Source organism: Dendrobates tinctorius, unplaced genomic scaffold, assembly GCF_039654945.1.
Source record: "Dendrobates tinctorius isolate UK_male_01 unplaced genomic scaffold, ASM3965494v1 ptg000152l, whole genome shotgun sequence".
NCBI lineage: Eukaryota > Metazoa > Chordata > Amphibia > Anura > Dendrobatidae > Dendrobates > Dendrobates tinctorius.
Window position 1 is genome coordinate 739 of NW_027361819.1, and position 59,438 is coordinate 60,176.

The 59,438-nt window shown below is 43.4% G+C and overlaps 1 protein-coding gene across 3 annotated transcripts; it reads right to left on the minus strand.

Annotated features, from left to right (window-relative positions):
• Positions 1 to 13,723: 13,723 nt before the first annotated feature.
• LOC141050649 (uncharacterized) lies at positions 13,724 to 58,342 on the minus strand. 3 transcript variants are annotated; one of them, XM_073547236.1, is made up of 12 exons: positions 58,197 to 58,342; positions 56,472 to 56,845; positions 55,749 to 55,805; positions 54,817 to 55,116; positions 53,604 to 53,951; positions 53,041 to 53,355; positions 32,809 to 33,138; positions 31,147 to 31,440; positions 24,555 to 24,665; positions 22,870 to 22,938; positions 21,474 to 21,803; positions 13,724 to 19,611 (listed from the first exon to the last, which is right to left on the minus strand). In XM_073547236.1, the coding sequence occupies exons 2-12, from the start codon at positions 56,746 to 56,748 to the stop codon at positions 19,580 to 19,582; spliced, it is 2,463 nt and encodes an 820-aa protein (XP_073403337.1). In that variant the 5' UTR covers positions 56,749 to 56,845; positions 58,197 to 58,342; the 3' UTR covers positions 13,724 to 19,579. The 3 variants fall into 3 exon arrangements, with proteins under 3 accessions (XP_073403337.1, XP_073403338.1, XP_073403339.1); XM_073547237.1 differs by lacking the exon at positions 58,197 to 58,342 and adding an exon at positions 57,934 to 58,190; XM_073547238.1 differs by lacking the exon at positions 24,555 to 24,665.
• Between the last annotated feature and the right edge of the window lie 1,096 nt (positions 58,343 to 59,438).

A 59,438-nucleotide genomic window follows, 5' to 3' on the forward strand; every position in this document is an offset into this window, starting at 1 on the left:
TCCAAAAAAGGTAAATTCAGAAAGTCGTCCATAATTATTAACCAAGATGCAAACAGGACAAAGGTGCTCGATGACAATCTACCCACAGCTCTGCTACATGTAACTGTAGAGTAATAGACGTCAGGAAACAAAAACGTTCACAAAATACAAATAACAGCAGGGTGCACATGAATAATGCTGCCATGCGGTAAAAAAAATAAATAGTGCCGCAGACTCATGCCAAGGAATAATACTGCCATACGGTACTAATGAATTATGCTATAAAATACTTTAAAAAGAGACCTTCAACCCTGAACAAATAATACCGTCACATGGCACCAATGAAGGTCCATGTACATGGAATGCACTTGTGTAATTGCTCCTTTTGCTCCGATGTCTTTTACTATACAATAGCAAACTTGTGTTTTTCTGCATTTTTTATGCCTTTTACCCTTCTTATTGGGTGCCAATTTGACATAGCGTTTCTTTTTTTTTCTATTTTGGAACTGCCAGAACTCTGCTCATTAAAACGCAATTTTGTATTTTTTCTGACTCCACTTCGAAGCCCATAGGGAAAAAAATGCAAAGCTCAACCGCGTCATTCCACGCACGGAGGGTAGGAGTTTTTATAACATCACAATCTCTTTGCTTGCTGCAAATTTCTGCACAAAAAGAGCAGCAGGGAGTAATGTAGTGCCCGGTTTCATCAAGACTGGTGTATGTACAGTAAGATACATCTAATTCATTTCATTAAGAGGCGCCCACTCGGTCCCATCCAGCCCCAGCTCCATCCACATTTCTAAAAGTTGGTGGAAGTGGTCGGGAGTGGCTTAATAACACAGGGCTCCTTCACTGGTCTTGTGGAATCGGTGCAGCAACGGGATTTACCCAACATCAGGCAGATGGTTTTTATTGGGTTTTCAGAGTTTACAAATAATCCAGAGTATGTTTCTGAGTGCTCAAAAGACGAAGTCACCGAAGGGCAGAAATAGTCCTTTTTCATCATGTTACTTGGGCCTGAAGATGAGTGTATTGGTTCTCAAGGACCTTGGTCCAGCGACTCCACCATTATTTCCTGCGAATTTCCTACCTGCTGTCATCCACGGCTCCTCTTATGATCACTGCAATGATGCCAGGCTGGCGGGAGAGTCAGGAGAATGGAGGCATATTCGCAGGGCTCCCATCCAGCAGCTATGGAGTACTAAACAATCCACTGGATCGGCGCCCTGCAAAATGATTCACTCATCTCTACCACATCTATTTGGCACCTTTGTTTCTATGCTCGTTCCTGCTATAGAGGAGATGACCACTTTCCCTTTTCCCAGATTTCCTGTTTTGCCTCTATTTGCAGCCTCTTGCAGTCTTCCCTTACAATATGAGGGGTCATGCTCCCTGTCTGCTCCGCTGATCTGTCGCTTTCTAATTGTGCATTAACTTCTGCTCCACCTGTGAAGTACATTCCTTCCAACATCTAGGATCAAGGAAAGGCAGGTGGTAGTGGAGCGAAACAGCATGTGACACCTGACGTCCTATACAGTGGGGAGAGCAGAGATCATGCACCGGCCTCGCAGGTAGGAGACAAAACAGCAAGGTAATGCGACTACATGTCAGGCTTACAGAGGCTGCAGGCAGTGCATCACTCATGAAGATTGAAGGCTTGAGCTCGCAGCATGGTTTCGCGCTGATTGGAGCGGTGCGATCTCCACTGCTCGTACGTGAGGCAACTTTGCCTCCGCAGTATCAGATGCCATGATCCGGCCACCTTCAGAACAGATCTTGTGAGCGCTGTGCTCCTTGCCTAGGAATCTGGCCACTGACAGGGACTAATTTTAAAAATGTTGGTATTTTACCCATTTATCACAGCTCTCAACAGTCCCAGATCCAGTGGGACAGTCCCGAATCAAAGGAAATATCCCGCTGTCCTGGGTATGTCGCTGTAAACAGGTGCTCGAATGCAGTGGCACGGAGAATGCAGACTCAGGGGTACAATTAGACAAGTTATTTATTAACTATGTACAGATTTAAATACAGATGCTTTTTATGAGTTTATTTCTCTCCATTTTTGGCAGCGGTATTAATCCAAAGAAAACCTCCTTTTTTTCTAATTTTCCATTCTATGTACAGGTTTAGCAAGATAAGGTGCAATATCGAGAAAATGGCACTTAGTATATTACTGACAATGCAAACAAGCAGGCACTGAGGCACTGAAGGTACTGTCACACTTAGCGATGCACCAGCGATCCCGACCAGCGATATGACGCGGTCAGGATCGCTGGTGCATCGCTAAGTGGTCGCTAGTGAGCTGCCACACAGGCAGATCTCACCAGCGACATCGCAGGGGACGGGGGTCGCTACTTACCTGTCAGACGAGGCGATCCTGACGTCCTCCCGCCCGGCTCCACGCGTCGCTCGTCTCCACAGCAGGAAGCCCAGCAGGAAGCTGACGATGAGAAACGGCCCAGGACGTTCTCGCGCGATCAGCGATGACCAGCGGGGGAGCCGGTCGGAGGTAAGTATCACACACAGCGATATCGCTAGCAATATCGCTGCTGCGTCACAAAACCAGTGATGTTATAGCGATATCGCTTAGTGTGACAGGCCCTTTAGTGTGACAGCGATAAGCTAGATAGACTGAATATCTCTAACTTTCCGTAATACAAATAGACTGTAGTTATCAGATTACTAAACCTTGTGTGACTCAAATATTCTCCTACAGACCTACTCACTAGGAACATGAACTGAATACAATTACTACCGTCAGTATTCACAAATGGCATATGAAACATAAACCGACTGACAAATTTAGTATGAATATAGACTATAAAAAGGATACACTAGAATTCCAACCGTCAGCGTCCGATCGAAAATCCATAGGAGCCTTCCCCTGGCTGCTTTAGCTTTAATGGTGGTCAACACTCCAGACCCTAACAGGAGCCACACTACGTAATCCTTCTAGGCCGCAAGTCTCGCACTGTAGGCCACGGACAGTTCCTTCTGTTCACATGGTCTTCAATTCCTATGAGACCACTGACGTGTCTCTCCGCCACTCGATTGAGGTTCTGTTCCTTTCACTGAGACTCCTACTCACACGATAGAGGTTCCATCCCCTTAACTAGGCCTCCGCTCACACGATCAAGGTTCTGCATCTTTAACCAGGCATCCGCTCACACGATCAAGGTTTTGCTTAACCAGGCCTCTGCTCACACGATGGAGCTTCCGTCCCTTTTACCAGGCCTCCACTCACATGATCAAAGTTCCATTCCTTTGACCAACACAATCAGAATCCTGTTTCCTTTGGAAAGGCTCTGCACGCCTCGGTTCATCCACTTCCAATAATGACTATGTGTTCTCTACCACACTCCTCCAGAGTTTGCTTGTAAACCAATGGAGACCCTGCTTTATAGGTGACCTCCTGCCCTTTGCACTGTGGCTTTTGCATTTTTCTGCTGTGTCACAGTAGATCACATGGTCCCTGTTTAACAGCTTTTGTCTTTTCCCTTTCAGCCTATGTACTCTTCTTTGGTTCCCATTAATAGAGAAAACATGTATCCGGCACCGCTGTATGATGTATAAAATACCCTTAATTTCGGCACATATATTCTCACATCCACATCGAATATACCACCTTAATCCCATTTAGAACGGGTGCTCAATCCCATATCGAAAAGACAAGAAGTTTCAATGTTGAAAGGAGAAAAAACAGGATGGCACTCACCGTTCACATAAAGTAGATTACTTTATTTCACATAAACAGGACCCGTTGAAGCGCATTGTGTGCGAAACAGCTGTCGTCCGTCTTTCAGCACATTGCTCCCGTGCCTATGCCTTGTTTATGTGAAATAAAGTAATCTACTTTATGTGAACGGTTAGTGCCATCCTGTTTTTTTCTCCTTTCAACATTGAAATTCTTTGGTTCCCATACCTACTGTCTTTGGCCACTAGATGGCAGCATCCACCCATAAATGCTTCACAGTACATCCTTGTTCTGAGTCACTTCACTTCCCTTACATCCCGTCTTTCACTCTGTGTGTGCAATGTCTCCTGGCTCTGCAGGATCACTGAGAAGAGGACGCTGGCGTGATTCCTCAGTTCCTCCTCTATATGTCTACGCTCTGTACCTACATACAGACATACATTCATATCCACTGTGATGTTCACGAAGAATTGTACAGGCAATTATTGAAATAAGAGCCCAGACCTCTGCTGCTTTGAAGAGTGTATTCTCTTATTCCAGGAGATTGAGGTCTAAGGGGTAAGGTTTCTCCTTGTGGAGAGTGACATACCATCTCTGGCTTGTCAAGGTAAGGAGGCTTATTCGCCGTGCAATGCTCCTCTGGGAAATTTAATATGCAAATTGCCTCTTCAGAGAGAAAGAGGACTTTAGAGTAAAAGTCCTCTTTCTCTCTGAAGAGGCAATTTGCATATTAAAATTCCAAGAGATTGTAACCCTTATTCTACAGACTGAAAATTCTATGTAATATTAGTAGATCAGATTTCCATTAAAATAAATAATTTGTGGACAGACGCACAAAACAGGGTTATACGTCACTTTCAGTAAATTTCTTTTATTTTTCAACGTCTCTTTCTATCATAATAAATCTCAGGATTCTCATACTGGCAATATGGGATGGGAAATCTACGGCCAGGAAGAAATATGCAGTTAATGAATTCTTTTGAGAACCCTGCTACAAACTAAAATGTGTCTATACAAATGCACAGAGCATGGGAAGCAAACAAGGGGAATTGGAGCTGCTAACACAGGAAGAGAGATAGGATGTCATAGGCAACACTGAAAGATATGGATGAACTCTTTATACATCAGATGTCTCTGTTCTCAAAACAGTACGACATAGTGATCATGGGAGATTTCAACTGTCCAGATATTTGTTGGGAATCTCTCTCATGCACATGTACTGGGTCCAGAAAATTCTAATCTTTTCTTGCTGACAACTTTATCTTTCAAATGGTAGAGGAGCAAACAAGAGGATCTTCAATCTTAGACCTAATTGTTACCAAATGGGAGGAAATAGTTGAGAAAGTAAAGGTGGCTGGGAATTTAGGAGGCAGTGATCACACTATCCTCGAATTTTGGATTTCAAGAGGAGGAAGATTGGCGAGGTTGGACTTCAGAAAGACAGATTTTAATGGACTCAGAAAGAGGGTAGGAAAAGTCCAATGGCCGGATGTTCTAAAGGACAGTATTGTCCAAGAAGGATGGGGGGTTTTGCTAAATAAAATTATCACCACACAATCCGTAACAATCCCAAAAAGAAGGAACAATTGGAAGCATTTAAAGAGACCAGGGTAGATGAACACAGAGCTTAATCACATGGTAAAAAGTAAAAAACAAATGTATATCAAATGGAATAGAGGGGTATATCCAAAGAAGAATATAATGCTGTTTGCAGGGAATGCAGGGCAAGCGTTAGAAGAGGTAAAGCCAGTAATGAAGTGAGGCTTGCAAGGGAGACCAAAAGCAGCAAAAAAGGATTTTAGGGGTATGTCAAAAGAAAAGTCAAAGATGCTATAGGATTATTAATATGACAAAAACGATGTTGAGAAGGCCGAACTTTTAAATACCTATTTTGCATCTGTGTTCTCTAAGAAAGCAATCGTAACATCCATTGATCTTGACTGTTCCATCATAAAAATGAAAGAATTCACACTATCCATAAACAGAGAGATGGTGAGGGAACACTTGGCTAATTTAAATGAATTTAAATCTGCAGGTCTAGGTGAATTGCATCCTAGGTTAGCAGAGGAAATTGCAGAACCACTAGTCAGAATCTTTGAAAAATCCTGAAAAACAGGAGAAGTCCCAGAAGATTGGAAAAGGGCATATGATGTCCCTATCCTCAAAAAAGGAAAGAAGACAGGAAATTACTGGTCAGTGAACCTTACTTCTATACCAGGAAAGATAGTTGAACAAGTTATTAAATAGCATATATGTAAGTACTTGGATAAGATTGCAGTAATTAACCAGAGCCAGCATGAGTTTGTAGCAAATAAGTTATGCCAGACTAATCTAATTTCCTTCTATGATGGAATCACTGACTGGATGGAGCAGGGAAATGCGGTAGATATTGTATATCTTGACTTCAGCAAAGTGTTTGATAAAGTATCTCATACTATCCTTATTGAAAAAATCACCAAGTATGGGACTGACAAGATTACAATTAGATCAATTCATAACTGGCTCAGTGATCATGCTCAAAGAATGGTAATAAATGGTTGCACATCCAATTGGAAAAGTGTTTCAAGTGAGGTACCACAAGGCTCTGTCCTGGTCCCATTGTTGCTCAACATTTTTATAAATAATCTAGATAAGGGAACTGAAGGTAAACTAATCAAATTTGCAGAAGATGCAAAGCTAGGAGGGATAGCTAACACTAGAGAGAACAGAAAGGATATGGGAATGTTTAGGTGCAAAAAAGAAGGCTAAGAGGAGACTTAATAGCTGTCTGCAAATATCTGAAGGGCTGTCACATTGTAGAGGGATCATTATTCTCATTTGCACATGGAAAAACGAGAAGCAATGGAATGAAACAGAAAGGGAGGAGACACAGATTAGATATTAGAAAAAACTTTTTGACAGAGTGATCAATGAGTCGAACAGGCTGCCACGAGAAGTGGTGAGTTCTCCTTTAACCCCTTAATGTCCAATGACGGACACAGTCCTTGAGAAAGCCACGGTAGGCGAAACGTACGTTGGAGGGAGCTGGAGACACATTGAGCCACTGATCACTGGTATTTATGATCTTATTACATTTCCTATGCACTTTATTTGAGTTTTCAGACCCCGTGTCTGCTTACTATATGCACTTTTTTGCTGATGGAATTTTTATGATCACTATATTTATTCATGGCTTATGTGTTCACTATGTAACTATCTCCTTATATTATGACATTTTATGGTATTGTATTATGTCCAATTTGTCTGGTTTTCCTTTTATTGTGCAATTAATAAAAACTTTTTAAGTCTTTATAATTTGGACTTTAATTTGGTTTATTCATATCTAGCTGAGAAGGTTTCTAGCTAAATCCCGCTGTCAGCATTTAAATAGCATTTCCGGCCGCCGGGCCGGAAATGACCTCATCCCCGACCCCCATCATGTGATCGGGGGTCGGCGTCATGTTGCCTGGACAAACAGAGGTCTCTATGAGACCTCTATGGTTGTTCCAGGCATATGGCTTTCAGCACCACCCAGTGGTCGGCGCTGAAAGCACAGGAGTAAATTTGCTACATATGGGCGATTTGCTCATCGCCCATATGTAGCAGAGCCGATCGGGTTGTGCATGCTCCTAGCCTCCTATGGAGGCTATTGAAGCATGCCAAAAGTAAAAAAAAAATGTTTAAAAATAAAAAAATTAAAAAAAACTAAAAGTTCAAATCACCCCCCTTTTGCCCCAATCAAAATAAAGCAGTAAAAAAAAAAATCCCACATACACATATTAGGTATCGCCGCGTTCAGAATTGCCCGATCTATCAATAAAAAAAAGCATTAACCTGATCGCTAAACGGTGTAGCGAGAAAAAATTAAAAACGCCAGAATTACGTTTTTTTGGTTGCCAAGACACTGCATTAAAATGCAATAACGGGCAATCAAAAGAACATATCTGCACAAAAGTGGTATCATTAAATACATCAGCTCGGCACGCAAAAAATAAGCCCTCACCCGACCCCAGATCATGAAAAATAGAGACGCTATGGGTCTCGGAAAATTGCGCAAATTTTTTTTAGCAAACTTTGCAATTTTTTTTCACCACTTAGATAAAAGAGGACATAGACATGTTTGGTGTCTATGAACTCGTAATGACGTGGGGAATCATAATGGCAGGGCAGATTTAGCATCTAGTGAACCCAGCAAAAAAGCCAAGCAAAAAACAAGTGTGGGATTGCACTTTTTTTTGCAATTTCACCGCACTTGGAATTTTTTTCCCGTTTTCGAGAACACGACATGGTAAAACCAATGGAGTCATTTAAAAGTACAACTCGTCCTGCAAAAAATAAGCCCTCACATGGCCATATAGACGGAAAAATAAAAAAGTTATGGCTCTGGAAAGAAGGGGAGGGAAAAACGAATACGAAAAATTGAAAAAAGCTCCGGTCATTAAGGGGTTAATGGAAGTCTTCAAACAGAGGGTGGACAGACATCTGTCTGGGATGATTTAGTGAATTCTGCATTGAGCAGGGGGTTGGATACGAGGACCCTGGAGGTCCATTCCAACTCTAACATTGTATGATACTTTATATTCCATAGAAATCCCTTCTCAGTAGTTTTTTCATTATCACTGTATTATAATGACTGGTAACAACACATTATGTAAAACTTAAAAAGTGCACTGGACTATACATTATAAAATAATCATAGTTATTAAATGCAAAAAAGCAGCTACACCATAGAATGAATTAAATACTGATGGAGGAGCAGGCCGACACTGAAAGCATTGACAGTGCATTCATGTTTAGAAAATGCACGAAGTACATAAAGCTCTACACTAGGGGGTGACAGAGGACCATATAATAAAGATACGATCAACTAAATAAATTCTATACAAATAATAGAAAATCAAGTTATATTTCTATTCATTAAAAATAACTTGTTAGCAGGATTTTCACCCCCAAAAAATATGTGCAATGTCGCTCTTTGAAAGCCAAGTCCAGCAATACCTTTACATGGCCAGTTCGTCCCTCCGATACTGAGAAAACAGCTTTAGAATTCATATGTAAGTGACAATAATAATCATAATCTTTATTTATTTAGTGCCAACATATTCCACAGCGCTTTACAATTCCTCAGTTCATATACAACAGTCATAACAAAATTAACGATAATACAATAATTAATGTAAAGGTATTGACAACCCTGCCCGTAAGAGCTTACAATCTACAATTAGGTGGGGGTGACAAAGTAGAGGTGCTTATTTACAATGATGGTCCAGCCATCTTGAGGAAGTGGGGGTTGATAAAGGCTGCATGAGCTAGTCGCCAGCCAATATTTGTGCTGCTTTTGGCAGCGATGGAGGTTGATGGAGGATTATGATCAGAGAAGTAGAGAATGGACTATATACAAAAGGACTTCGATTAGGGAACGTGGTAGGCTGCCCTAAACAGATGTGTTTTTAGGGAGCGTTTAAAACTAAGGTGTGACTAGTCCTAATTTCTTGGGGTAGAGCATTCCAGAGGATTGGTGCAACTTGGGAGAAGTCTTGGAGCCAGGAGTGGGAGGTGCGGATTAGTGTGGATGTTAGTCAAAAGTCGCTTGCGGAGTGTTAATGAGCAGGTAGGCTGATAAACAGAAGTAAGGGAGATGTATTGGGGAGCTGCACTGTGGAGAGCTTTGTGGGTGAGAACAAGCAGTTTAAATTGGATCCTATAATGAATGGGCAGCCAATGTAACGACTGGCGAAGAGCGGAGGCAGCAGAGTACTGATTAGCCAGATAGACGACCCTGGCTGCTGTATTAAGGATAGACTGGAGAGGGGAAAGTCGAGTGAGGGTGAGGCACTTCCCCTGATGAAGGCACACCGACGAAACGCGAGTAGGGGATATGGCACCATCGCATGGTGAGGTAAGATATGTTTATTACATTTATTGCATAAATGTAGGATGCTATGGTCTTCACATCTATGCTCCAGTGCTTTATCCAATGTGTATTGCAGACACTTTGCAGTAATTTTGAGGGTTATGGGAATATAGTCAATACACTAAATGATTTTTTTTTCTAGTCTCTGGATGCAAGTTTTATTTATGTTTGTACTTATTTGTGTATTTTCAATCTTTGACTATGTTATCTACTAGCATTACATCTTGCTCTTGCCTGCCATCCTGGGAAAAGGAGAAGAGTCGCCTTAAGCTGATCGATCGCTGGGACTTGCCGGGTCTCGCTGTTTGAGGACATCGCAAAACCGCGCGCCGTAGCCTGCATCAGCAATATGGAAGAGAAGAAAATCCACATGGTCACCTGCAACACATGCTACATGTTTACGGATCTTCCGGCCCAAAAACTCAACTTTACCTGTCAGAAGTGCAAACTTGTTGCCCTCTTAGAGGAAAAGGTGCAGGGACTTGAAGAAAGAATAGCAACATTGAAGGTAATTAAAGAACATGAGGACTTCTTGGATGAAGCAGAAGCAACCATTCAGGATACGGAAAGTGAGAAAAGCTTCAGAGCACATACAGAGGCTGAAAAGTGGAGCCATGTGATGAAAAGAAGCAAACGGATCAAGTGGTCATCACCACCCACACAGCTTAGCAACCAATATGAAGCCCTCATGCTGGAGAACGAAAATGGCACAGCTCAGGATGATACCGTATCTACAAGAGAAGACACACTATCAATAAAAGTTACTCTGTCAACAAAGGCGGAAACAAATGACACTCAAAAACACTCACGAGCAACAAGCAGTGCGTCCGGAAAGAAAAGAAGAGTGGTAGTTGTGGGCGACTCACTACTAAGAGGCACGGAGGCAACTATCTGAAGGCCGGACACAACCGCACGAGAAGTATGCTGCCTCCCAGGAGCAAAAATCAAGGATGTGGCCAACAGGATACCAACTATCCTCAAATCCAAGGACGACTACCCTTTCCTACTGATACATGTAGGCACAAACGACACGGCAAGAAATGACCTACCAACTATCTGTGAAGACTTTGAAATTCTGGGGAAGAAAATAAAGGAACGGAACGTACAGGTTGATTTCTCATCAATCCTCCCATTCGATGGTCATGGCATCAGAAGATGGAATAGGATACTAGAGGTGAACAACTGGCTACGATGGTGGTGCAGGCAGCAAGGATTTGGATTCTTGGACCATGGCGTGAATTACCTCTACGATGGACTTCTCGCAAGAGATGGGATACACCTCACAAAACCTGGGAAACACATTCGCCAGAAGACTTGCCACACTCATCAGGAGGGCTTTAAACTAGAAGAAGAGGGGATGGGAGGAAAAACAGCCGACAAGAACATGCAGCAGAAGCACAAACTAATCAAGGATACTAGATGTGGTACAGAGGACCCAATACAGGGTACTCAGAAGGAAGCTAAGAAAAAGGAAGCAAAACTTCTTTCCTGCATGCTGACCAACGCAAGAAGCCTGACCAATAAGATTGAAGATCTGGAGTTGGTAATGTATGAGGAAAAATAAGACATAGTAGGAATAACTGAGACATGGTTAGACGACAGCTATGACTGGGCGGCTAACTTGCAAGGATATGATTTGTTTAGGAGGGATCGTAAAAAAAGGAAAGGGGGTGGAGACTGTCTATATATAAAGTCCACTTTAAAGCCCACACTAAGAGAAGATATACAAGAGGGAAATGAAGAGGTGGAGTCTCTATGGGTGGAGATACAAGGAGGGAAAAGTAATAAAATCCTCATAGGGGTTTGTTATAAGCCACCAAATATAACAGAAGCCACTGAAAATGTATTATTGAAACAAATAGACAAAGCAGCCAATCACAATGAGGTGATTATTATGGGGGACTTAAACTACCCCGACATAGACTGGGAAACTGAAACCTGCGTATCTCAGAAACCAATTTCTGTCAGTGACCAAGGATAATTATCTGTCACCACTTGTGCAGGGCCCAACTAGAGGGACGGCCCTTCTGGACTTAATTTTAAGCAACAGTGAGGCTCTGGAATTCTCTTCCTGAGGAAGTGGTGATGGCCAACTCACTGAATGAATGTAAGAAAGGAATGGAGGCTTTTCTTGTGAGTAACAGTATAGAAGGTTACGGATAACAGAATATTATAGGTAGATGGGTGACCCAGCTTAGGGGAAGGAATTTTTTTTCCCTATGGAGAAAATTGGCTTCTACTCTGTGGGTTTTTTGCCTTCCCCAGGATCAACAATGCAGAACAGCTGCACTAAAAATAGGCTGAACTAGATGTACATAAGGTCTTCCTTCAGCCTTCAAAACTATGTTACTATGTTACTTTCTTTGGCTCATCACCTTGCACTATATTGGCACTTTTTTAACATTGTTTGTCTTTTAAATTATTTCTAATAAAATAATAAAATATTGTAATGGTATTGTTCATCTTACGCCTCTTCTTATATGCTCTCTCTGTTGTAGCGTAGAACAGCTTTTTATACAGTCCTGTTCGGATGCTAGAAAACTTTTTGTCCCACTGGACCATATAATTATTTTTGATTATTATTAGCATCTTTTGCTAGTGATTCAATCTCTGCTTTTGCATTAGGGAGGTGAGTAGACGGCGGGAGCGGAAGTAGTTCAGTTTTTGAAAGGTTGAGTTTCAGATAGAAAGCGGACATAAGTTCAGGGGATGACGTGTCTAGTTGTGCGTCTTCAGCATAAAGATGGTACTGAAAGCCAAATCTGCTGATGGTCTGTCCAATTGGGGCCGTGTAGAGAGAGAAAAGAAGGGGGCCAAGACTGAACTCTGAGGGACACCAATGGTGAGAGGAAGAAGAGATGTAGTGGAGCCAGCGAATGATACATTGAAGAAGCGGTCAGATAGATAGGAAGGGAACCAGGGCAGTGTCCTTTTTGCCTATTGATTGTAGCACATTTGTCCGTATACACCGATTGGCCAGAGCATACCTTGGTGGGAAAAAGCACTAAGATCAGCTGCTCTGCCGCAGTAACTAACCGCGCGCGCACTACACTTCTGGCGCCAAAAGACTTAAGGCTGGAATAGAGCCTGTAGTTAGACATATTAACTGTTCGGGCCACATTTGTTGCCAAAATCAGCGTTCAGGACTTTCGGATTTGTTTCCATGTTTCCTGTTGGTTCCGTAACTAAGAATCCTAATCTACACGTAGGTGCCGACACGGCACGCAACGGATCCCAGACCAAGCTTGAACTCCCTTTTTGTTTCCGAAAAGAGAGTTTCTGTGGAACATTATTATACGGAGCAGTTGTCAAACTTCAATAGACTTTGTTCAAGGCTAATTCGCAGGGACATATGGTTAATTTTGTGGTATTTTCAATATAATTGAGGACAGACTATTCCTCTTAGTTTTTTTAGGTCACATCGGGATGAAAGGGGGATGTGTGGTTTCGAAATAGAAGTAAATGTTTGTAAGATTGTGAACTGCTGTGCTGAACTGCAGGCGAACCTATAAATTATACTCATATAATTTATTCAGTTTCCAAGGTGTAAACAGATTGTGGCAGTTCGACTCACTCAGCAGTAGATGGAGGTAGAAAACAGGAACACCGTCTCTTTAAATCTGCTGTTGGTTTATTATATAGAGGCATAAACCAACATGAAGGGAAAAGTAAAACACAGCCCTTCAAGCAAAAGAGGAAAATAACAAAAAAAAAACAAAATGCTGTAACACGGTCCACACTTTTTCGGGGAGCTGCCCACTCTGGAACAACACAGGTTTAGTCTTTCCTCCTCAGGACACAAACCACTGGAGATCTCTTTCCAGCCCTGCTGAACCAAGACTGGCTCTGGAGTTCAGCTATTTAAGCCCCAGACCACACCCTGTGGTGGAGATAAGGTGGACCTCCTCCCACCTGCTCTATGGATGTCCACATAAAAGCTAGCCCATAATAATAAATTAGCTTAACCTCTCACCGCACTTGGTGTGCTGGAGGAAAACGTCTGGGTTTTATATCAATGGTTAATAAGAGAAACACGGTGGGCACCTCATTAAATATGCACAATAATAATCGCTGGGTGCTACTATGCGCCAAAAGAGCTAGACTATGTAAGAAAGAGAAAACAGAAGCGCAGAAAACCAGTGCACACACAGCCCGGATGCAAATATAAAAAGACTTTATTTAACACTTATACCCGACAGACAAAAAAACATACAAATTAAAAAGCACAATTAAAATCACAACATGCAAAGACAGATCAGACCTGACATAGTGGGTAGATATTGAAATATCACAGGTGGGTACAAAATATGGTTGATGAAATACCACCAGGGTTGGCGTTAGGGGCAGGCAGACCAGGCAGCTGCCTAGGGCCCCCGCTCCCCCAGGAGCCCCCAGCTAGCAGCACATCACGCAGCCGCTATGGGCCCCTGTGAGGCAGGGCGGCTGCCTGCCCCCAGCGCCGACTCCCTCCGCCGCCGCATTGAACTATACCTGCGTCATAGACGCAGGTACAGTTCACAACAATGATGGAGGAGAGAGCGTCAGCTGACGCTCCCTCTCCCATCATTCCCTGCTCTGCCTCTGACACAGCGGGTGCGTGATGACGTCATCGCGCGCTCACTGTGTCCCAGGCAGAACAGGAGCCGGGAGCAGCCTAGGCATGAGGAGAAGAGGTGAGGAGTGTGATTTTTTTTTTTTAAATATATCAGTGTGAGGACTTAACTGTGGGGCCATTCTGGGGGGGGGGCTATATACCATGCTGGGCTATATACCATGCTGGGCTATATACCATGTGGTGCTGGGCTGTATACCATGTGGTGCTGGGCTATATACTATTCTGGTCTATATACCATGTGGGGCTGGGCTATATACCATGTGGGGCTGTGCTATATACTATGCGGCTGTGTTTTATACCAAGGGGGTACATTTTACATTATATTCTATGGGAGAGGCTGTGTTCTATAATATGGGGGGTTACATTATATTCTATGGGGAGATGGGCTGTATTATATTCTATTTGGGGCTACATTATATTCTATGGGGGGCTGTATTATATTTATTATATTCTATGGGGGGTGATTGCATCATACTCTATGAGGGGGCTACATTATACTATATGAGACTACATTTTATTCTATGGGGGGCTAGATTATATTGTATGGAGGCTTTATTATACTTTATGAGGGGGCTACATTATATTTTATGTTGGCTGCATTATACTATATGAGGAGGGCTACATTGTATTCTATGGAGGGGCTGCATTATATTCTATGGGGGGGTTACATTATATTCTGTGGAGTCGCTGCATTATACTCTGTGGGGTAGCTGCATTATGCTCTAAGGGGTGGCTGCATTACAGTATACTATAAGAGGGGGCTTCATTATATTCTATGCGGGTTAATTATATTGTATGGCGGGGCTGCATTATGCTCTATGGGGTGGCTGTATTATGCTATATGTGGGCTGCATTATACTGTATCAAGGACTATGGGGAATACATTATATTAAGAACTATGGTGTGCATTATACTATGGGAAGTGAATTGTACTACATGGATGACTATGGCGGTGCGTTATACTATATGGAGCACTATGAGGAGTGTATTATACTATATGGAGGACTATGGGGCACATTATATTATATGGAGCACTATGAGGAGTGTATTATACATTATGGAGGACTATGGGGCACATTATATTATATGGAGGACTATGGGGTGTAAACTGTCGATGTGCTGCTAATAACATGATACTGTGTGGGGACAGATTGATCCATTAGTGATTGTTCTGTCCCCATCATTCTTCCTCAGATGGTGGAAAGAGGCCAGGAAACAAGTGTTGAACGACTTCAATATTGTCGATCACACTCATTTAGCGGCCTGAACTCAGCGCATGTAACTACAACCGAAATGCTTCTGTGTGATGTGCAATATGTTAGCATTTGGGGCCCCATTTTAAACTTTGCCTAGGGCCCCACTTTGCCTAGAACCGGCCCTGAATACCACTTAGTGGACACCGTGAACATCAATATAGGCAACAATGAAAATCTAATCAGGATTTTATTATAATTATATATTATATATAATAATCCAGCAAATAATCCTAATGTGAAGGTGGGCTAGCTTTATCTAAATCTTAATCCAGTGCCCAGTATAATCATCATCTAAGTTGGCTTGACTCTATGGACAATTGCCACTAAATGAATAACATTAATGAAGCGCGTGATGTTTTATATAGCATGCCTCCTAGTTATGTAAACGTGTCCACTCTGTAGTAAGCCATGTATATTACATGCAATGTCCACCATAAGTGTGAAATAAAGCCTTTTTATATTTGCATCTGGGCTGTGTGTGCACTGGTTTTCTGCTCTTCTGTTTTCTTTCTTACATTTTTGGGGTTTTATATCACTGACTCCAATAAGCGTAGTGAAGCATATCTCTCTTCCAGCACTTTACCAGTGACTGTCACAAGGTAACGGCGGCCGGTATAGACAGGCACGTCAGTAGGTAGATCTATAGAAAATACAGTAGGTACAGAATGTTTGGGTGCCGTGTTGTGCAGTGTAGGGGTTTCTACCTTCTAGCTAAATGTACACAACTTACACCTTATCCACAGGACTCTAAACACAATAGTTGAGCGCATGCTCAATGGTGGATCTATTCAGTCACCTCCACCCTGTGACTTTTAGTTAAGGAGGAACAGGGCACTCAGGAGTGATGGTGATATACCAGTAGTAGGACCCCCCCCCCGTAATCATGGGTGGATAGGTGATAAATTTACAATCTCCAGGGACCTCATTGCTCGTTCTCCTGCAGATCGCAAGAACAGCGGTTTCTCATTTCTATAGGGCTAAACAATCCCATAGACAATAAATGAAGCTGTTTATAGAATGTGTGACCACTGCTCTATTTAATAATGGAACAAGGGACCCCCTGTTTTTGTGATCTCTGGGGTCCCCAGTGGTGCAGCTCTGATCAGGCCCTAGACATTATACTTATTGTTTTTTGTTTTATTTTGCTGCCATATTTTTAAAACAACCAACTAAGTCCTAAGTAAAAATGTGACCAGACTTATCCAGTGCACGGTTCTTATATCTGTGCCCTCCTATTAATAATGCACAATTCCACCTGCTGTGGAGAAGGCAGTGGCTCCCTCACCTCTAGGGCCCATGGTCGGCTGCATTTTTTGGACCAGTGGTATGTCCGCCCCTGATCCATCCCAATACATCACTTCTCTGTGCACACTGTAGGACTCTCAGTGTTACACTCTTATGAAATATCCTGTGGGATTCATTCTGGGATTTTTTCAGGTCAATAAACCAATCCACATATACAATGTAAGAATTTTCAATTAATAAATGGGCGTCCAATGTTCAGGATCCTCATCCCTTGTTCAGAGTAAGGAATAATTGAGGATTGTGTCCCGCCCCTGCGGACCTGTCCGGTCCCATGATTTCAATGATAGGTCATAAGCAAAGGCAGGAATAGAAAACCAAAAGCGCTCATAGTGTTAGTGCGACAATTGAGACTGGTAATGACGAGTACGTGGCTCGGTGAGTCTCACCTCTGTGTGTGGTGCTTGTATGGTCACTGAAGGGAGTAAATGGTATAATTGCAGCCAACATCCCGTTCCTTCACAAGTTGCTGGGCTCAGCCAGAAGAAAAAGCTGGTTCTGTGACTACCCCAGTGCTGGAGAGGACATACATCCTTTGTTACGGCTTGTCGATTCACTCATTTAACAAATAGGGATCGTCCAAAGTGGAGAAAACCTTTGAAGGGGTTTTCCACATTTAATGACTTTCTTCTATTGGATTTTCTATTTTAAAGTAACATTATAACCTTCAATTCTGTGTGAGCCCTCTAGTGTTTCCTCTCCGCTGCTGGCCCGTGTTTATAGACAAGCTGTAGCCAATCACTTCACTCGGCCATCATGCTCATATAGTTAGAACAAGACTGTTGAACCCGCTGTTTGGCTGCAGTGGTCACATGCTGTAGTCACCATATCAATGCTGCAGCCTGTCAACCGAGCATTGATATCGAATAAAGACCGTGGTCTTTATTCAACCTATGTAACTATGTAACCTGACAAACTGCTTACAGTGCCAAAATAGCTGCCATCTAAACTAGTTAAACTAACATTGGGTGGAATGACTTCCAGCGCTGAGCAAATATCTGGGCAGGACGTTAAATGGATGATTGTATAGACTAAACCGGAGAGCAGATATGGAAGATAAGCCGGCTGACAAGTAAGAACGTAACTCCTTCATATCACAATAGCAATGACATACCAGTCTTGTGAAACAAACTTGCCTTTCTAAAATTGACTTATGAAATGTATTATTCACAGTTAAACGGCTTGTGGAAAAAATATACTGTCCTGGTAATGTCGTGTATAAGTCCTGCAGTGATGAGGAGGTCATTGAGCTTATTGTAAGATGTCTCATTGTTCAGCACAAGCTGCTGGCCGTGTTATTCTGTGCAGGCCCGGGATTGGCTGGGGGCCACATGTGACTCGCCGTGTTATTCTCTGCAGGCCCGGGATTGGCTGGGGGCCACATGTGACTCGCCATGTTATTCTGTGCAGGCCCGGGATTGGCCGGGGGCCACATGTGACTCGCCGTGTTATTCTGTGAAGGCCCGGGATTGGCTGGGGGCCACATGTGACTCGCCGTGTTATTCTGTGCAGGCCCGGGATTGGCCGGGGGCCACATGCGACTCGCCGTGTTATTCTGTGAAGGCCCGGGATTGGCCGGGGGCCACATGTGACTCTCCGTGTTAGTCTGTGCAATATCTGGTCCTAGACATGGGGTCCTGTGGGAAGTGTAGCAGTGTGTAACATGGGAGCAGGAACAGGTAAGTACTGATGGTGCACTATGTGGCCACTTCCAGGACCTCAATAAATTGGCAGACTCAGGACCCTCCTGAAGTCCTGACTCCTGTGTTTTGCTCCGGAATGGTGAAGATAAGGAAATTGTTTTTAGCTATTGTTCAGCAGTGAAGTCTCTTCATTGTCCCTATCTCCCGGTGGTCCTTCTTCACTATTCTCCCAGTCTCCACTCCTTAGAGATTTCTTTTAATCCCGCTCCTTCTGTATTAGATGACGCACCGCTTTGTATCAGTTGTGAAGTCTCTTCATTGTCACTCTCTCCCGGTGGTCCTTCTTCACTATTCTCCCAGTCTCCACTCCTTAGAGATTTCTTTTAATCCCGCTCCTTCTGTATTAGATGACCCACCGCTTTGTATCAGTTGTGAAGTCTCTTCATTGTCACTCTCTCCCGGTGGTCCTTCTTCACTATTCTCCGGTCTCCACTCCGTAGAGATTTCTTTTAATCCCGCTCCTTCCTTATTAGATGACGCACCGCTATGTATCAGTTGTGAAGTCTCTTCATTGTCACGATCTCCCAGTGGTTCTCCTTCTCTATTTGTCGGCCTCCACTCATCAGAGGTTTCTTCTGTATCAGATCCTTCTTTAGTGAGTGACTCTCTGATATTGATCATTTCTTCTTCACCTTCCCCGGTAGAACTTCCTATTGATGCAATTATCTCTTGTGGAGTGAACAAGTCAGTGATGAGATGTGAAGTTCCATGGTTCCCTTTCTCCTGATTTACTCCCTCTTTCTCTGTATTGGTATAACTTTTCTCTAAGGGTTGCATCTTCTTTTCATTACTTGTCTTATTGGTGGACAATGAATGTTCTTCCATCTCCTCTTCTCCAGGCAGTTCATTACCTGGACCTTTTGCATTCTCTGGTCTCTGTGTAATTTTATGGCCATAACTGTTCCTCAGTTCCTTGGTTTCTTGTTGTGCTGCAGTTTCCGAAAAAATCTGCGGAATTTTTATTTCCTTTATTTGACTTGATTCATTGAGTGACTGGAAACCTTCTTTGCCCAGCTTCTTCAGGGACGGTGGAGTTCTCTCTTTATCTAATGCCTTGATCCGTCTCTGACCCCATACTTCTATATCATGATCTGGTGTGTTCTGGGAACTGTCTTTTTCTGGACTTTTGGGTGATTTTTATTTTTTATTTTTGAGTATTGACTTTTGCTCTGCAGAAAAGAAAACAAGTATATTAGTTTAATTTTAATACTAAAGATCCATAATTAAGGGAATGGTTCTATCATAAAATGTCTTAGGCCGGGGTCACACATGAGTCTCTCGCATGAACACCCGGCTCTGCCGCCGGCACTTGGACCGGACTGTGCGGGTGCATGTATTTTTATGCAGTTTCTCGCATGTGTAACCCCAGCCTTACTGTTTAAATCACGTTTTTGTGTTAAAGAGGTTGTCCACGCCCCTGACTCAGTTACTGTTTTTGCCTGAAATGCCTGTGAATAATCCAGATAAATACCCCATATACCTTTATTTGTCCATTTTCATGCCGTTTTATGCCTTGCTGCTTCACTTTCTGTCCTCTGGCACCATCTCACTTTTGCTTCAAAATCCTTTGCTCCCTTCTGACTACATTTCCCATCATACTTTGTGCTGGGCTGAAAGCCAGCAAGAGCACAAATCCTTAACTCCACCTAAATCCCTCCCTCAGCATCACACAAAGCCTCAGCACCATCTCTAGTAATTGAGAAAAGGTTGTCCCAAGCAGTGGACAATCCAATTAAATGTCCTGGAAATGCAGCATAAGAAAAGCAGGGGACCCACGCATGCCCAAGAGTGCAGTCCCGTCACCCAGATCCTCCCACATGTGGGCTCCAGAGCAGTTCCTGTTATTGTGCACCCCAGATATTACGGCCGCTTTTCCACAATGAGTATTTGGTGTGTTTTTGATGTTAGTGCTTTTCTGCAACATTAAGCTAAATTAGGTTACTGCAGTTTTTTAATTGCATTTTTGATGCTGTGGTTTTTGCCTTTTGTTGGCATGTCATGTTTTAAATAAAGCTGTTTTGCATTTGATACTGCTCTTTATTATTGGTATTTACCTTTGATAAAACTTTATTGACAAGGTTTTGTGTGGATTACTGGCATATTTCACCTGCAGATTTTCCTTATTTTATTCAAGTCTGTTGGGAAAATCTGCAAATGAAACGCATAATTAAAGAAATTGACTGGTTGCGGATTTCACACATGCACCGCAGGGCAGTTTATGCAGCATAAAAGCAAAGCGCAGCGGGCAGGAGATTTCTATAAATCCCATCCACTGTGCATGAACCTTAAGATGATGTTTTTGTTTTTTTTAAACAACGAAAATATACAGCATCAAAACCTCATTGTGGGCACAAAGCCTGAGGGGGTATGTGCACACGCTGCAGATTCTGCTGCGGATTTGGCCGCTGCAGATCCGCAGCAGTTCTGCAGATAGTGTACAGTACCATGTAAGTCTATGGGATTTACAATCCGCAGTTCACATGCTGCGTTTTTTTCACTGCGGAAAAGCTGCAGTTTTAAATCCGCAGAAATAATTGACATGTCAATTCTTTCTACGGATTCCGCTGCGGTTTGACACCTATTCCATTGTCCAGGTGTCAAACCGCAGGGAAAAACCGCTGACCAATCCGCAGGTAAAACCGCAGGTCACTTTACCTGCGGTTTTACCTGCGGATCCGCACGGAAAAATCCGCTGGTGAATCCACAGCGTGTGCACATGGCCAGAGGGTCAGCACTAGAAGGGGCTACTTTTTACCAACGGTTGAAAATCGTATAAACATCAAGAAGGCGACATAACAATTATGTAACATAAATACCAAGAGAACTGAGCATTTTGTTTAATGATTCCATTTGGAAAATCTGTTCTTTTTTTGCATGATCTTCCAAAATAAATAAATTATTTAATCGTGGTATTAACATAAAATAAGGTGATCCTGGTGTTGGTTGTTTGTTCTGTCCTTGTATCAGAGCCACGGGTGACATTTATTTCAATAACTATACATATATTCTCCAATCTAATATTTCTACTCACCGGTCACACGTAGCTCCTTTGTACTCGCACTCGCCTCCACCGTCTGCCGGGAACCTTTCACTTTACAGATATATTTTATTTTATCATCCTCTCTTTTTACTGGAGTGAGAGCCAGATAGGCAATCAAAGTGTTGTTTTTTTGTCTTTCGGTTTGGATTCTCCGTTGATCACTTTTAGGTATTAGTTCCTCTGCGTCCTGCTTCTTTTCATACCACTCCACAGTGTGTTCACCCAATTTATAATTGTATATTGGGCACTTCAGCTTGGCCCGATTATTCAGTATCAGGTCTGGTACTATTATGTCCCCAATCTTCAGTTCAGCCGTAATTCCTATATAAATAGAGCTGATTACAGACATGTTCACACACATGTATGAATAACTACAATTCTTGCTTCTCACATTTAATTTTTACATGTCTACGATGGTTTATGAATCTGTACTTAATCTTTTAGAAATCGCTAGTAGTTTCTTCACTATTGAACAGAGTTAAAAAAAAAATATGCAGAAAAAACTAGTAAAAAAAAGATACCACAAAGACACTGAAATAAAAAAAAACGCACAAACAAACCCCACTGGGGTCAGAAACATTGCAAAAGTGGTCAGAAAATAATCAAAAGCTACTAAAAGATAGACAGAGAAAAACGTTTCCTGAACCAGTCTCTTCTTGTAAACTTGTCAAAAAACTTTGTGTGCACATACCCTTACATGCTTAAAAACTGCACTGACAATGCCAGCCCTGCACTAGAAGGGTAGAAGGACCTATGGCAGCATCCTGGTCACGTGACCTAAGGTCCGTCACCTTGCAGTCTCACAGATCTGCCCTAATGGAGCGAAGCCGGCCACAAAGATCTGAGAATGGTAAATACAAGTTGATCGTTCACTGTTGGTCATGATTTAAATAATATTTTTTATCCTCTGAACTGGCAGTCGCCTCATTTGCATATTGATGATCATCACAGCTTACAATAAAAATAGAATAAAAAGTGGAGGAAAAGTCGTATGTATCTGAAAATGCTACATTTAAAACACAAAAACAAGTTCTCTAACAGCTCAATTACAGGGAAAATTGAAATGTTACAGCTCCCAGGATATAGTGACAGAAAGAAGAGGGGTTTATAGTAAAGAAGCATTAACATATTAATAATATATACTGCAGAATAAAGTGGTAAACAATTTACAAGAGTTTTTCGGCTTGTTTATTGGTATAATTAAAATTTCAACTTGTCGCACAGAATATCGAGCCGTCGTAAAGCAAAGCCGTTAGGAAAATAAAACAAGGCGGGAATTAACAAAAAAAAATCATCCTGACGTGACGACCAAAATTAGGGTTCAGTGTAATTTCCACACTCCCTAACCATGAGCGGCATCTGACGTCATAGAAGTCTGGGCACTTACCGCCATTGGAGTCAGAGCTGATGTCACGGGTTCCTACAGTATTTTCAGTGTTCGGATTGTGATCAATCTCTGGCAATGAATTAATATGGGAAATATCACTTATTATACATGTACTGATGGTTGTAGTCCCAGCATAAATCACTTTTCACATTGACCTCTTGTCATTGTGTGACCTACAACATTAATGTGACGCTAGTCAATACTCATGGACAAGCCGTGAGGCTGGGTAGTCAAGAGGTGCGAGGTAAGATACCAAGAGGATTCATCATAAACAAAGGGATAAGGCAAAGGTGTAGTCAGGTCACAGTCCAAGGTCAGAATTCCGGGAAGGTAGCAGATCAAGAGAAAAGGGTAATCCAAGATAGGATAACAAAGCTCAAATACAGGAACACAGTGAAAGCGCACATCATTTGAGCAAAGCTACAACTGGTACTAATTGGAGGCAGAAAGCCAGGTAATCACTGGAATAGCAGACACATGGTGGAAGCCCGGCCCTCCCCGGCTCTGATAGGACTGCTGAATTGTCACTCAATATACTGCCAGCTCAGCATGCCCAGCCTCTGACTGGACGGCTGAGCTGTCCATCACCATAGTGACAGCTCAGCACACCCCTATCCTAGATAGGACGGCTGAACTGTGACAACTAAGAGCTCCCAACTATCCTGTGTGGCTGTAAGTATACAGTGGGACATACCACTAAAAAGGGAAATGTATATGGAAAGGTATATTTTTTCTTATAAGTAATTATGGGTAACAACAATGTCTATTGCCCCCTCCATACCGGTTTTCCTTATTATACCTACATATACTGTCCTGACGCCAGTCAGACACTCTTTTGGGTGAATGTTCGCTTAGTGTGCGCAGCTCTCTTTGGTGATAGCGTTCACACAATCTGTACTACAGTCCTAGGTTAGCGCACCATAAGCACTAATCACAATAGGCAGATATGGTGATTTAGGGCGAAGGTTAAAAAGAAAAAAACATGCTTACTGATGACACACGGCAATCACATATTTGAGAATGGAGAAGATCTTGATGGAGAAGGTAGAATATAATCATTTGCAGAATTTCCTGCAATTTAGTGTATAGGAAACATTGGGACATCACACTGGGATGTAACACAGCAGTAATAGTGCAATGTACGGTGATAATTTATCATCATGAAGGATTGTATTTGTGTATCCAAAATATACCAACGCCAAAGACCTGATACTATTGGCTAAAATGATGAAGAATGGTATCCACTGTGCCACTGTGCTGCCCTATACATAGTACAGTGCTAACCACTGAGCCACCCTGCTACCCTTTATATAGTACAGTGCTAACCACTGAGCCAGTGTGCTGCCCTAAACATAGTACAGTGCTAACCACTGAGCCACCGTGCTGCACTAGATATAGTACAGTGCTAACCACTGAGCCACCGTGCTGCACTAGATATAGTACAGTGCTAACCACTGAGCCACCGTGCTGCACTAGATATAGTACAGTGCTAACCACTGAGTCACCCTTTTGCCCTATGTATAGTACAGTGTTAACCACTGAGCCACTGTGCTGCCCTATATATAGTACAGTGTTAACCACTGAGCCACCGTGCTACACCTATAGATTACATACTGGCCTCCATGATCTATTTCCTTTCCTACAAGCAACTCACATCTGTAATATGACACAGTGGAGATACTCACTTTGTTTCTTGCACTTGCAGTAGATTACTATAAGTATAACTATAATGATCAATATTCCCACAGCTCCAGCAATAATAATTAGATTCTGATTCCCCGCTGTCGCACTATTATCTGTTAAAATATAAAACAAAACACAGATAAATTGGAAGTATATAACGATTATATAACCAGCGCTTGATGTGCTGCACTGTACAACATGTCGGCTATAACTGGAGGCAGGCGATGGGCGACACGTCTTACACCCCACACAGAGAATAAGGCTGGACATTGTGTTAGTTCAGAATATAATCACTAAAACAAAACTGTACACAATAAAACATTCACACAGTGGGGTTTCCATTTTTTTTGCAAAGATTTTGTTGCAGAAAATGCACATTCTGCACACAATAATTCACACTTCCAAAATTGCTTTTAATCTAAAACCACGTCACTGAATGTCCTGTCCAACGAGAAGCTGTAATGAACGCACAAAAAAAGCTTGAGAAACATTGAAATAAATTATAGAATCAAAACCATAAGTGAATTGATTTATTATGCTAAAACTGTGTTGGATTTTTCAACCATTAACAAAACCCCCTGTGTGAACATATGTGTGGCGCCCCTGAGGCTTCAGTCGCCACAGAGGTACTGCACCTTTTCCTAAGGTGTAGTTCCCCACCATCCAGGTAAGGTGGGAACTCCTGACCACACTCCACACTTTCACCCCACACACAGGATAGTTCAGCAGGGACCCATCCATGCTTTATGCTGGAAAGGTCATAGGTTACCTTTTGTGGTCCCTGGCTTCGTAACTCGAGAGGTGCTGGGGAGGCGGGTGGAGTTAGCTATAAAAGAGAGGGAAGGTGTAGGATTTCAGGTCAGTCAGACGAGGGTCTGAGAGAGAGAGCAGGCTGACAGCAGGTCAGCCTGAGAGGAGCTCAAGGCGGAGGAAGACAGTCAATCAGGAGAGGCTGATGACTGGTCTTAGTGGAACGAGCTCCTCGGAGAAAGAAGAGAGAGAGAGAGACGTAGACTGGAGACTACAGATTCCAAGAGAGAGATAGAACAGATCGGAACGAAGGAGAAGAGAAGGACGGTGGGAAGCAGGTTGAGAAAGAGAGAGAACCCTTCCAGTCCAGAGAGCGCAAAGGCCGGGGCCCGGTCCCCGAGGTTGATTGGAACTTTAGGTCCGGCAACAGACACCGGAGGAGTAGTGAGCCGCTAACGCCTTACTCCCACCATAGACTTGGGGCACAACAGCAAACGAGTAGAGAGGGACGTGGTGAGGAGTCCCCGAAGCAGGCTACAGCTGTCTGTCATACAAGTAAAGACTAGGAACACCTAGAGAGAGGCATTCCAGAGTAACTAAGTACTGGAATGTTTCGCACCTAAAGGCGCATTGAGGAGTCGTTCAGTGAAGGAACATATTGGCGGAGTGTGGAAGGGAGAACCCTATCAGGTCTGGAGGTTGGCTGGAGCCCTGACTCGGAGAACACAGTACGGAGGCAGGCATGTGTGTGAACTGCAAACAGTGAGTAAAGCCTTGGAACCGCACACCCTGTGTCCTCCAGTTATTCCAGCACCGCTACACCTGAGTACCAACATCTACCCATCCTGCGCCTCTCCTCATCCATTGCCCTACACTGCCCTGGGACTACAGCTCCGCCTGTGGGGAGCTATACCATCTCTGCTGCACCACACCATCAGTCCCAGCGGATCTGTATGCAGCGTTGGCCTAACACCATACTTGCCAAACACCACGGGTGGTGTCACAAACTACTCATATAAACTCTAACAACATTACCGCCATTGATATTAGGCGCCCAGGGCCACTGACCGGGTCACCGCTGCTGTGACACGCACATCCTCCTGACACCGGCCCGGTACCGAGTAACCCCGCTGCCCTGGGCGAGCGGGGGTGACCCAATTTTGGCGTCACGAACAGGATAACGAGACCCGATGCCATCGGGTTCTGTGTGCCTTGGATTTACAAATTTTGAAAATATGCAGAAGACCAAATTTAATAGACTGTAAAATGGACATTAGAAATGGCCGCTGGTGCGGAGAAGAAGGGCGTGAAGAGATGGGAGGTCCTAAGAAAAGACCGCGAAGAGTATTGGGCCGTCCCTGCCTTAAATACTATGTGACTGATGCATGGCCCACCCCCCCGAGGGGTTCATCTACTGGCTTGGTATGGAGGCGCTGGAAGAAGACGCCGCCCCCAGAAGGAGGGGCAGAGAGCCAGTGGCGAGAAGAAGGGTGGAGCAGAAAGAAGAGCGCCAGAACGCCATTTTGGAGAGTAAGGGAAGGAGACCTGCGGAGCGCGGGGAAGAGCAACCCCCCGGCGCCATGGCTGATGGCTCCAACACTGAAACTGACATGATTTTTCGGCAGCTGCAGGATGAGATCACAGAACTGACTACCCGTCTGCAGCTCAGAAGAGAAGCGCTAGAGAGACTGAGACGGCAGCGCGCCCCGGCGGGGCCTACATCAGCGGTACCCGTCGCTACCGCTGCACTGGACTGTCCTCCGGCAGCAGTAATCTTCACCTCCACGCTATCTGTGCAGCTGAGAGCCGCTGTCCCGAAGAAAGTATTGGAGGCCCCGGGAGCTGAGACTGCTCCCGCTTAGACCTGTTGCGGCCACGCAGGTCCCCGCTGCAACCTCTGCGGACCCAGAGCCGTCACCTGCTCCACCACCGCCGGTACCCAGACCCACCATTCCGGAAGATGTCCCCGCAAAGCCCCACTGCTTCGGGCCTGAGATGGAACCGGAGCGCCGCCAGGAGGTCCCAGGTAGGACTGCAGGCCCTGCGCATGGGAAGGCCCTGGGGTGCGCGCCCGTAGCGGAGGAGGGACAGGTCATGTTGGATCTCGTTTGGGACCGGGATGCTAGTTCCAGGGGGGAAACATCTGAACCCCTAACGGTGGTACCGCGGGCCCCAATGGGTGATAGCAGGTCCCGGGAGGAGGAGAAAACCGAGGCCTGTTGCAGGGCTACTTTCCGGCAGCTAGCGGCTGAGCACCGGGATAGGGAACAGAGGAAGAAGGCTGTGCTGGGCCCGGATATGGCCCAGAAGGAGCGGGCTCGTGCTGGGCATCATGGTCCCCGGGATGCAGCCGGTTGGGGGCAGGTGCTGAACGTAATCCAAGAGAAGGGGTTTGGGTTCATTGCGGAACCCGGCCAAATCGGTGACCTGTTCTTCAACTGGTGGGATGTAGAGCCCCATCTGAGGAGAGGACATCCAGACAGGGACCTGCAGGCCGGGGAGTACGTAACATTTACCCGGCATAAAGGACTAAGGGGGTGGTATGCCCTGAACATCCACCGCATCCCCAAGGAGTCCCTCAGCCAGTACCTGTCAAGTTCACCGGTTGCTGCCCCTACCTCTACATCGGTTCCTGTACTGGTTACCAAGACACCTCCAGCTCGGCAGCCCAAGTTGAAATTTACTGACCTGGCCCCTTGGGAAGAGGAGTATCTACGAGTTGCCAGTGACTACTTTGAGGCTGGTAGCCATTAAGCAGTAACAATTCACAGAAATTTCGTTACCCAGGAGGGTTTTGGTTGCACCCGTTGTGCCTTTTCTATTTTCCTGCTGTCATGTTTTTCCGGTAGCATGTTTGTTGCCCCATTTTATTGGCAGCATTTCTGCAATTTGAACTGAGGAGATCATGGACGCTGAATGATCCAGAACTTTATTGTAAATAGTTGGCATCTCTTTAGGTGCCCCTTCTTGGTTTTACATACAGAGACTCTTTGCGAAGATGGTGTTTCTGCATGGACACTTTTTGAAGAACGACTTCTACCTCAAGGGACACTGCAAGAAATCCCGGCTGGGAGCAGTGCTCAGCACTTACAAGAATCTTTGCACTGTTTTATTGTGAAGGATGTGATAATGTGTTTTAAATGACTTTTATAGAATGTTTGATGCAGAGAATTAGACCATGATTAGAGTGTGAGAATTGAATAAAAAATTGAAAGTGACAGGTGACAGGCCAAGTGTAGATGGTCAGTGTCTTGCGTCCAGTAGAGAGAAAGAGAAAAAGAAAGTACAAGAGAATAATTGCTAGAAAATGTAATAAAGAAAGTATGTTGGATATAGCACTTTGAATTAGGAATTGCACTTGAGAAAATTTTGATGCTAAGATAGGAAGATAGCTTGTTTGTAACGTTCAAGAAAAGTACCTCCTACATTAGGAAGATTAGATAAGTAATGTTGAATAGCATTTAAAATTTTTGTGTGTTCCTGTATTGTACCTTTTGATGTTTTACAGCCCCCGGACATGCTGTGTTTAACGAGGGGGGTATGCATATTATTACAGATTGATTTCCTGCACTCGTTGCTGTCACTTTGTAACCTTTTTCCAGTTATATTCCATATATTAGGCTAGTTTCAGACTAGCGTTTCCGGGCGCAGCGCAGGGCCGCCGCTAAGCCCCGCCCCCGGCCATGCCCCCTCCTGTCATCTCCTCCGATCGCATGACTGTGCAGGCAATCAGCGTACCCTATACTTAGCGTTGGGTGCGCTGATCGTGTGCTGGTCTGATTTTGGTGGCGCTGCGCCCATCGCACAAAAATGCAACACAGCGCTGTTATGATTGAGTCACCGAGGAGGAAAAAACAAAACACAAGCTCAGCCCAGAAAATCAGAGAGGTTGGAAACTAGCGGATTGCAGACCCCTAATCCTATCACACAACTAGCAGTAGCCGTGGAGTGTTCCTACGGTGATCCTAGACACCTCGTCACAGCCGGAGATCTACATAAGCCTAAAGAGAGAAAAGGGAAAAACTGACTGCCCCAAAGCAGACCCCAAAGCAACAGGCAGCCCCCAACATATGACGGTGAAGCAAGATGAAAACACTAACACAGATAGAAAGATAGGTTGAGCAAACGATGGGGCCCAAGCTAACTAAAAAGGACAGGATAGAAATGCTGCTGTCTGCAATCCGAGAAAACCCTGCTAAAAAATATTACCAACACAACTGATAAGCAAAAAGGACCCTGAAGTCACTAGACTTCAAACCCTATATCAGCACTCAGAATATTCTGGAAGCAGAGCAAAAGAGAACACTGATCAAGGAAAAAGAATCCAGCACCCCCCTGGCCGGGGATGGCTGAACTCCAAAAAACAAGGTAAACAAAACCAAAACTAATAAGTTCAATAGCAGAGCAAAAACTTATCTTTGGGAAGCAGGAATCAGACTAGTCTCCAAGAATCCAGCAGAGAAATCACCAGCGACTCAGAAGGGCGTCGGCTGCCTTATATCCAGTTAGAAGTTCCCATCACCCAGTCACCATCCACCTGATCAGGTGTTTGGTAATCAGCCTCACTACCTTCCTTCACCAGAAGAGGGAGATCCTCGGACACAAAAGATGAATGAACAGATGAGCTCACAACACAGTGCGTTTTTATGCGCTAGGCGCAGCACCAAAATGGCGCAGCGCCAGCAAAATCAGACCAGCGCACGATCAGCGCACTCAATGCTAAGTATAGGGTACGCTGATCGCATGCACAGCCATGCGATCGGAGGAGATGACAGGAGGGGGCGCGGCCGGGGGCGGGGCTTAGCGGCGGCCCTGCACAGCGCCCGGAAATGCTAGTCTGAAACTAGCCTTACAGACATTTGAACCATTCTGCACTGTTTCCGTAAATCCAATTCACTTCTCTGAGAGTCATGTTGGTGGTTTCTGGTGTCCCACTCTCCTGTGGCTGGCGCTGATAGACAGATAATCCCATGTCAGCCATTTACTGTAGGGAAAACAAATATCTGACACACTGCCGACTTTGCAAGTTTACCTACCTACAAAGAATGGAGAGGTCTGTAATTTTTATCGTAGGTACACTTCACCTGTGAGACAGAATCTAAAAAAACCCAGAAAATCACATGGTATGATTTTTAAATAATTAAATTCCATTTTATTGCATAAAATAGTTATTTAATCCCCTACCAACCAGATTTCTGGCTCTCACAGACCTGTAACTTCTTTACAAGGCTCCTCAGAAAACTGCACCATATTGAAGGAAGGATGGATGGGGTCATGTATCACAAGATTTTGGCTAAAATCCTACTTTCCTCAGTGAGAGCATTGAAGATGGGTAATAACAATGACTTGAAACACGCAGCCAAGGCAACTAAGGAGTGGATCTGTAAGAAGTATTTCAAGGTCCTGGAGTGGACTAGCCAGTCTCCAGACCTGAATCCAATAGAAAATCTTTAGAGGGAACTGAAACTCAAAGTTACCCAGCGACAGCCCTGAAATCTAAACGAACTGGACAAGATCTGTAGGACTGGACCAAAATCCCTGCTGCAGGGTGTGCAAACTTGGTCAAGAACTACAGGAAACGTCTGACCTCTGTAAATAGAAACAAAGGTTTCTGTACCAAAGTGCTATTTTTATATTGTATCAAATACTTTTTTAATTAAAAATCCTACAATGTGATTTTCTGTCTCTCACAGGTGAAGTGAGCAAAATTGGCAGTGTATCAAATACTTATTTCTTCATTGCAGGTGTAGAGTATATGGGGGCAACCTAGTCAAAACCTTGGTCATTGATTGCAGGAGATTGCATTGTGTTGGTCCCAAAATCTCTTATTAAGAATATCATTACCTGTATATCCCAGCTGGAAGTCTTCCTGGAGAGGTTTCTTTAGAGATTCATGTTGGACTCTACATGAGACGTTCTGCTCTTGGTCCTCCTCAGTGGATGTGATGGTCACGGTGCTGTTCACACTGTAGGTTCCATCCAGGTTCCTCGAGGGCGGATCCTCAGTTACATCACTCAGCCTTTCTGAGCCCCTGAACCATTTAATCTCAATTCCTGCAGGGTAGAATCCAGTGACGGAGCAGCGCAGGACACTCTTTTTATTCACTGTTTTACTCGTGATTGTCACCTGTGGAGGAGCTGATCATGAATGAAAAAGTTACTATAATGTGGATTTTTGTGGAAAAAGAAATGATGTAACCTACAAATGTTTTCAATGACTCACATGCTAAGTGTTAACAAAAATCTGGAACTAGTGGATTACACAGGCTCATCCATAACTGTCGAGATCTTGTTATGGATCTGCAACACAGGACTAGGGTAGAAGGGGGAAATCTGACCCTGCACTATGACTAGGCTGATACTCTACGATGGAGTGGGAGACCGATTCCTTGCGAAAAGACCCACCGACGATTCTAGGTTAATCTCAAGTGAAGACCTATAGATAGGGGGGAGGGGGGTCCCTGCAAGATCTAAAGACTGGGTACAAAAATAGAAGGCTGCAGAAATCAACAGAATACAGAAACAAAGACTAGCAGAACCAGAGGTCCCAGCACTACACAAATTACACACACAGAAGGCAAAGCAAAGCACCTAGCCAGAATTCAAGCAGATTAACACTGTTGTCCAGCAAGGACTGGGAGGCAGGTGCTGGTTAATAAAGAGTGATACAATCACCTGACCCAAGACAAACCTAGCATCAGAGGAAAAAGACCAGCAGCCAGAACACCACAAGAAAATGGCGGAGAGTCACAAACTAAAGATTCTAACAGATCTCATCTGTCCTTTGGCTAATGTGTGGCATCATCATCACTCTATCACTGTCTGGTTCCTTTTTTCTTATTTTCCATGTGCCCCCCCCCCTTAATATGTCTGATCAGAAAAAATTGTTTTTTTTTCTCTGCCAAAATTGATCCATCATTATCGGAATTCTCAATTGTGATGTAAAATCTGTATTCAGTGAAGACAAATGTTCTCATTACTAAGATAGATGGCAGCGGTGATGGATACAGTTCTATGCAGGCGGGAGGAGGGAGGAGCTAGAGGCAGAGCTCCTCCCCTCCTATATAGATAGAATCTCATCAGTAGCAGCTCTTGTCTCCGATCTCGCTAATGGGAACATCTGTCTTCACTGAATACAGATTTAACCTCACAAAGGAGAATTTCCTTTATTTGTTCCTCTTTTTCTTCCAAGAACCATAACTTTATTATTTTTTCCATTGATATAGACATATGGGGACTTGTTATTTCCAGGATTAGTTGTAGTTGTGAATTACACCATTCATTTTACCGTATAATGTACTGAGAAAAAGAAAAAAAAAGCTCTGAGATGAAATGTTGAAAAAAAATGCAATTTTTCCTTTCCTTCTTGGGTTTCATTTTCATATTTTCCAGGTCGGGACTATTACTACGGTAAACTTGCATACGTTTTTTTTTTAATTATAGTGGTGAAGAAAAATTCAAGAATTCATATGGTTATTCATATGGCAGGTAGACAGCTTGACTTACCTTTGACGTCCACGATAATGTCCTTCTTCTTCCAGACGGGGCTGTAGAGCACTGAGCAGGTGTACACCCCGGCATCGGACACAGACATGTCAGATATAGACAGATCCACGCGTCCCTGTAATGCCTTCTCTGTGTCCAATGAATATCTGGAATCGGTTGCTCTTACTTCATTATCGTAGCTCAGAATTTCTTTTCCTTGAAAAAACCAAAATGCTGCAAAAAATCCTGGATCTACCGGGGGATTCTCTATGGTATATTCACAGGGAATCAGCTTGTCTGGCCCCATTGTTGCCATGTATGTTGTAGGAGCAGAGACCTCCAACGCTGCACCTGTGAGTAAAGAAGGTGGAACATACGTGACCTGCTTGAATGCTGCAGTGTAATTGGTTAGTGTTCATAGAATCCTAGAATCATAGAGTTGGAAGGGACTTCCTGGGCCATCTGCTCCAACCCCCTGCTCAATGCAGGATTCACTATATCATCATTAGTTCAACACTAGTTCATCATTGAACAATTGTGCAAAATGTTTTGTTTCTTTCCAGGGATCATGTTTCTCCTTGTGGAGAGTGACAAGTCAAGCCTGGCATGTCAGAGTGAGGAGGCTTATAAGCCATGCATGCTCCTCGGAGAAATGAAATATCCAAATTGTCTCTTCAGATAGGAAGAGAACTAGAACTCTAGCGTCACCTATTGGAAGTAGTGATCGTAAAAGTCAATATCAACTCTTTAGTGAGCCCTGCAATATAAGTTAGTATAGAGGCCAAATCAGAATCTCAATTTGCAGACACGGTGTTTCAAGGTGTTGCCCCTCATCAGTGCAAAGTATGAGATCTGATTTGTCTAGATGAGAGGCTCTGGACATTCATCCACTCAATGCCGACTTTTATTCCCCATTGACTTGCATTGGGGTCGGGTTTCGGACGAAACTCTGACTTTTTTGCCCTAGTCTCACCAGTTTCATCCGACTCAAATTTTGTTTCATGAAACCCGATCCGACCAAAGTCGCTCAACTCTAGTTTTCACCAAAGGAAAATAACCCTTTTTACCGTTGAATACTGGTTATGCTTTTTCTGCTGTTTGCTAAACCCGCTGACATTCTATTCATATTTTATACTGTTAACTTCACCAGTATTATTCCCTGTAAATAAACCTCCCCTTTAACTGTTGTTCCGTCTGCTCCGTGGTGGCATACCTATTCCTGCACGCTTCTTACACCGGCAGCTGATAGGCCGAAAATGGGGTGACAGATTCCCTTTAAATTCCTCCCTACATGTACAGGAAAGATATATATCTTTGTACCACTGAGGACTCTCAATTCTAAATATTTTCCTACATGTAGGTTACTTACTGATCTTCATTCCCTGCCCTCTGCCTCCCCCACCCTGATCTAAAGCCTCAGAAATCTGTTTCCTCAGACTCCTATGGAAACATGTCTACCGTCACACACTGAGAACCGGGAAGAAATAAAACTCACCTGCGTGGAGCAGGAGGACGAAGAGGACACATTTCTTTATGAGGTCCATTTCTACCCTGGGACCCCAGAACCATTCATCAGATGATACCTCGTGAGAGTATCTGCAAATACGAAATAATTCTGGGTCTCTTGTACCAGGACAGCCCTTTGGACTTCAGCTCCAGATTTCTAGCCGCATTACTTTCACTTTCCTGTAACTCTTGACTGTAATTTGTTCTTGTGTCTGACGAGTTGTGACTACGACCAGTTACATTTCTATCATCAGAATCTAGAACTTTTATTATTAGCTGATTAGATATTTCTACTGGAGTCGGTGAGAACATTTTTCTGCACTTTGCGTCCATCACTCCCCAAACCTCAAAGCAAACCAATTAGACATTTATGTAGGGGACTTAACCCCTATAAAAATCATACTTGTGCTGTAGATTTTACTTTGTGCATTTTATATTAACATTTTTTATTATGTACAGTATGTAAATGAGGGGGCTTAGGGGCAACGTTGGTGTGGCAAAGGGCTTGATGCGCCATTCCAACCCCTCAATTCTAATCCTTTGTGCCTCACTTCACACTTTATGTCTTGAACTATCCTATCATATACTCTATATTAATTCGTGTCTGAGCTCGGTCTATATAAATCATATGTCATCTGGGCTAAGCTCTACTTAGACCTATTTTGAGATATATTTTGACCCACTGGTTAAGTCTCAGAGATACAGTGTTCTAGAATGCTTCGGTGTCTACAATTTTGTATCTATTATCTATCTATCTATCTATCTATATTTATCTGATGCATTCCTTTATTACTGGCTAGTTATTTAATAGTTTAATACTTCTATCTATTGCTCAGAGAGGGTTGTCTTTTTGGGGTATAGTGGTCTCTTTCATACCAGGAATACACCTTTTCCATCTGGATCACTATCCTTCAGTGTATCCTGTTATTTCTGGTCCTTTTAGCAGACGGCGCCACCATTTATATGTATTGTGTTTATCTACTCAATAAATGATTTTTTTTTTAAACTCTTTTTATTGAAGGATTCCACAACATAGTATATGAAAAAAAAAAATTGAGCTTGGTTTGAGTTGGTGTACATGCAGCATAAAAACACATGTTCACATTGGCCATAAAGCATACAAAACCTACAAAAGACAAAATGAGAAAAACCCTGCTGTAATTAAATAAAAAGCAAAAGTGTGTTTGAATAATACAGAGTTCTTAGTAATACTGTATTTGATCAAATATAGCATAAAAGCCGTCCCACCATCGCCAAGGTGAGTCTGATTGGGGCGGTCCTACACTGTCTAATATTAAAACCCTTATCATGTGTCAAAGTTGATGTCAGTGTGTGAATAAGGGCAGACAAAAGGACCGGGTCCCTACCACCAGACATCAGTCAGTGGAAGCCTTTAACCCCTTCACCCCCAAGGGTGGTTTGCACGTTCATGACCGGGCCAATTTTTACAATTCTGACCACTGTACCTTTATGAGGTCATAACTCTGGAACGCTTCCATGGATCCCGGTGATTCTGACATTGTTTTCTCGTGACATATTGTACTTCATGTTAGCGGTAAAATTTCATTCAAATAACTTGCGTTTATTTGTGAGAAAAACGGAAATTTGGCGAAAATTTTGAAAATTTCGCAATTTTCCAACTTTGAATTTTTATGCCCTTAAATCACAGAGATACGGCACACAAAAAACTTGATAACTAACATTTCCCACATGTTTACTTTACATCAGCACAATTTTGGAACCAAAATTTTTTTTTGTTAGGAAGTTATAAGGGTTAAAATTTGACCAGCGATTTCTCATTTTTACAACACCATTTTATTTTTAGGACCACATCACATTTGAAGCCACTTTGAGGGGTCTATATGATAGAAAATACCCAAAAGTGACACCATTCTAAAAACTGCACCCCTTAAAGTGCTCAAAACCACATTCAAGAAGTTTATTAACCCTTTAGGTGCGTCACAGGAATTTTTTTGAATATTTAAAAAAAAATGAACATCTAACTTTTTTTCATAAAAAAAATACTTCAGGTTCAATTTTTTTTATTTTACCAAGGGTAACAGGAGAAATTGGACTGCAAAAGTTATTGTGCAATTTGTCCTGAGTACGCAGATACCTGATATGTGGGGGGGAACCACTGTTTCGGTGCATGGCAGAGCTCAGAATGGAAGGAGCGCCGTTTGACTTTTTCAATGCAAAATTGGCTGGAATTCAGATTGGACGCCATGTCACGTTTGGAGAGTCCCTGATGTACCTAAACAGTGGAAACCCCCTACAAGTGACCCCATTTTGGAAACTAGACCCCCCTAGGAACTTATCTAGATATGTGCTGAGAACTTTGAACCCACAAGGGCTTTACAGAAGTTTATAACGTACAGCGGTACAATTAAAAAATCATATTTTTTCCACAAAAATGATCTTTTCACCCCAATTTTTATTTTCCCAAGGGTAACAGGACCCTAAAAGTTATTGTGCAATTTGTCCTGAGTACGCTGATACCCCACATGTGGGGGTAAACCACTATTTGGGCGCATGGCAGAGCTCGGAAGGGAAGCAGCGCCATTTGACGTTTTTGGCTGGAGCTGGAATTGAGATCGGACACCATGTCGCGTTTGGAAAACCCCTGATGTACCAAAACAGTGGAAACCCCCCACAAATGACACCATTTTGGAAACTAGACCCCCTAAGGAACTTATCTAGATGTGTGGTGAGAACTTTGAACCCCCATGGGCTTCACAGAAGTTTATAACATAAAGCCATACAATTAAAAATCATATTTTTTCCACAAAAATGATCTTTTCACCCTCAATTCTTATTTTTCCAAGGGTAACAGGACCCTAAAAGTTATTGTGCAATTTGTCCTGAGTACGCTGATACCCCACATGTGGGGGTAAACCACTGTTTGGGCGCATGGCAGAGTTCGGAAGGGAAGCAGCGCCATTTGACGTTTTTGGCTGGAATTGAGATCGGACACCATGTCGCGTTTGGAAAACCCCTGATGTACCAAAACAGTGAAAACCCCCCACATATGACACCATTTTGGAAACTAGAGCCGCTAAGGAACTTATCTAGATGTGTGGTGAGAACTTTGAACCCCCATGGGCTTCACAGAAGTTTATGACATAAAGCCATACAATTAAAAAATCATATTTTTTCCACAAAAATGATCTTTTCACCCTCAATTCTTATTTTTCCAAGGGTAACAGGACCGTAAAAGTTATTGTGCAATTTGTCCTGAGTACGCTGATACCCCACATGTGGGGGTAAACCACTATTTGGGCGCATGGCAGAGCTCGGAAGGGAAGCAGCGCCATTTGACGTTTTTGGCTGGAATTGAGATCGGACACCATGTCGCGTTTGGAAAACTCCTGATGTACCAAAACAGTGGAAACCCCCCACAAATGACACCATTTTGGAAACTAGACCCCCTAAGGAACTTATCTAGATGTGTGGTGAGCACTTTGACCCCCCCAGTGCTTCACAGAAGTTTATAATGCCCGGGCGTGAAAATAAAAAATTTGTATTTTTTCCACAAACATGATCTTTTAGTCACCATTTTTTTATTTTCCCAAGGGTACCAGGAGAAATTGGACCCCAAAAGTTGTTGTCCAATTTATCCTGAGTATGCTGATACCCCATATGTGGGAGAAAACTACTGTATGGGCACACGTCGGGGCTCGGAAGGGAAGTAGTGACGTTTTGGAATGCAGACTTTGATGGAATGGTCTGCGGGTGTCATGTTGCCTTTGGAGAGCCCCTAATGTACCTAAACAGTGGAAACCCCCCACAAATGACACCATTTTGTAAACTAGACCCCCCAAGGAACTTATCTAGATGTGTGGTGAGCACTTTGAACCCCCCAGTGCTTCACAGAAGTTTATAACGCCCGGGCGTGAAAATAAAAAATTCGTATTTTTTCCACAAACATGATCTTTTAGTCACCATTTTTTTATTTTCCCAAGGGTACCAGGAGAAATTGGACCCCAAAAGTTGTTGTCCAATTTATCCTGAGTATGCTGATACCCCATATGTTGGAGAAAACTACTGTATGGGCACACGTCGGGGCTCGGAAGGGAAGTAGTGACGTTTTGGAATGCAGACTTTGATGGAATGGTCTGCGGGTGTCATGTTGCCTTTGGAGAGCCCCTAATGTACCTAAACAGTGGAAACCCCCCACAAATGACCCCATTTTGAAAACTAGACCCACTAAGGAACTTATCTAGATGTGAGGTGAGCACTTTGAACCCCCAAGGGCTTCACAGAAGTTTATAATGCCAGGGCATGAAAATAAAAAAATCGTATTTTTTCCAGAAACATGATCAATTAGTCCCCAATTTTTTCATTTTCCCAAGGGTAACAGGAGAAATTGGACCTCCAAAAGTTGTTGTCCAATTTGGCCTGAGTACGCTGACACCCCATATGTGGGAGAAAACTACTGTATGGACACACGTCGGGGCTCGGAAGGGAAGCAGTGACGTTTTGGAGTGAAGACTTTGATGGAATGGTCTGCGGGTGTCATGTGCGTTTGGAGAGCCCCTGATGTACCTAAACTATTGAAACTCCCCACAAGTGACCCCATTTTGGACACTAGACAAACAGTGTCTAGTCAGTGTAAAACACTGTTTGGGCGCATGGCAGAGCTTGGAAGGGAAGGAGCACCATTTGACTTTTTCAACTCAGAATTGGCTGGAATTGAGATCAGACGCCATGTTGCATTTGGAGAGCCCCTGATGTGCCCAAACAGTGGAAACCCCCCAATTATAACTCCAACCCTAACCCCAACACACCCCTAACCCTAACCTTAGCCCTAACCCTAGCCCTAACCCTAACCCTAGCCCTAACCCTAGCCCTAACCCTAATGGGAAAATGGAGATAAATACTTTTTTTTTAATTTTATTATATTTCCCTAACTAAGGGGGTGATATCGGGGGGTTTGATTTACTATTTATGGCGGTTTTTATGTTTGGCGGCTGTCGCACGCTAAAAGACGCTTTTTATTGTAAAAATAGTTTTTGCATCACCACATATTGAGAGCTATAATTTTTCCGTATTTTGACCCACCGAGTCATGTGAGGTCTTATTTTTTGCGGGACGAGTTGACGTTTTTATTGGTACCATTTTCGGGCACGTGACATTTTTTGATCGCTTTTTATTCCTATTTTTGGGACGCAGAATGAACAAAAACCAGCGTTTCATGAATTTCTTTTGGGGGGGTGCGTTTACACCGTTCCGCGTGCGGTAAAATTGATAAAGCGGTTTTATTCTTCGGGTCAGTACGATTACAGCGATACCTCATTTAGGTCGTTTTTTTATGTTTTTGTCGGTTTTATGCAATGAAAACTATTTTATATAAAAAATAATTATTTTTGCATCGCTTTATTCAGCGAGCTATAACTTTTTTATTTTTTCGCTGATGATGCTGTGTGGCGGCTCGTTTTTTGCGGGACAAGATGACGTTTTCAGCGGTACCATGGATATTTATATGCGTCTTTTTGATCACGCGTTATTACACTTTTTGTTTGGCGGTATGATAATAAATCATTATTTTTTGCTTCGTTTTTTATTTTTTAAGGGGTTCGCTAAAGGGGTTAACTAATGGGACAGTTTTATAGGGCGGGTCATTACGGACGCGGCGATACCTAATATGTGTACTTTTATTGCTTTTTTTTTTTATTATTTCCAAAAAATGGATTTATTGGGGGAATATTATTTTTTTTTTTTCTAATTTATTTGGCGATTTTTTTTAAATTATTTTAACACTTTTTTTTATTTTTTTTTTTACTTTATTAAATAGTCCCAGGTGGGACATCACTGTCCTGTGACAGATCGCTGATCTGTCACATCACAGATCACTGTGACAGATCAGCGAGCTGACACAGGCACTGCAGAAGGCTTCCTCATGCCTGCGCTTTGCAGGCACTGAGGAAGCCAGCTTCCTCAGGCCCCCGTCGCCATCTTGGATTCGGGGGCCTGGAGGAAAGGAGCCCCCCGCAGCAGCGCTGCACATTGCGCTGCCATGGGGGGCTCAGGGAAGCACGGAGGGAGCCCCCTCCCTGCCGATGCTTCCCTTTAACCCCCGGTACACCGCGATCGCGTTTGATCGCGGTGTGCAAGGGGTTAACGTGTCGGGGGCGGTCCGTGACCGCCCCTGACACATTGTGCCGGGTGTCAGCTGTGATAATCAGCTGACACCCGGCCGCGATCAGCGGCGCTCACCACGTGGGCGCCGCTGATCGCGCCGACGTACTATCCCGTCCATGGGCATAGGGGCCCAGGGCACATGGACGGGATAGTACGTCGGATGGCAGAAAGGGGTTAAATACAATTTCCAGCTCAGGAGAGGGAGGCCACACCCCGGCTTGCACAGAATGCAAAAACACAAAGAAAAAAAACACAAAAATTGGTTTGAGTTGGTATACATGCAGCATATATTATTTAAATAAGCGCACTTTTGTTTAAATTTATTTAATTACAGCATGGTTTTTCTCACTTTGTCTTTTGTTGGTTTTGTATGCTTTTTGGCCATGTGAACATGCGTTTATATGCTGCAGGTATACCAACTCAAACCAAGCTCAATTTTTGTGTTTTTTTCCTTTGTATTTTTGCATTCTGTGCCAGCCGGGGTGTGGCCTCCCTCTCCTGAGCTGGAAATTGTATTTAAAGGCTTCCCCTGACTGGTGTCCACTGGTTGGGACCCGGTCCTTGTCTGCCCTAAAGGGCATGTCACACTAAGAGATATCGCTAGCAATATCGCTATAACTTGTGACGTTATAGCGATATTGCTAGCGATATCGCTGTGTGTGATACTTACCTACAACCCGCTCCCCCGCTGCTTAACGCTGATCGCGCGAGAACGTCCTGGACCGTTTCTCGTCATCAACTTCCTGCGGCGCTTCCTGTTGTGACGAGCGGGAGGACACAGGATTGCCTGGTGTGACAGGTAAGTAGCGACCCCCGTCCCCAGTGATGTCGCTAGTGAGATCTGCCTGTGGCAGCTCACTAGCGACCACTTAGCGATGCACCAGCGATCGTGACCGCGTCATATCGCTGGTCGGGATCGCTGGTACATCGCTAAGTGTGACAGTACCTTTATTCACACACTGACATCAACTTTGACACATGATAAGGTTTTTAATATTAGACAGAGTCACCTTGTCGATGGTGGGACGGCTTTTATGCTATATGTGATCAAATACAGTATTACTAAGAACTCTGTATTACTTAAACGCACTTTTGCTTTTACCCCTTAAGGACATCCAATACGTCTTTTTACTGATCTGAGATATAAGAGAATAGCATCCCCATACAGGTGACAATCCAGCAGCTGATAGCTGTCCACTATAGCTGACAACTTGCTGTATCACAAATGATCAGTGTTGGCACCATCCAGATCTGTTTAACCCCTTAGTTGCTGCTGTCAAAAGTGACTACATCTAATAAATGGTTAATAGATTGTGGGGGCTTCTGCTTTAATCTAATTAACACACCAAGATCATGGTTATGTGGTCCTGATGTTTACCATAGCAGTTCATGGCCAAATAGCGGCCTAAAGGGGGCTTTACACATAGCGATATCGCTAAAGCGTCACCGATTTTGTGACGCAGCAGCGATATCGCTACATGTGATACTTACCTCCGACCGGCTCCCCCGCTGGCTATCGCTGATCGCGCGAGATCGTCCACGTCCATTTCTCATCGTCGGCTTCCTGCTGGCGCCAATGAGCGAGCTATGGATGCGGGCGGAAGACAGCGGTAATCACTTCGTCTGAAAGGTAAGTACGACCGTCGAGCATCACTACATCGCTGGTGAGATCTGCCTGTGTGGCAGCTCACTAGCGACCATTTAGCGATGCACCAGCGATCAGGACCGGGTCATATCGTGGTCGGGATCGCTGTTGCAACGCTAAATGTAAAGGGGCCTTTAGAGTCTCCCGGCTATAGCGATCAGCTCAGAAGTTGGCGACATTTAGGTGGTAAACAAACACTTTTTCATTCCTGCTATACCACTTTGCATTAATTCCTGAAAATCACCCGAAGGGTTAATAATCTATTTGACAGCAGTTTTCAATATGTCGAGGGGTGCTGTTTTTAAAATGGTATCACATTTGGGGTCTTCCAATATATAGCACCCCCAAAGTCACTTCAAACCTGGATAGGTCCCTCAAAAAAATAAATTTTGTAAATTTCCTTGAAAAAATGAAAAATTGCTGCTACATTATTAAACTTCCTAAAAGGCTAACAAAATAAACTAGAGTTTTAAAAATGGTGCTGATGAGCAGACATGTGGAAAATTTTATTTATTAATGTTTTTGTGTGGTATGACTATCTGGATTAAAGGGATAATCATTCAACTTTTGAAAATTGCAATTTTTTTACATTTTTGTCAAATTTCTGAAACTTTTTATAAATAAACACAAAACTTATCAACCTAAATTTACCATTATCATAAATTATAATGTGCCACAAAAAAACAATCTCAAAATCACGGATTTGTTGAAGCGTTCCAGAGTTATCACCACATAAAGTTACATTGGTCAGAATTTAAAGAATTGGCTCCGTCACTAAGGGGTTAAATTTATTTAATTACAGCAGGGTTTTTCTCATTTTGTCTTTTGTAGGCTTTGTATAGTACATCAAACATATAACATTGCAGTATAAAAGTCAGAGCCCTTCATAGTGACATAACTATGATATCATACTTTCAATAATAAGAAACAAATAAAACAAATACAGCACAGTATTCTACACGATACATTATACCATTCATTGCATCTTCTAGCTAACAGGGTCCGTTTTAGGATCTATAAGCTCATACCAGGTCCGATTATACAAGACACATTTTAAATTCACACAAATCAAAACTTGCATGGTCTAGAAGTGCTATACATCAAGGATTATATCTCGAAATTGAAGAGACCATAGCATTAGGAGCCAAGTGTGTCAAAGGGAAATTACACCCTTTCCCAAATCTTATGGAACTTCTAGGGACATTTTCTGTTTTTATACAATATGTTCTCATAGGGGATTATGTCATTCACAAATTTCTTCCATTGATTAATCGAAGGGGATTTCCCTCCCATCCCACACCGCTGCTTTCCTAGCCATAAATAGAATATTTCTTAAAGAGGTTCTATCATAATGAACCCACATCTCTTCATCCACAACACCCAGGAGACACAATTCAGGAGTGCATTCAATCGGTATGCCCAATATTCTTTCCAATGTATGCATGACATCTCTCCAGTACCCTCGCATACTGCCACAGCTCCAGATAAGGTGCCAAAAGTCCGCCCCCGATTCCCCACATGTATGGCATTCATCCGATGCCCTTCTACCAAATTTATGAAGTCTGCTTGGGGTCAAATAAGACTGGTGAAGAATATACAATAGGATCAACTTATAGTTTGCAGCTGGTGACATCATATGAGCCTCTAGGGCGTCATCCCACTGTTCATCAGTGATAGAAGGTATCAAGTGGCGCCACTTACTTTCTACAACGAGCTGAGTGGATGCAATTTTAGAATTCAATAAAAAGGTATAGAGAGGAAATCACCCCTGTAGGTCCCTGGGATGATAATATTCCTATCAATGGGCATTTAGATATTCTCATTCTAGGGAACGGGAATTGATACATTATGGCGTGCCTCAGCTGCAGGTATCTATAAAATTCTCTATAAGAAACTACAAATCTTACATGAATTTGTTCAAACGATAATATTTCGTTTTAAAAAATCTGACAAAGTGTTATTATTCCATTCTGTTTCCAAAAACTTGGATCTTGTAAATTCTGAAGGTGTGGGTACTCGGGATTATCCCATATCTGGACATCCCCAATCTGATCAGTGAACTTTATAATATGTTTACTTTCTTGCCAAATTTGTATCGCTAATTTATGAGCAAATAACAATCCCTGGGGGGGTCTATATGAACTTTCCAATATTGCCCACGGTGTATGTCCATCCAGAAAGTGTACAAGATGTGCCTCTGCATTACCGGGCCTAACTCCAATTAGCCATTGTTTTAAATGACGCAACTGACCAGCTAAATAATATAAATACAAGTCAGGGAGAGATAACCACCCTGGTTTTTGGGCCTCTGCAGGGATCCAATACTCAATCTAGATCTGGACGATCTGCATACAAACGTTGCTATCATGGTATGTATTTTTTTTAAAGAAACCCTTAGGGACTCTTATTGATCTGTGCTCCAGCATATATAAACATTTGGAAAGGATTATCATTTTTATCAATTCAATTCTGCCCACAACAGATAGGGGGAGCCGAGACCATATCTCAAATTTTTTCCTCCTCATATCTCCTAGTTGGTATATATTATCTTTAAGGTCATCGATCGGGTTTTGTTTTATTATTATTATACCTAAGTATTTATATTTTTGTACTACCTGTAAGCCACATAGCATAGGCACAGTTATGTTATCCACCGGCGGCACGATCACAGATTTGCTACAGTTGATTTTAAGACCGCATAATTACCCAAATCGATTAATGAGGTCAATTGCCCTTGGCAAAGATCGATCTATTTTATCCAGAAAAAGTACCAGATCATCCTGGAGTTTATATTGATGCCCTCCACCACAGTATCCTGTCTAATCCTCAGTGTAATCGGCTCAATCGCAAGAGCATTGGGGATAGTGGGCAGCCCTGTCTAATTCCCCTGCCCAGCTCAAAATAATCTGATAAGTCATCAACAAGGATATTAGCTCTAGGCCTATGATAGTAATTTGATCCACTTACAAAATTTATCTGGAAAACCAAATCTCCGAATCACCCGCTGCAGGAAATCCCACTCCATTGAATCAAAAGCCTTTGCAGTGTCTAGAGAGGCTATCGCCCAAGGTTTCTTATATTTATGTCCTATTTGCGTTAATATCTGCACCCTTCTGATATTAGAGGAGGTGGATCTTCCTGGCATAAAGCCGGATTGATCTTCATGTATTATGTTAAGAATTACTGCTTTAAGCCTATTGGCAATAAGTTTGGTATTTTATAGTCAGTACTGAGTAGAGATATGGGACGGTAAGTAGAGATATGGGACGGTAGGAGCCACACTCCTCAGCAGGTTTATCTGGTTTTGGAATTACCACTATAGCGGCGTCATAAAAAGATTGGGGAAGCGAGTGTCCAGCCAATGCCTCGGAAAAGGTCTGCAATAAAACCGGACCTATCTGATCAATATATCTTTTATAGAGTTCTATGGGCATTCCGACAGGGCCTGGGGTTCTACCATTAGAGAGAGACATAGTGGCTTCCTGAATCTCCTCCAGCATGACATCTTTATCCAAAAACATCCGATCCTCATCCAACAGTGTGGGGAATATTATATGATCTAAGTATTCGTCAATTTTTTCTATAATATTCAGTTGCGAATCATACAGGTCTCGAAAATATTCTTCAAATTTATTGGCAATTTGGTCAGATTTAAGTAGTGGGGTTCCTTCCTTAGTATTAATGGCTAGTACAGGTGGGGACAATTGATTTTGTTGGACTATATATGCTAAGAATTTACTCGATTGATTACCCAATTCAAAGTCTGTTTAGAGAAAAAAAGTTTTCTCTGGGCTTTTTCGCGCAAATGCAACAGATATTCCCTCCCCTTCCCAAGCCACCTATGCAAGGAATTGTCAGAGGGGTCACTGATATATTCACCCTCCAAGAGTTTACACTCCTCAGCAAGCTCCCTCATACAGGGTTCTCTTTTAAAATACGAGATCGTGGATCTAACACCCCCCTCAGATATGCTTTGAGTGGATCCCATACCGCTAGTCTATCAGGGAAGTCATCATGGTCTGTTATAAACACCTCCAGCTGGTCTGCTATTCTATCTTATTCTCCTATGAGGGAAAGCCAAAATGGGTGTATGCGGAATCTCTTGGGTCTATCAGGGCCACCTAAATGGACGCACATCACCAGTGGAGCATGGTCAGATATCACCCTGGGGAGGTACTCTATTTCACTTAAATCCGATAATACACCATTATTTCCAAATGCTGATCAATTCTGGATAGACAGCGGGCAGCCGGCGTGAAGCAGGAAAATTCTTTCTTAAAGGGATGTTGTTGCCTCCACAAATCCACCCATCCCATCTCCATTATGAAAGCCTCCAGCATAGCAGTGTCTTGGTTACAAGACCTAGAACTTGCAGCACTTAGTCTATCTAAATGGGTGTTAAGAATCATATTAAAGTCACCTGTGCTTACCATTTTAGCCTCAGGATATTGTGTAACAAAAATCGCAGCCTGTTGGAGTATATCCATTTTGGCTGGTGGTGGATTATAAATATTAAGCAGCACATAAGGCACCATATCTATGAATGCATAAATGAAGATAAATCTACCTTCCGGATCTCTTTTCACTACTTGAGCCGACCACCGCAAGGATCTATGAATCATAATAACCACACCCATAGAGTAGGACGTATGTGTGGCGTGCCTCTGCCATAGTATCCAAGGTTTATTCATTCTAGATATAGTGTCCGGTGTTAGGTGAGTCTCTTGGAGGCAGATTATCTGCGCTTGTGCCTTACGTATCTGAGAAAACACCATATTCCATTTCCTAACTGTCCCCAGTCTCCTTATGTTTCACGAAAGAAGTTTAAGTAAAGCCATGTAGACTCCACAACAAATGTTTACCCTAAATAATATTCACTTCTTTTGTCGTCAGCTCCATTATATATATAACTTTTCTGGATAATAAAGTATAGATGCAACGTTTGTCTCCAACTAAATTGCTAATTAAAGAAAAAAACGCTAACCAATAATGGTCATGAAAGAACAAGGGATGCCCATGAACTTCTTCAAACTGAAGCACAGACATAACTAGAATACTCAATCTCATCCACCAATCCGAACCACCAATAAGATATATATCGGATCTATCACATACTTGAAAATAAGGTCCCCAATTCTCCCCTCCCATTACGGCAGACACAGAATTATTGGTTCAGTCACCCAGTTTTTACTTGACCCTCAGGGTAACAGAGTTCCCAGAGCAGGAAGAGCGACACCAGCGTCCCGGAGATGAACGCCCCGCCACTGCTCCATTACAACTCTTCTGACAACCTCCCCATGGACAGGAGCTTAAGTGGTCTTATGTCCAGCATATCACGACTCAATAAAATAGCGTATCTAGAAAAAAAAAGGGGGGATGTAACAGCAACAAAATAGCCAACATATTAGGTTTAACACATCAGTATATAAACAGCTAGTAATAAACCATTGCAGTACCCAGTCCAGGTATGAGCATAAGTAATACAAGAAACATTAGTGTTTGACCATAGTAATATATACTACTCTCAGAAATCCACTCCTCCGCTTCCATTGGGTTCTGAAAGAAAATTACACTTCCATCATCTACTACTCTAAGCCTGGCTGGGTACGCCATTGAATAAATCACATTTGAGCTCCTCAAGCATCTTTTGATTGAAGTAAATGAAGCTCTTTGCTTCTGCAACTCTGCCGAAATATCTGGGAATAGCATCACAGTAATAATTTCATACTTTATTACTTGGGCCTTCCGCTCCAATTGTAGGATATAGTCTCTGTCTTTCCAATTGAGAAATCTGGCCAACAGGGGTCTTGGAGACGCCCCTGGAGGATTTGGTCTCCCAGGTACCCGGTGTGCCCTCTCCACCGCGTACGCAGCAGAGAAGGTGGCGTCTGGAAACAAAGCACAGATCCATTTTTCACAAAATCACTCGGATTGTTCCCTTCAGCTCTCTCCGGCAATCCAATGATACGGATATTATTTTGCCTCGATCTATTTTCCAGGTCATCTTGCTTTTGTACACATAGCTCTAAATTGTGTTCTAATACTCTGATCTGGTCAGATGGAGGCGCCGTTTGGTCCTCAAGACCTGAAATTCTGTCCTCTGCCTGCCGGACCTTCTCTCCCAAATTAGACATATCATTGCGGAGGAGTCCCAGGTCAGTTTTAATTTCTTATAGAATCATAGAATCGTAGAGTTGGAAGGGACCTCCTGGGCCATCTGGTCCAACCCCCTGCTCAAAGCAGGATTCGCTAAATCATCCCAGTCAGATGTCTGTCCAGCCTCTGTTTGAAGACTTCCATTGAAGGAGAACTCACCACTTCTCGTGGCAGCTTGTTCCACTCATTGATCACTCTGTCAAAAAGTTTTTTCTAATATCTAATCTGTGTCTCCTCCCATTCAGTTTCATCCCATTGCTTCTAGTCTTTCCTTGTGCAAATGAGAATAAAGTTGATCCTTCTACAATGTGACAGCCCTTTAGATATTTGTAGACAGCTATTAAGTCTCCTCTCAGTCTTCTCTTTTGCAAACTAAACATTCCCAAATCCTGCAACCTTTCCTCATAAGACAGGGTTTGCAGACCGGTCACCATTTTGGTCGCTGTTTTCTGAACTTGCTCCAGTTTGTTGATGTCTTTTTTAAAATGTGGTGCCCTCTCTTTTCCCGGTCAGTGAGGCCGTACTACTTTGGATGGCAATTAGCAGTTGTTCAGATACCTGCTTTAGAGTGGGTTCTGTATCCATATCCTCTGATTCTTGAGAGATTGATACCTCCTCCTGAATTGATCTACTTGTGTGGATCTTGTGTGGCGATGGGAATTCATCCTTTTTCTAAGCTTTTGCCCTGTCTCCCCCACATACAGACCCCCAGTTGGACATTTAATACTAAATGTCCAACTGGCTGTCTGTATGTGGGGGAGACAGGGCAAAAGCTTAGAACAAGGATAAATTCTCATTGTCACACAATAAGAGAAAAAATAATGGATCTACCTGTGGCCAAACATTTTTGTATGCCTGATCACAGCACCATGGACATGAAATTACTGGTATTTAAACTTACTGGTAACTTCACATCTCAGAGAGACAGAAGGGTCTGTGAGTACAAATTCATGACGACCTTTGACACTCTCAGTGCAGAAATGAACGTGTCGCATGGATTTATGTCTTTTTACATCAATTAAGGAATTTGCTCCTAAGAACTTGTGGGGGCATCACAACACATTAGGAGACCCCAATCAGAGGACAATAAAACATCCAGACTCCTTATCTATGAACTGTTCCAATATTTATGTATATCCCTCTCCCATAATGATAATTCTGCATTGACTTGTGGGCATGCTGTGCAGTCTGTGCAGAGAGGGGGAGGAGGTGAACTGTGCCCATCACTTTGTCTGGTGGATCCTGTGACAATGCCGCATTGCAGACTAGTGGAGTCCAGGGTGTGATCACTCCTCTTCACCAGCCCTTAATATACGGAGAGGTCCGGTACTCTTCTCTATCGGATGCTCCAGGCTGGGATGATCCACCTTGCAGATAATTTCTGAGCCTTGATCCCTTGTAGAATCTGGAGTAAAATGTAAAACTGCCGTACAACCGTATGTCTTGTTTTTCCTGTCATGAGGCTCTATCACTGCCTCAATGTCATCGGAGTCCTGCATGGACGACACGTTCCCATTTTCCTTTTTATACCAAGACACGGTCACTGAGTTTGGGTAATAGCCGGTGATTCGGCACATCATCATGGTTCTGTAATCATCTTCCAACCTGAGGACAAATATGTCTTCTACATGTGGGATCCAGGGCAGATCTGTGGAGAGGAACATTGGGACTGTTAGCTCTGGTATCATTACTCCTGGGTTGTTACATACCGTGCCATCCTCCTCGCATACAGAACATTTCCCGTATGTCGGGTTTTCTTGTGCTCACCCTCATTTGCCTCCATGATATCTGACAGTGAGAGGGAACGGGGAAGTGGAGGATAGAGACCGGTCATGGCCGAGCTTTCGCCTGACACATCGGTGCAGCTGAACTGCTGAGAACAATAGAGTTCACAGTGAAAGCTCCAGATGAAAAAGTCTCCGTTTCTAGCTGTAAAGATTTTTGCAGACGCCACTTACTCATCTTCAGACTCCCAATGGCTAATATTAGCTAGATTTTGAGCGAGAGGACTGCAAAAATTGAATGCCAACTGGCTAAAGTTAGCAAGTAGGATGTCACTCTATTAACTGGACCTGGCTTGATTGTTAAAGAGTTTGTCTTATCTTCATTTACCCCTTCATTATCTAGCATTTTTTTATTTTAATTTTTGTGCTTCCATTTATTCCAAGAACCATACATTTTTGGTATTTTTCAGCCAACAAGAGCTTTTTTTTTTTTGTGGGACAATTTGTATCTTTGAATGTCAGTATTAAAGGGAATTCATCAGCATTTTTTTGCTATGTAATCTGAGAGCAGCATAGTAAAGGGGGAGAGATACTGATTTCAGTGATGCATAACTTACTAGGCTGTTGCTTCAATACGATCAGTGTTTTATCAGCAGGTGACTATCACTACAGGACTAGCTGTCTCATGCTTCCTGGTCCAACCCCGCCCTCAGTACTGATTGGTAGCTTTCTGTCAATATACAGTGCACACAGAAAGCGGCCAATCAGTGGTGTGGGCGGGGTTATACAGCGCTCCGCATTCAGAGCTCTGATAGAATCACAATTTTCTCTGCTGTAGATCTATCACAACTGCTGCACCCAGTAGACTAAGATATATATTGCTGGAATCAGGGTCTCGATCCCTCCATGATGCTGCTGTCAGATTACATAGCAAAACTGCTGATGGATTCCCTTTAATTTTATCATAAAATGTACTGAACGACATGAAAAAAAACAAACAAAAAAATGTAATTTCTCCATTTTTTTTTTTTTTTTTGGTATTCATCGTGCATTAATAATTGCATCACAACATGATTTTCCAGGTCAGTAGGATTATGGTGATACTGAACATGTATGTTTTTTTTTTCTTAAGGCGTAAAAAAATGAAAATGGAATTTTGTAAAAAAAAAAAAAAAAAGAAAAGAAAAATTGGTTTGTGTTGCCCTTGTCTGCAACCAGTTGATTTTTCTGATCAGTGGAGCTGGGCTTGTTTTTTCCATCGCAAGCTGATATTTTCAGTGATACCTTTTCTTGGGTAGACACAACGTTCCTATGGCAAATTTTTTAGGGAGGTGTGGCGAACCAAAAATCTGCCATTCTGGTGTTTTCATTGTTCTTCTCGATACGGTATTTACCATTTGGGTTAATTCATTCTTATATTTATTACATTGTATATTTATTTGGTAGTTTGATAAATCAGACTTTTTCGGACATGATGGTACTAAACAAACCTTTTTTTAATGTCTTATTTTATTTAATTATTAATAATGGGGGAAAATATGGGTGATTACATTTTTTTTTCTTTTAGTCCTATCAGGTTACTTGAACTTGTGGTCATCTGATCACTAAAACTATATGCCACAGTACCAAAATATTATGATGTGTAGACAAAATAACGATGTCCTATAAAGCCCAGACACATGAGGACAAAAATGGCAGCTCTCCCCTCCCCCTAGGAGCCAGAACACGCACGCACCAGTGATGGCTCCAATATAAATGCTGCTGCTACCAGAAAATGCTGGCAGCTCCTGAGTCCCCTCCATACATTGGGACAAACAAATGATGTACCGGTACATGGTATGTCGGGAAGGGGTTAATGGCTAAAGTTGAAAATTGTCCGTAAAAGCCTCTTACTTGCAATTTGCCTCTACAATCTTAAGAATCCAGGGATTTTTAATCTGATTAGGCCGGTGTCACACTTGTGAGTGTGATGCGAGAAACTCTGCAGCCGCCACTCGGGACCGGAGCGTGCGGCTGCATAGAAATACATACATAGAAATACATGCAGCCGCACGCTCCGGTTGGAGTGCCAGCGGCAGTGCTGGGTGTTGAGATGAGTTTCTCGCATCACATTCGCTAGTGTGACACCGGCATTATTTACAGCTCACTGCCAAGATTACCGGCCTCAGAGGTCCCCGGTCTCGTAGGAGAGGAGCATGCACTTGCAGCATGCTTGCCTTCCTGCTTGTGAGCGCTGCTCTGAAGCTGTCAGTGCCTGTATGCTCCTCCGATGCGGCAGAAGCCGAGCTGCCCATGTTAGCAGCATCCATGTACCCACTGTTCAGGCGAGCGGCTCGGCCATGCTGCCGGCCAGAACTGTCAGTCATCAGAAGCGCACTGCCCTCAGCAAGCAGGAAGCCGGGAGGAAGAGGAGCGATGTGCTCCTGAAGATGCGGACACCCCTTCATAGGGCATGTTATATTACAGATTGTGGCCTAGATTTTGGATCGAATATGTTAGAAAAAGCACAAAATAGTAATCAGCTCACCAATAAGATTCAAGGCATGGAAACATACAGTGCCACAAAGGAAATAACGGAGAAAGAGGGCAGATTCCAGCGTCAGAATCTTTAGTTAAAAGCCCAGGATTTATTAAAAAATGTAAAAAAGAATGTCACAAAACCATACCGGAGAAAAATGTAGGAAAATCCCTCAAACGCGTTTCAGACAACGTCCTTAATCATTGCCAGAATATGTTATGTATAAATTTATACAGGGATTAATAACATCGGGGTCGAGTCACCAGATTTCTCTTATAAAAACACTGAAAAGTCACAAACTTCTTTGCACCAAAAAAAGTTTGCCAAAAATGTTGCGACTTTTGGCATTTTCACGGCAGTCTTGGTCAGCTAGGGGCGGAATGCGTACCAAGTCTTAATGAATCAGACACATTATTTTTTCCGCTGATACGTGAATTTACGGTGTCTGGTATAAAGCTCTCGCCCAAATCACAAACTGTGCAGACGCTGATCTAGCAGGGGGTGCGGGGAGATGGGAGTTTCGCAGAATGATAACACATGGTAGTCTGGTGCCCGGGTCTCACCTCTCGCGGACAGCGTCCTGGTCTCGGGTCCATCCATAGATTCGTGCTGCCAGGTCACGTATATTTTATACTGGGGGTCTCCAAAACAACATCCCGAAATGCCACAGTTGCTGGTGACGTCGTACAAGGAATCTTCACGTTCGGTGAGGGTTTCCGTGTGTAGTGTCATCTGCTGAACCCCTTTTCTGGGTTGTGTCTCCCCCCGATGCCACTTCACCTTGATGTCTTTGGGGTAAAACTTTTTAAGATGCATGGTAAACTTCACCAACGCGTTATCTTCCAGGGCCTTGGTGATGGACTCCAGCTGAGGTTTTGCTGCAAAAGAATATAAAAGTACAATTGTGAATATGAAGGCAAAACAATAAATCCTGTCCAAGGTAGTGGGGTCCTCCCGTGGACCTGCAGTAATGGAGGGTCCTGTGCAGAATAGTTGGTGAGTTGGATTGTCTTAGACCTGACTCGGCTCTGGTCAGTAGACCCCTGGACAGTCCGCGCATCGTGGTCCTTGCAGGAGCCCTGAGGACATCTCATTGCCTTCCTGTCATCGTCAGGTATAACCTCACCCAGGATTTTCATTCCTCCCGTGCTTTTCTTAATTGCTTTCTCCAGAGAAGGATGTTCTACCTGGCAGACGTATTCTGCCCTGAGGTGGTTTTCCACGGACGGTGTCATCGTTAGCCTCGCTCTACAGCTGTAGGTGTTGTCTGGATTTCTATTCGATCTGATTTTTGGAATTGAAACATTATCAGAATCTTCACATAACTCCAGAGTCTTTTTATTTCTCCTGAACCACTTCACCGTGACGTCGTCCGGATAATATCCTGATATGTGACAACTAAATACTACGGGGTTGTCGTCATATATACACAATGGCGTCTGTATCTCATCCACTACCGGCCTCCAAAGGAAATCTGCAGGAGAGAGAATGTAAAATCTTGTAACACTAGGAAAAAATAGAGGGAATCTGTCAGCATGATGTAGGAGCAGAGACCCTGATTTCTGCCATGATTCACTTACTAAGCTTTGTACTGTAGTTTTAATACAATCAGTGTTTTATCGGCAGGAGATTATGACTATAAAGCTAGGTGTCTCTTGCCAGAATGTCCAGCTTATTTGTCTAACCCTGCCACCCTCCACTGATTGGTAGCTTCCTGCCTATACACAGTGTACACAAGAAGTAGCCAATCAGGGGTGTGGGCAGGTTATACAGAGCTCAGCATTCCGACCATTGCTACATTTACAACAGAGAAAACAGGGATTCTATCAAGACTGCTCCAAGCCGCCCAGTAAGTAATACATTGCTGGAGTCAGGGTCTCTTCCCCTACATCATTCTGCTAATTATATACTGTAGAACAAGCTGCTGACAGATTGCCTCTACACAATTAAAGGGGTTGTACAGTCAGAATATGCTGATGACTTTTCCTAGGTCATTAATATCAGATTGGTGTCCTCCACCTTTCAACTGTTACAAGCTCCAACAGTGAATGTAAACACACTGCACTGTGTACCTCCACTGATTGTGTAGTGGAAGCTGCAGGGGGCTGCAGAACAGCTTCTACTCAAAAGAATAGGTAAAAACGTAGGAGGTGCTCTGCAGCACCTGGCAGCTTCCACTACACATTCAGTGGAGGTACGCAGTGCAGTTGATCAGTGGGGGGTGCTGAGCGTCGGACCCTCACCAATCTGATATTACTTTTCTTAAGTAATCATCTGTATATTCTGAGCCTTTAACCACAGTTTCCTGAATCTTTCCTTTCTGGATGGACTTTTCTTGCCTTGATCAGTGATGGAGAACGTCTGCTGCCCCTTGGTATTTGTATACTCATGTTCCCAGCTGACGTGGACCTTGGATTCCGGAGATCTGATGGAATCCTGTGAAATTCTGACCTCACTACATACGGAGAAGGATCTGTGATCGAGGCTTTCTGTGTAGCGCTCCAGTGATGGGGAGACTTCTCCTGACTTCTCTTTTCCACATTTCCATTCTATGTGGAGATATCCGGGATAAAATGTCTCCAGCGTGACACTGCAGATCATCTCGCCCGTGTCGCTCAGGTGTAGCTTCATTGGTCTGGCTAAAAAAAAAAAACACAAAATATCCAGAAATTTATTTTACCTACTCAATCATTCTGCATTGACAAAAAGTTATGTGTGCCGCCAAGGTGTGTCCTTGCCGTGATCGTGGTAAAGCTGCAATGTGTTTACCATGAGTATGAATGCCGAAAATAAAACGCATCATGTGAATGCAGCCTAATGGTCAGCTCGTGTACTGGCGGCTGATCTCGGGAAAATTACTGTATATACTCGAGTATAAGCCGACCCGAGTATAAGCCGACCCCCCTAATTTTGCCACAAAAAACTGGGAAAACTTATTGACTCGAGTATAAGCCTAGGGTGGGAAATGCTCCATAGATTATTCCCCATATGCTGCCCCCATAAGAAGCTCCATAGATTATTCCCCCATATACTGCCCCCATAAGAAGCTCCATAGATTATTCCCCCATATACTGCCCCCATAAGAAGCTCCATAGATTATTCCCCCATATACTACCCCCATTAAAAGCTCCATATTGTTCCCCCATATACTGCCCCCATAAGAAGCTCCATATTGTTCCCCGGTACTACATGGCGGGATTCTATGGCCGCCAAGTTCTGTATCATAAATGAAACAAAGGAAAGAGGAAATCTCCTCCTTTTTCTTTCTTACCTTCAGGGGCTAAACATTTCGATTCCTCCAGTTGAGTCAGCCTTACAAATCGGTTCACTGCACCGAAATACATGAAAAGGTTAAAAATATTGGACTGACAGTAAATGGCCTGAAATACAATCTTTCATGTGCATAAAATAAGAATCAATGCTTATTGCTGATAATACGGAAGATGCCCCAATCTGAAAATATCTGCTGGTCCGGGTTCAGCAGCTTCAGGCTTGTGTTCAACCCTGGAGAACATTGACCCATCAAGGAGTCTAGCCGGCTAAGCCAACCCCCGTCATGGTATAAAGAAGGCCTATCTTACATGAGCCAGTCACCCATCCATTATGCTCACAGTAAATCTAAGAGTTGGCAGGTTTCCTAGACCTTGCTGACTCCCCCGGCAATCTCAGCATTTCGGGAGGTGGAGCTCTTCTCATCCACCTCCTGGTTGTACGTGGCCGTGGTCTCCTGATGATTGACAGTCCGGAGCTGCAGCATGGGCCAAAGCTCTGCACTCGCTCATGGTTAATAGAAGGAGCAAAGTATGTGAGAAGCGCAGGGACAATGAAGGTGATGCTGAGCTCGCCTAGGAAACCAGCCACCGCTGATAGACTGCAGAGGTGTCCTGTAACCAAGGCAATGAGCGCTACACAAGAGAGGTAAACATTTTTTTAAATAAACTGTAAATTGGAAACTTGCTTTAGTTTTTTGTAAAGGTTTTAGACATACTGTTACCTTTTTTCAAGTCCTCCAGCAGTTCCTCTGCCACTTTCTTCTCATTGATCTTGTCCAGAACTTCCAGGGTCACCTCAACCCCATAAACATCCTTATAGTATTCCCGGATCAGATCAGCCACATCCGCCCAATCCTTGTCCTCCAGTTTGCCCCTCGGGATCCTCCTATAATTCTCTTTTACCTCAATTTCATGTAGCTGCTTCCTAAACTTCTTAAATCCCATCTTCTCCAGATTCTCCAGAGCGTAGACCAGAGCGTCTCTCACAGTCAGCCCCATGTCCTCCTACGAGGGACTGTCACACAATAGCCACCTTCAATGCCCCTTCCTTTATCTTCTCATGTAATCACCTTAAAAGGGTCTGTAATTACGACGACTGCGGAAAATGGGAGAAAAGGAAAATAACATTTAGGGTTTGTGCACCGGAGTTTTGAGATGATGAAATGTGATGAGTTTTTTAAAGTTTTTCATACCTCTTCAGAACCTTCTTTGGGGTACATTCACACTGAGGTTAATTAGGAGTTTTTGGAGCAGAAACTCAGTGGAAAATCACCAAATCTCAAAACTCCTCAAAAACTTTCTAGCTTCTGCTCTAAAAACTCAGAAAAAGACTCAGTGTCCCGTTAGCTTGTATAGTGTGTGTCACCACCACCAGAGTGACCGGGTAATGATGGGGACAGGTATACGACACGTCCTCATCTTCTGCGCCTGTTTACACTGCACATCCTCATGACTGCTGCCGCCAATCACCGGTTCCAGGAGGCCTTGTGCCCTGGGCGCTGCCATCATCTGATGCCAGAGATCGGCTGCAGCGGTCACTTAGTGTTAGACGAGCGAGGCATCAGTGATCGATCAGCGCTGGGTCTGACAGGTCAGGTTCATTGTTTTATAACACGAGGATAGAACAATGGAAGCTGGCGAGTTCTCCGTCCTGGAGATGGACCTGGTCCTTCTGGATATTGGATGTTTAATGGCTCTGGCGATTTTATATTTGGGACAGTTCTGCACATCGGTGGATTATCGGGTCACGGGGGGTTTTATAAGGGAATTCCACCTTCTGAAAGATCCAGATTCTAGATCTACAATGTCTCCTCTAATGGATCTCTCACCTTAGCCCTGTTTCACACATCCGTTTTTTGTGTCCGCCAAACGGATCCGTTTCCATTTTTTTGCCGCTAACGGATCCTTTACGATCCGTTTTTTTGACTGATCCGCGGTAGCCACTAATGCAAGTCTATGGGGAAAAAAAACGGATCCGCCAAAGACATGGCGGATCCGTTTTTTAACAGAAAACGACGGATTTGGACGGATTTCAAAAAACGGAAGTGTGATCCAGGCCTAATAGTCACTGAACTCGCTATTTGTTACCATCTTTTCAGTTTGCCATGAAAAGGATCAAGCACCGAGGACTCCGGGCTCATTATTTGCTATTAGCTAACCTGGTGCAAAGTCCTCGTTACTTACTAGTTCTTACAGAGAGGACAATCAGGGGTTAAGCATCGGCCATGGTCAGAGCCCTCAGCAGCACAGTCTGGGCTTCTCCTGTGTATAGAAGCTTCGATCTCCAGCATTCAGGGCCTTGTCCTAGGAGCTGACGCTCTGATACAATACGCGGCCTCCAGTCACCGCCACAGCTCATATATAATGGCGCCATCTCCTCCTCGCACACATCAGCGCAACACACAACACAGGAATCCTATATATAGAGATGACAGTGTGGGGCTTACATGGCTGCTGTGTCTCGGCTTCTCTCTTCCTGATCTGGGCCCCTTCACCCCACCCATAGAGGAGGAGGAGGTGGTGAGGCCAGGGCCACACACTGTGCTGTGCAGTGCATTAGTTGTGAGAATTCAGAAGCTGCAATGTCAGGATTCAGCTCTGCAGGTTCCAGTGTCATCACATGGACACTTCACTCATATGTGATTTTCATGCTTAAGGGCCTGTGACAACGAGCTTCTCTTCCTGCTTCTCTCAGTTTGTCACTGACCATTGAGAGCATTATGGAGAGCAGCTCGTGGGTACATGACTAAGTGCAAATCGCATGTGTGCTGGGGGGCGCCGAACCGAATTCTCGCCCCGGGTGCCAGAAAGCCTAGATACATCTCTGACTGTGGAAATCTGCTGAGTGGGCCTCGGGTTTCTCCCGTATATTCCACATTTTGGTAGGTCCTCAGTCCTCACTTTTTACCTGTTCTAGATAGCAGGACGCTGGTGTTTTCACATTTCTCCCATTGTTGTGGACTTTCAAATATAGCTTGCAAAAATCCAATCATCTGTATCATAATGGAAGCCATGACCAAGTGCTCAGATCCCTATGGGACCCGACACACCACACACTTATAATGGGGTGATTCTCAGTTCCACAGGATAGGATATAAATGTTTTGGGGGTCCCAAAGTCCCCTGTGTGATTGGAGGGGGCATGTGTAACCAGCTCTGTTCATCTCAATAGGCTGGATGCAAATAGCCGAGTTGTCAGTCCCATGGAAGTGAATGTAGTAATGCATACATAGACATTAGCATTGCATTCACACAGGACCTCGGTTCTTGTAATCACTGGGGGTCTCAGTGCTTGGACTCTCGGGGACCACAAATTCTGTGGACAGATCATATATGCCGTTGTAACCTACCAGTTGTTAGCATCATTAGTGTGTTGATTTTTTAGTTATGTTTTTAGGTACATAGCTTTTTAAAGGTAATCTGTCAGCAAGTGTTTGCTATGTAATCTGAGAGCAGCATGATGTAGGGGCAGAGACCCTAATTCCAGGGTTGTGTCACTTACTAGGCTTTGTGTTGCTGTTTCAATACAATCATTGCTTTTTCAGCAGAAGATTATCATTACAGGACTAGATTATTATTATTATTATTATTTATTGTTATAGCGCCATTTATTCCATGGCGCTTTACATGTGAGGGGGGTATACATAAAAACAAGTACAATAATCTTAAACAATACAAGTCATAACTGGT

What these genes read in the sequence shown, in the direction of transcription:
- LOC141050649 (XM_073547236.1), bottom strand. Translation starts at nt 56,748, where the DNA reads ATGGGGCTGACTGTGAGAGACGCTCTGGTCTACGCTCTGGAGAATCTG. An exon ending in CATTATCGTGGACGTCAAAG is followed by an intron (nt 31,441 to 32,808) that starts GTAAGTCAAGCT and finishes ATTCATGATCAG; the next exon opens with CTCCTCCACAGGTGACAATC. An exon ending in AAAGGAGCTACGTGTGACCG is followed by an intron (nt 19,612 to 21,473) that starts GTGAGTAGAAAT and finishes TCTTTTCTGCAG; the next exon opens with AGCAAAAGTCAATACTCAAA.